The following is a 72,089-nucleotide window of genomic DNA, read 5'->3' on the forward strand; positions in this document are numbered from 1 at the left end:
TCCCAAAGAAAGGCAATGCCAAAGAATGCTGAAACTACTGCACAATTGCACTCATCTCATACGCTAGGAAGGTAATGCTTAAAATTCTCCAAGCCAGGCTTCAGCAATATGTGAACCGTGAACTTCCTGATGTTCAAGCTGGTTTTAGAAAAGGCAGAGGAACCAGAGATCAAATTGCCCACATCCGCTGGATCATCGAAAAAGCAAGAGAGTTCTAGAAAAACATCTATTTCTGCTTTATTGACTATGCCAAAGCCTTTGACTGTGTGGATCACAATAAACTGTGGAAAATTCTGAAAGAGATGGGAATACCAGACCACCTGATCTGCCTCTTGAGAAATTTGTGTGCAGGTCAGGAAGCACCAGTTAGAACTGGACATGGAACAACAGACTGGCTCCAAATAGGAAAAGGAGTTTTTCAAGGCTGTATATTGTCACCCTGTTTTTTTAACTTATATGCAGAGTACATCATGAGAAGCACTGGACTGGAAGAAACACAAGCTGGAATCAAGATTGACGGGAGAAATATCAATAACCTCAGATATGCAGATGACACCACCCTTATGGCAGAAAGTGAAGAAGAACTAAAAAACCTCTTGATGAAGGTGAAAGTGGAGAGTGAAAAAGTTGGCTTAAAGCTCAACATTCAGAAAACGAAGATCATGGCATCCGGTCCCATCACTTCATGGGAAATAGATGGGGAAACAGTGGAAACAGTGTCAGACTTTATTTTTCTGGTCTCCAAAATCACTGCAGATGGGGACTGCAGCCATGAAATTAAAAGACGCTTGCTCCTTGGAAGGAAAGTTATGACCAACCTAGATAGCATATTCAAAAGCAGAGACATTACTTTGCCAACAAAGGTTCGTCTAGTCAAGGCTATGGTTTTTCCTGTGGTCATGTATGGATGTGAGAGTTGGACTGTGAAGAAGGCTGAGCGCTGAAGAATTGATGCTTTTGAACTGTGGTGTTGGAGAAGACTCTTGAGAGTCCCTTGGACTGCAAGGACATCCAACCAGTCCGTTCTAAAGGAGATCAGCCCTGGGATTTCTTTGGAAGGAATGATGCTAAAGCTGAAACTCCAGTACTTTGACCACCTCATGCGAAGAGTTGACTCATTGGAAAAGACTCTGATGCTGGGAGGGATTGGGGGCAGGAGGAGAAGGGGATGACAGAGGATGAGATGGCTGCATGGCATCACTAACTCGATGGACATCAGTCTGAGTGAACTCTGGGAGTTGGTGATGGACAGGGAGGCCTGGTGTGCTGCAGTTCATGGGGTCGCCAAGAGTCAGACACGACTGAGCGACTGATCTGATCTGATCTGAGGAATGCAAATAAAAATTTAATTTGACTCTTGATGCTGAGATATGCAGAGTTCTCATGGTGGGTATATCTACTCTTCCCTTGAAACACTGGAACTCCACTGCTCCAGTAGACAAGAGCCTAGTTGAAGAATGTGCAGACACATGGCATGGTTTCAAAATAATGCTCCCATTTCATGGTGGTATTAAAATATAATATATGGCCTTTATAATATGTAGGAAATAATGCTCATTTTATGTGCAGAAGAAAGGGCAAAATCAGCTGAGTTTAGTAAAATAAAATCGCGTCATCATTAAAAGGAATTTAACTTCCTCAATGAAAAGTAAGGGAAACCCTTACATACAGATAATATATAAGCAAACAAAGTCCTCTTTCATCTCGTGTTGCAAAAATCCATTCAGGGAGTAACCATGAATTAGAAATCAAAACAAACAGCTGGGATCTAAGTATAGGCTTCTGAATATGGAGCTTTTTGGTTGACTGTATCTAAATATGTGATACTCTTAGAGGAAGTCAACATGGTTACCTCCTTCTGTTAAATGCATTATTTAGAAACAATGAGGCAGTAAACTTCTAAAATATACGCTGGAAGGCTTAATACAAGGAGTGCCATTTAACCCATTTGATGAAGCTTCAGGAAAGCGCTTTGAGTGTTGTTAACATGAAAAGCAGTTTGTATACAACGAACCTCAGTAAGAAGTAATGCTCACAGATTTACCTATAAAATGGTACACCTCTCCCTCTCAAATATTTATCCTGCCAAATTTAATTGGACCAAAGCAGATAAAACTGTTCGAGCATGAAAGCCAGTAATTGTAATTCATAAAGAGGATTACGCACATGCAATACTTCTAGAGAAACAACTTGTCTGTAAAGGAGCACAATTACAACCAAGTGTCCTATAAATAAGACTCTTTAATGGTGTACTTACCTATAGGAATAATGCAAGAGTCAGTGCACCTGGGGGGATGTCAGGGGTCAAATCTCAGCTCTAAGCTCACACAGCTAGTGTCAGGTTTAGTTTCTAAAGCTTCATCTACATGTCAGGCAGCTAAATCAGCCACAGTCATCTATGTCCTGGTAAAGCTGGAACAAGCAAGACTTACTACTAGGTCTTCCTTGCTAATGAGTTTCCCAGAGGTACCCACTAGAACAACTGTTGACCTTGTCCTCCCACTATGTGTAATCATATATATAATCAAGTACATATATATATATGTACTTGAGTGCTAAGTCTCTCAGTCATGTCCGACTCTCTGAGACCCTTTAGACTGTGGCCCGCCAGGCTTCTCTGTCCATGGGATTCTCCAGGAAAGAATACTGGAGTGGATTGCCATGCCCTCCTCCAGGGGATCCTCCTGACCCAGGGATCGAACTCACGTCTCTTAGTCGCCTGCATTGGCAGGCGGGTTCTTTACCACTAGCACCACCTATATATATATACACACACATATATGTATATAGTTTGTTTTTCCATCTCCTTGCTTTTTGTGGTCTTGACATTAATTCAAATCTTCCCCCAGGCTGTGTATCTCTTTTCTTAATACCTTGTTCAGCCACTCAGTCATGTCCAACTGTTTGTAACCCCATGGACTACAGCACACCAGGCTTCCCTGTCCTTCACTATCTCCCTGAGTTTGCTCAAACTCATGTCCATTGAGTTGGTGATACCATCCAACAACCTCATCCTCTGTCACTCCCTTCTCCCCTTGCCCTCAATATTTCCCAGCATCAGGGTCTTTTTCAAAGAATCGTCTCTTTGCATCAGGTGGCCAAAGTATTAGACCTTACATCACCATCCGTCCTTCCAGTGAATATTCCTTTAGGATTGATTGGTTTCATCTTCTTGCAGTCCAAGAGGATCTCGAGTCTCCTCCAGCACCACAGTTTGACAGCATCAATTCTTCAGCACTCAGACTTCTTTATAGCCCAGCTCTCACATCCACACATGACTACTGGAAAAACCATAACATTGACTATATGGATCTTTCTCAGCAAAGTGATGTCTCTGCTTTTTAATACACTGTCTAGGTTTGCCATACTTTCCTTCCAAGGAGCAAGTGACTTTTAATTTCATGGCTGCAGTCACGGTCTGCAGTGATTTTGGAGCCCAAGAAAAGAAAATCTATCACTGTTTCCATTTTTCCCCTTCTGTTTGCATGAAGTGATGGGACAAGATGCCATGATCTTAGTTTTTTGAATGTTGCATTTTGAGACAGTTTTTTTTTTTCTTTCTCTTCTTTCACCCTTATCAAGAGGCTCTTTAGTTCCTCTTCACTTTCTGCCATTAGGGTGGTATCGTCTGCATATTTGAAGCTGTTGATATTTCTCCCGGAAATCTTCATTTCAGCTTGTGATTCATCCAGCCCAGCATTTCACACTATGTACTCTGCATATAAGTTAAATAAGCAGGGTGACAATATACAGCCTTCACATACTCCTTTCCCAATTTCAAACCAGTCCATTGTTCTGTGTCTGGTTGTAACTGTTACTTCTTGACCCACATACAGGTTTCTCAGCAGACAGGTAAGATGGTCTGGAACTCCCTTCTCTTTAAGAATTTTCCACAGTTTGCTGTGATCCACATAGCCAAAGACTTTAGCATAGTACATGAAGTAGAAGTAGATTTTTTTAAAATTCTCTTTCTTTTTCGATGATCCAACAGATGTTGGCAATTTGATCTCTGGTTCCTCTGCCTTTTCTAACCCCAGCTTATACATCTGGAACTTCTCAGTGTATGTACTGCTGAAGCCTAGCTTGAACAATTTTGAGCATAACCTTGCTAGCATGTGTTGTTGCTGCTGTTTAGTCATTTAGTCATGTCTGACTCTGCGACCTCGTGGACTGTAGTCCATCAGGCTCTTTTGTTTATAGGATTTCCCAGGCAAGAATACTAGAGTGGATTGCCATTTTCCTTTCCAGGGAATCTTTTCAACTCAGGGATCAAACATGCATCTCCTGCATTGGCAGGTGGATTATTTACTGCTGAGCCACCAGGGAAGCCCTGCTAGTATGTGAAACAAGTGCCACTGTATAGTAGTCTGAACGTTATTTGTCATTGTCCTTCTTTGGGATTGGAATTAAAACTGACATTTTCTAGTCCTGTGGCCATTGCTGAGTTCTCCAAATTTGCAGACATATTAAGTGTGGCACTTTAACAACATCATCTTATAGGATTTTAAATAACTCAGCTGGAATTCCATCACCTCTACTAGCTTTGTTTGTAGCAATGCTTTCTAAGGCCCACTTGACTTCATACCCCAGGATGTCTGTCTAGGTGAGTGATCACACCATTGTAGTTACCTGGGTCATTAAGACCTTTTTTGTACAGTTCTTCTGTGTATTCTTACCACCTCTTCTTAATCTCTTCTGCTTCTGTTAGGTCCTTACCATTTCTGTCCTTTATTATGCCCATCCTTTCATGAAATGTTCCCTTGATATCTCCAATTTTCTTGAAGAGATCTCTAGTCCTGTCCTGGAACTCTGTGTTCAGTTGGGTATATCTTTCCCTTTCTCCCTTGCCTTTCACATCTCTTCTTTTCTCAGCTATTTATAAAGCCTCCTCAGACAACTACTTTTCTTTCTTGCATTTCCTTTTCTTTGGAATGGTTTTAGTCACCGCCTCTTGTACAATGTTACAAACTTCCATCCATAGTTCTTCAGGCACTCTGTCTACCAGATCTAAACCCTTGAATCTGTTGGTCACCTCCACTGTATAATCATAAGGGATTTGATTTAGGTAATACCTGAATGTCAACAAAGGTCCATCTAGTCAAGGCTATGGTTTTTCCAGTGGTCATGTATGGATGTAAGAGTTGGACTATAAAGAGGGTTCAGCACAGAATAATTGATGCTTTTGAACTGTGGTGTTGGAGAAGACTCTTGAGAGTCCCTTGGACTGCAAGGAAATCCAACCAGTCCATCGTAAGGGAAATTGGTCCTGGGTATTCATTGAAACAACTGATGTTAAAGCTGAAACTCCAGTATTTTGGCCACCTGATGCGAAGAGCTGACTCATTTGAAAAGACCCTGATGTTGGGAAAGATTGAAGGCAGGAGAAGGGGATGACAGAGGATGAGATGGTCAATTTTTGCCTTTGCATCACTGACTCTATGGATATGAGTTTGGGTAAACTCTGGGAATTGGTGATGGACAGGGAGGCCTGGTGTGCTGCGGTTCATGGGGTCACAGAGTCGGACATGACTGAGTGACTGAACTGAACTGAACTGAATGGCATAATGGTTTTTCCTACTTTTTCAACTGAGGCCTGGATTTTTCAATAAGGAGTTCATGATCTGAGCCACAGTCAGCTCCAGGTCTTGTTTTTCCTGACTGTATAGATTCTTCCTCTTCAGCTGCAAAGAACATAATCAATCTAATTTTGGAATTGACCATCTCATGATGTCCATGTGTAGAGTTGTCACTTGTATTGTTGGAAAAGGGTGTTTGCTATGACCTGTGTGTTCTCTTGACAAAACTCGGTTAACTTTTGCCCTGCTTCATTTTGTACTCCAAGGTCAAATTTGCCTGTTATTCCAGATATCTCTTGACTTACCATTTTTGCCTTCCAATACCCTATGATGAAAAGTACACCTTTTTTTTGGTGTTAGTTCTAGATGTTGTAGGTCTTCCTAGAATCAGCCAACTTCAGCTTCTTTGGCATCAGTAGTTGGGGCACAGAGTTGGATTACTGTGATGTTGAATGGTTTGCCTTTGAAATGAACCAAGATCATTCTGTCATTTCTGAGACTGCATCCAAGTACTGTATTTCAGACACTTTTGTTGAATATGAGGGCTACTCCATTTCCTCTAAGGTATTATTGCCCACAGTGGTAAATATAATCGTCATCTGAAGTAAATTCACCCATTCTTGTTCATTTTATTTCATTGATTCCTAAGATATTGATTTTCACTCTTGCCATCTTTTACATGACCATGTCCAATTTACCTTGATGCATGAACCTAACATTCAGGTTCTTATGTAATATGATTCTTTACAGCATCAGACTTTACTTTCACCACCAGACACATTCACAACTGAGCATCATTTCCACTTTAGCCCAGCCACTTTATTCTTTCTGCATTTATTAGTCATTGCCCTCTGCTTTTCCCCAGTAGCATATTGGACACCTTCTGACCTGAGGGGCTCTTCTTCTACTGTCATATCTTTTTGTCTTTCTGCACTGTTTATGGGGTTCTCCAGGCAAGAATACTGGAGTGGGTTGCTATTTCCTTCTCCAATATATGTACATATATAATTAATACATTCATTAATTTCATCAGGGAAATTTTAATTGGGCATCTACTCTGTACCAGGTACTCTTCTTGGGATGTAATGGAATCAAGACTAAAGATCAGACCAGTGCAGGCCACAAAAACCAACAATGTCTCAAGCAAATACAGTGAGCAAACAAGACCAAATCAGGTTATTGTCCAATACCAGTTAATTGTTTACCTGGCAGACTTCTGTGGAATTGTTAGAATAGAAATTCTGTAAAAAAAAAAAAAAAAAAATCAGTTTTGCCATTCAGATCAATGGATAGTGGGGATATTAGTATGTGGCTGCCATGAAGCCATCTTGGGAGCATTTATTCATACAGAGAAACTAATGCTATCACTGAAACACCATGCCAGGAAATTTCTTCACAAATGTACAATGAGGCTTTAAGTAAATAAGCCATGAAAACACCGCATTTAAGGATAATAGAAAATGCCACAAAGTTGAAATGCTTCAGGAGATTTTGTGGATTTAGGAGGATGCTTTAGGAGAATTTACAATAGTGGCAAACACTGATGCATTCACCTCATATCTGTAGGGACTTCATTCTTCAGGACAGAAAAATATGCTTTGCACGAATTGTGACTCTATTATTTCACCATTAACTCCAGAATTTATACGAGTGCAGGATCGTTGCCCAGATCTAACACATAGTTGGCATCCTTCCAAACCAGCAAGTCATTCTCAGGCCACTGAGGGGACCTTAACTCCTAAAGCCTGGAAATATGCTTATTTAGTTTCCTTTTGTCATCAGTGGACAATAGATGGAAAAGGGTAACATTTATACCTGTCAGGGACAACCCACCAGGAAGCAGACTTCCTTGGAGTCAGCACTCAGAGAAGCAATCCTTCTGAGAGAGGTGATAAACTATAATTTGGTTGGAGGAAGGATATGCATTTATGTCATGATCAGCCTGTATGCTTTGCGGATTCATTTATTAATTTAGTTCCCAAGTACCCGGCTTCATTTCCCCCACATCATCATCCTGAAGTGACCTTCCTTGAACTCTGTGTGGACTGAGTTTCTCATCACTTCTTTTCTACAACATCTTTCCCTCAGTGAATGCTTCTTTTCCAAAAGGGGAATTGAAGTTTTCCACTCAGAGATATTGGCTAGAAAGGGATCTTATGTCTCTACTGCAGGCTAAAAATCAGGACAAAAGACAGAAGTAATAAGTCAAATATCTAGCTGCCCCAGGACTCCTGAAAAAGACGCATCCCAAATGTGACCACTATATGGAAACTGAATGACTGCTATTTTCCAATATCATTTTTGTTCATTTTCTGAGTATTTCAACCTCCCAAATCCAATTAATCTTGTTTACCATATTAAAGATGTCTCTTATGAACTCTTAAACTTTTTCTCCCTTCTTATCTTCCCCAGATTCAGGGCACCTGGAGGGCAAGCTGAGCTAGCAGGACCTTCATAAATATGATGACCACTGGGAACCACTGGAGCTTTACCAAATTATCATGTCTTAATGACACAGTAGGAGGAGGAGTGGGGCTTTAACTGGCTTGTAGTTGCCATCATGTAAGTCTGGTTTTTACAGGCAGTTATAAGTATGCTTAGAAAGTGAGGAAATGTGACTGGTCTGTAGCAAATGAAGCATGTTGATTCTAAAAACTCAGAATTCAATTAATACTATGGGGTGGGAATAAGAAAAGGAAAAACAAACAATGTATTTCCTGTCACCACTCTTAGACATATAAAAAGATGGGCGTGTCTATCTATCCCTTTGCCTCTCCTGAAATAATTTCTACAAACTCCTTCCCTCCCTGTGCTTCCCAGTTACCTCTGAAATATGTTTGCCATACCTAGGAAAAGATATTTATTTTTCAAGTTTTTGTTCCAATGCATAAAAATCCTTATTTGAAATAGTCTGTTCATTTTTAAGATTGTGATGCTATCCAGATTAACTTCCCAACATGTCTTTATGATTTTTCAAGGGCTGAGATAATGCTAGTATAGCCAACAAATTTCACAGTAAGGACAGCATCTTTAGCTGAGGTCAAAGGATAAATTTTACACTTCTTGATTAATATTTAGCTGACAAAGGCAGTACAGATCCTGCTCTTTTTTTTCAGGGAATAGAAGATTTCATGCTTCTTGTGTGCATTTTTAAGTAATCTAATCTTCTTGATGCTTTTTTTTTTCCCCTTAGTAACTATGTTCCTAGCTCAGTTTGGGAATTTTGGACCTAAATGATGATTTTTGAGAAAATCATATGGTGAACTTTTTGGGTAAGAACAGAGGAAAGCTAAGGATTTAATTGTTAATTGTACCCAGAAATGCAAAAGGCAGGAATGCTTGTGGTCCTGATGGATGTCCAGATCTAGTAATGAAGAAGGAGTGCTGATTTCTTAATATGGATGTTGTGGTTGCTCCTGTGCATGTTTTGCTCACATCTGGCCTCTAAGGAGGGAAGTGTGGGATGAAGGATAGAATTTAAATTGTTCTGTCCACTCCTGATGCCTGTCCTTTCATTTTCTATGGCTAGGGCCAGCAACTCCGTGCCATCTTTGGGATCTCCCTCAGGGGCTTCTCTGATGGCTCATATGGTAAAGAACCTGCCTGCGATGCAGGAGACCTGGGTTTGATCCCTGGGTCAGGAAGATCCCCTGGAGAAGGGAATGGCTACCCACTCCAGTATTCTTGTCTGGAGAATTCCATCGACAGAGGAGCCTAGTGGGCTACAGTTCACAGGGTTGCAGAATCTGACACGACTGAGCAACTAACATTTTCACTTCACTTCAGCCTGAGCATCTCCTGCTTCCTCCCTTCCCCTCATCACTATGTCCCACAGTAACTTATTTTTCTGCTGCTGCTGCTAAGTTGCTTCAGTCGTGTCTGATTCTGTGCAACCCCATAGACGGCAGCCCACCAGGCTCCCCTGTCCCTGGGATTCTCCAGGCAAGAACACCGGAGTGGGTTACCATTTCCTTCTCCAGTGTATGAAAGTGAAAAGTGAAAGTGAAATCGCTCAGTTGTGTCTGACTCCTAGCGACCCCATGGACTGCAGCCTACCAGGCTCCTCCATCCATGAGATTTTCCAGGCAAGAGTACTGGAGACTGCTTTTTCCTACCAGGGCATTTTTCACTGATGCAATGGATATAATTTGGGAGCCTTTGATGGAAGGACTTGAAAGAGTCATTAACTTCATTTTGCTTCATTTGTTTTCCAAGTCAAAGAATCCCAAAGAGACCTGCTGTGAGAAATAAGAGCATCTTAACTGACTGCCTTGAAGCTATGCATTTTAGACATCACAGACAGAGGCTGAGTTCTTCCTGGAGGATGGACAGATATAAAAATATTGTCTATGGTTGGAATTCCCTCGGCCTATACCCAGGTCTACCCTTCACTCTCTTCCAGTCTTCTGTCTTTGAGCATCAACTCTTCCTTTGCAGTTTAGAACCCTACTTTGCCCTGGGAATGAAGATTGCAAACCTCTCTTGAGAGTATTGCAAAGTGATTTTATCTGCTGGAAATTTACTTTTTCTTAGAAATTTTTAGCTTGAGTAGGAGTTAAAAGAGTCCACCTGAATAAGCAGTATTTTATTGTTCAGTCACTCAGTCGTGTCCTACTCTTTTTGACCCCATGGACATGACTCATGTCCACTGAGTCAGTGATGCCATCCAACCATCTCATCCTCTGTCATCCTTTTCTCCTCCTGCTTTTTGTCTTTCCCAGCATCAGGATCTTTTCCAATGAGTCAGCCCTTCACATCAGTGGTATTTTACCATTTGCATAATTAACTCATATCTTTTCATTGGGTTCAAATGCTGGTTATATCATTTACTAGCTGGTGACTTCCAGAAGCTTCCCAGGGGCTTTTCAGGTGGTGCTAGTGGTAAAGAACCTGACTGCCAATGCAGGAGACACAAGAGATGTGGATTCAATTCCTGGGTCGGGAAGATCCCCTGGAAGAGGGCATGGAAACTCACTCCATTATTCTTGCCTGGAGAATTCCATGGACAGAGGAGCCTGGTGGGCTACAGTTCATGGGGTCGCAAAGACACAACTGAAGTGACTTAGCACACACCACCTCCAGCAAGTTACTAAACTTACTTTGCTTATTTATGTCATGAGGATAGCAAGATTAAATGAGTTGATAATTTTTAAATATTTAAAATGGTGGCAGACATATAGTAAGCTCTCAAATATGTGTTATTATTATTACTAATAGGAATATTATAATTTCTAAGTTTTAAGATAAAAGTTGGATTTCAGTATACTAGGTCAAACTAGGAACATAGGTTGCCTACCTAGATAAAAAATAAAATATGCACTAACATTTTAATTTGTGTTCTATTTTTTTTTATAAAGGTATACCTTTATAAAAGGTAAGAAGATTCAAGAGGAGTTTTCTAAAACTAGGTCTTAAGGAATAGGGTATGTGAAACTTTTATTTATTAGAAAAGAATGATGATAGATTAGTTAGAAAAAATCACATCTAAAAAGATTTAGTATAGTTACCAAATACTTAGGACTGCAGGAAATAAGAAAGGGTGTTGTATAGGTTATTAATGCAGAAGGGTGTGTGTGTGTGTGTGTGTGTGTGTGTGTTAGGTAAATAATAGCTAAGCACGGGCAGGACAATAACTATTTTAGGCACTTTCATACTTGATCTTTTTCCACAACCTGGTGAGATCCCTGGTTATAGATAAAGAATTTAAGGCCTAAATAGTCTAAGTATCTAAACCCAAACCTTCTGAATCTAGTTTTCATTACATTATTCTAAGCATCAGTGCTCTTTTGACTCTACAGTAATTGTACACGTACTAGGCAGAGGGGACAGGACAGAGCAAGATAGACATGGTCCCCACCCTCTTGAAGTCACCAATTTAACAAAGAATAAAAATGTTGAAAAAGTAATTAGAAGCCTTAAAAAATTAATAGAACTTCTAGGTCGCTGAAGGCAATGGCAGCCACCAAGCAACCAGTCTTCCACTATATCTTCCCAAAACAATTCCAAATAACAAAATGAGAAATGTACACTTACACAAAAGCCAAGCCACCAGCATAACCTGAAGATATAATATTCCAAAGCTTCAAAGTAACTGTGTAAAAAATAGCAAATCATGGATTGGAATTACTCCATGCTGTCAGCTTCACTCACCACCCACCAACCATTAGGGAAAAGGAGAAAAACTGGGGGAGACAGAAGAGTGAAGCTAAGGAAAGGGCATAATAGTGATCCAAAATCAGCCTCAGAAAGATTAAGTCCATGTTAAGTCTGAATATTCTAAAAAAGCATCTGAGAGATCAGAAAGTGGATTACGAGGATGGGGATATAAAAGTACTTATGTTTTAAGGAAGTAATATCTAAAACTCCTAGCTTCTGGAAGAGAATAACTCAATAAAGAAGAGAGAAACTTCCTTTGGCAATTATATGGGGAAAAAAAGAAACTAAGGGGAAGCAGGGAATGTAGGGTCCTATAGGACAGAAAAAAGATCATAAAACTAGGGGACACACAGCCTTTACAAGCCCCACCCAAACAAACAAACAAATCTGCTTACAGTGCCTAGACTTCTTATCTTGAGAGAAGGGATATCTGTCAACTAGGAATCTTACAAAATATTCCAAAGCCACAGAGAAATGAACAAAAAAATCAGCAAATCCCCCTAGAGATATTCTAAAAAATCAGAAAAACAAAATTTAACACATATGAGGAAATTTCACACATATCAGGAGAATTTCACACATATGATGAAAAGTTCCCATAGGAAAAACAACAGTAAAGCAGAAGAAAACTGTAAGAATTAAATATAATCAAACACATATTTGAGGCTATGAAAAACTACATTATAAGAAATTGAAAAGCTAAGGAAGGAAACAGTCAAAATCCAGGGAGATATGAAAAGAGAGTTGACTTAATTCAAGAAAGGATTTTAAAAAAGACAAAATTATCTCAGACATAAAGAATCAATTATCAGATACCCAAGGGAGAATAGAGATTCAAGTGAAATTTAATACAGGGTTATTGAAGAAAGACACAAAAACACCAAAGACAATGGAAAGGAGATAAAGGAAAGAGTAAAATGCTGATAAGAGAGAAAGTAGTAAAAATGAATGACAGAAAAAGTAAGAATAATATTCTTATCATCAGCAGCTATCTACCATAGGGAATTAAACTAATCTACAACTTGATTAGAGCCTTATGGGAGACCTTGAGCTAGATGCACTCAGCTATACCATGCCAGGATTTCTGTTCCACAGAGACTATGGAATAAAAAAAGTTTGTGTTTTAAGCAGTTAACTTTTGGGGTATTTGCTATATAGCAATAGATAGTGATACATAGATTTTTGATAGTGAGTATAGATTTTTTTTTAATCCATGCTACAGGACATACAAGTTCTTAGTTCCCTAACCAGGGACCAAACTCACCCTCCCTGTAGTGGAAGTGCAGAGTCTTAACCACTGGACAGTCAGGGAAGTCCCTTAGTACAGATTTTTGTACTTAGAAGTCTAGTACTGCTGTGTTGTTTTTGTTGTTGCTGTTATGTCCTACACTTTGTGACCCCATGGACTGCAGCATGCCAGACTCCTCTGTCTTCCACTATCTCCCAGAGTTTGATCAAATTCATGTCCATTGAGTCAGTGATGCTATCTAACCATCTCATCCTCTGTCACCCCTTCTCCTTTTGCCTTCAATCCTTCCCAGCATCAGGGTCTTTTCCAAGAAGCTGGCTCTAAGTATTGGCACTTCAGTTTCAGCATTGGTCCTTTCAGTGAATAGTCAGCACTGATTTCCTTTAAGATTGACTGGTTTGATTTTGCAATCCAAAGGACTCTCAAGAGTCTTCTCCAGCACCACAGTTCAAAAGCATCAATTCTTCGGTGCTCAGCCTTCTTTAAGGTCCAACTCTCACATAAGTACACAACTACTGGAAAAACCATAGCTTCGACTATACAGACCTTTGTTGACAAAGTGATGTCTCTGCCTTTTAATACACTGTCTAGGTTTGTCATAACTTTCCTTCCAAGGAGCAAGTGTCTTAATTTTATGGCTATAGTCTGTACTGCCATGACAAATAACTAAAATATGGGCATGGCATTCAAAATGTGCAGCAAACTTTGAAGAGCATTTTAATGAATGTTTAAAATGCCTTGAACACACTGTAAAATGTTGGAATTTGAAGAAGATACTAGTGAGAGTTCTAGAGGAAGTAAGAAAGATGTTCTTGGAAACTTAAAGTCTATTCTTGTGATTTAGGGGCAGAATGTAGCTGTTTCCTGCAGTTGTGTGCAAAGTAGAAAATGTGCCTGATGAACTAGGTGATCTATCTAAGGCTATTTCTGAGCAAAATGTCAAAGGTACCACCTGGTTGCTTCATGCTATTTATAATAAAATGTGGGAGGAGAGAGATAAATTGAGGGAAAGACTGTAAGAAAAGGAGCCAAGACTTACGGGTTTTGAAAATCCTCTACTTCTCCAATTGGCAAACAAGGCTAAAATTAAGAAATGGCTTCTGAGCCAAGATCAGATCTATGACACTTCCAGGAAAACATTGAAAAATGGAGTTAAAGGTGTGACTGTAAAATCCCTTGTGAATACTTCAGAAATATCAAAGATACTATTTACATCATTAGCATTATATTCAGTCACAGAGGCCCTTTCAAGAGATTAAGGGTGTACCTCACAGATCATTGGGGCTTCCCTGGTGGCTCAGATGGTAAAGAATCTGCCTGCAATGTGGGCAACCCAGGTTCGATCCCTGGGTCAGGAAGATCCCCTGGAGAAGGGAATGGCAACCCACTCCGGTATTCTTGCCTGGATAATTCCATGGACAGAGGAGCCTGGCAGGCTACAGTACATGGGATCACAAAGAGTCAGACACAACTGAGTGACTAACACTTCATAGATCATTAAAACAAAACCTTAAGGGTTTTGTCCCATAGTTCACTCAGCACAAATTAGAGAAAAATTCATCTCATAGAAATTTGTAGGTGTGGCTTTTCTTTAATGGAGTGAATCCCAGTGAAATTTACAGAAGACTCATAGAGTTAATGAGAAAACTACATCAGCAAAAAAACACTGCCAGTTTGAACTATAAGGGATGAGAGAAAGCAGAATGAAAAGAAGCCAGCAGATACCCAAGGTCTATTGGTATGTAGCAGGCTGAGAAAACCACTAAGCCACAAATGCTGACTCAGAGGATGAACACAAAACCAGACAAATGAAGTCAAGAATATAAGCCTGATCAAACAACATAAAACATTTCCTTGGCTGGATTTCAAAATTTTGGTGGACCAGTGAGTCCTTTGTACTGGTCATTCCCCTCCCCCCATTCTAAATAGAAATCTGTACAGCATTTATGCTATGCCTGTCCCACAACTATATGTTGGGTGTGTTGGGGAGAAGATAACTTGTCTCTAGTTTTAGAACAAAAGAGAACAAAGGAAACTACACCCAAGTTGCACCTGGACCTGATTTAGATGAGGAGATTCTGAATTTTGAGGTGAAACTGTAATAGTTTATGAATTTTGAGGACCCTGAGGGGGTGTGAGTGTATTTTGCACATGGAAGGGAAGTAAATCATTAAGGGCCAGAGGGCAGATTATAGTATATGAACTCTAAGATGCTCCCAAAGAGCCCTGCTTCCTTCTGATACTCAAGCCCATGGGTAGTTCCCTCCTCTTGAGTGTAGGCTAAAGTTATGACTAGTTTCTAATGAAAGAAAGTGGAAGTCGCTCAGTGGTGTCTGATTCTTTGCAACTGTATAGTCCATGGAATTCTCCAGGCCAGAATACTGGAGTGGCCTTTCCCTTCTCCAGGGGATCTTCCCAAACAAGGGATTCAACCCAGGTCTCCTTCATTGCAGGCGGATTCTTTACCAGCTGAGCCATAAGAGAAATCCAAGAATACTGGATTGGGTAGCCTATACCTTCTCCAGCAAATCTTCCTGACCCAAAAATTGAACCAGGGTCTCCTGCATTGCAGGCAGATTCTTCACCAACTGAGCTATCAGGGAAGCCAGATATCAGGACGTTTCTAATGAATTGTAATGAATTGCGAAAGTAAAGGGATGTCACTTCCAAGATTAGATGACAACAAAAAATTATGGCTTCTGTCTCACTCTCTTATTTATTTTATTTAAATTAATTTATTTATTTTAATTGGAGGCTAATTACTTTACAATATGGTAGTGGTTTCTGCCATACATTGACATAAATCAGCCATGGGTGTACATGTGTTCCCCATCCTGAACCCCCCTCCCACCTCCCTCCCCATCCCAGCCCTCAGGGTCATCCCAGTGCTCTGGCCCTAAGCACCCTGTCTCATGCATCAAACCTGGACTGGTGATCTATTTCATACATGGTTATATACATATTTCAATGCTATTCTCTCAAATCATCCCACCCTCGCCTTCTCCCAGAGTCCAAAAGCCTGTTCTTTATATCTGTGTCTCTTTTGCTTTCTTGCATATAGGATCATTGTTACCATCTTTGTAAATTCCATATATATGCATTAATATACTGTATTGGTGTATTTCTTTCTGACTTCACTCTGTATGATAGGCTCCAGTTTCCTCCACCCCATTAGAACTGATTCAAATGCATTTTTTAATAGTTGAGTAATATTCCATTGTATGTATGTACCAGAGCTTTCTTACCCATTCATCTGTCGATGGGTATCTAGGTTGCTTCCATATCCTAGCTATTGTAAACAGTGCTGTGATGAACACTGGGGTACACGTGTCCTTCAATTCTGGTTTCCTCGGTGTGTATGCCCAGCAGTGGGATTGTTGGGTTGTATGGCAGTTCTATTTTCAGTTTTTTAAGGAATCTCCACACTGCTCTCCATAGAAGCTGTATAGTATGCATTCCCACCAACAGTGTAAGAGGGTTCTCTTTCTTCTTCACCCTCTCCAGCATTTATTGTTTGTAGACTTGTTGATAGCAGCCATTCTGACCAGCAAGAGATGGTACCTTATTGGGGTTTTGATTTGCATTTCTCTGATAATGAGTGATGTTGAGCATCTTTTCATGTGTTTGTTAGCCATCTGTATGTCTTCTTTGGAGAAATGTCTGTTAGTTCTTTGGCCCATTTTTTGATTATGTTGTTTGTTTTTCTGGAATTGAGCTGCTTGTATATTTTTGAGATTAATTCTTTGTCAGTTGCTTCATTTGCTATTATTTTCTCCCATTCTGAAGGCTATCTTTTCACCTTGATTATAGTTTTCTTCATTGTGCAAAAGCTTTTAAGTTTAATTAAGTCCCATTTGCTTATTTTTGCTTTTATTTCCATTATTCTGGGAGGTGGGTCATAGAGGATCCTGCTGTGATTTTTGTCAGAGAGTGTTTTGCCTATGTTTTCCTCTAGGAGTTTTATAGTTTCTGGTCTTACATTTAGATCTTTAATCCATTTTGAGTTTATTTTTGTGTATGGTGTTAGAAAGTGTTCTAGTTTCATTCTTTTACAAGTGGTTGACCAGTTTTCCCAGCACTACTTATTAAAGAGATTGTCTTTTCTCCATTGTATATTCTTGCCTCCTTTGTCAAAGATAAGGTGTCCATAGGTGAGTGGATTTATCTTTGGGCTTTCTATTTTGTTTCATTGATCTATATTTCTGTCTTTGTGCCAGTATCATACTGTCTTGATGACTGTAGCTTTGTAGTATAGCCTGAAGTCAGGTAGGTTGATTCCTCCAGTTCCATTCGTCTTTCCCAAGATTGCTTTGACTATTCTAGGTTTTTTGTATTTCCATACAAATTCTGAAATTATTTGTTCTAGTTCTCTGAAAAATACCATTGGTAGCTTGATAGGGATTGCATTGAATCTATAGATTGCTTTGGGTAGTATACTCATTTTCAGTATATTGATTCTTCCAATCCATGAACATGGTATATTTCTCCATCTATTTGTGTCCTCTTTGATTTCTTTCACCAGTGTTTTATAGTTTTCTATATATAGGTCTTTTGTTTCTTTAGGTAGATTTATTCCTAAGTATTTTATTCTTTCCATTGCAATGGTGAATGGAATTGTTTCCTTAATTTCTCTTTCTGTTTTCTCATTGTTAATGTAAAGGAATGTAAGGGATTTCTGTGTATTAATTTTATATCCTGCAACTTTACAGTATTCATTGATTAGCTCTAGTAATTTTCTGGTGGTGTCTTTAGGGTTTTCTATATAGAGGATCATGTCATCTGCAAACAGTAAGAGTTTTACTTCTTCTTTTCCAATCTGGATTCTTTTTATTCCTTTTCCTTCTCTGATTGCTGTGGCTAAAACTTCCAAAACTATGTTGAATAGTAGTGAGAGTGGTCACCCTTGTCTTGTTCCTGACTTTAGAGGAAATGCTTTCAATTTTTCACCATTGAGGATAATGTTTGCTGAGGGTTTAGAGTAAGCCTTTGACAAAATTCAACATCCATTTATGATAAAAAAAAAAAAAACCCTCCAGAAAGCAGGCATAGAAGGAACATACCTCAACGTATTTATTTTTGGCTGTGCTGGGTGTTCATTGCTGCCTGAGGGCTTCCTCTACTTGTGAAGATCTGCGGCTATTCTTTTGTTGCAGTGGGTGGGCTTCTCATTGCAGTGGCTTCTCTTGTTGCAGGGCACAGGCTTTAGGGCATGTGGGTTCAGTAGCTGTGGTGCATGGGCTTTGTTGCTCTGTGGCATCCTCCAGGATCAAGGATTGAACCCATATCCTCTGTGTTGGCAGGCAGATTCTTAACCACTAGACCACCAGGGAAGCTCTCACTCACTCTTTATCACTGTTTCTGAAAGAAGACAGTTGCCATGTTGTGAGCTTCCCTATACAGAGGCTTGCATGGCAGGGAACTGACATGTCCAGCAAACAGACAGCAAGGACCTGAGGCCTGACAACAACTACAAGAATGTGAAAGTGAATCCTCCCCCAACTGAACCTTGAGATGACTGTAGCTCAGGCCAGCAACTTGTCTGCAGTCCTGTAATAGACCGTGAGACAGAGGATCGTGACTGTGACTCCCTGATTGCTGACCCATAAAAACTGTGTCATAATATGTTTGTTGTTTTAAGCTGCTAAGTTGTAGAGTTATTTGTTTGTTTAGCAAGAGATAGTTAATACATCCATTTACTAAAAGAAAAATATTTTTAATCTTCTCACAAAATACAACCTACCTATATGCCTCAGACACGATGCACACCTCCAACTAAGTGATTCAGAAAGTCAAAATGAAGGAATAAGAAATGTATACCAAGCAGATAGAAACAAAAAGAGAGCAGGTATAGAGGTGCTGATATCAGGCAAGTTTAATTCAAGCCCCAAAGCATTAAATGTGACAAAAGATGTTTGCTTGTGTGAGCTAAAAGCCATCATACAACATGAAAACACAATGAACATGAATATTTACGTGCTAAATTACACAGCAGCCACACTTAGGAAACAAAAACTACAGATATGCAAGGAAACATGTAGACACACACTACAAATAAAAGATGTTACTATAACACCCTCAGTATAAGAGAGATCAAATAGATACATAATATGTAAAGATGTAGAATACATAAACAAAATAATTAATAAGATTGATATCATGAATGTATAAAGAACTACACATCCTGATATACTTTCTGCTTGAGCTTTATGACACATTGACAAAATTTGATCATATATTCAGTCACAAGAAAAATATCAGTAATTTCCATTATGTAGAAGTATTGCAAATAGCATATCTGATCACAGAACTATAAAACTGGAAATTACTGACAAAAGTAAACAAGTAAGATGAATTAGTACTTCCACCTGGAAATGAAAAATTCTTCTATTAAACAACTTCTGGGTGGAGGAAAAGCACAAACTGAAATTACAGAATCTTTAGGAAAAAATATGTAAAAATGTGGAATCTAAAACATAAAACAAATGAATGTATATAATAAAACAGAAATAGACTCAAGGATATAGAGAACAAAGTAGTGATTACTGGGGGGAAAGGGAGGGAGGGAGAGGTAAAAGAGGGGGTAGGGGATTAAGAGACACAAACTACTGTGTATAAAATAAATAAGCAACAAGGATCTATTGTACAGCATAGGGAAGTATAGCCATTATTTTAAATAACGTTAAATGGAGTACAATTCTATAAAAATATTGAATCACTATGCCATACACCTGAAACTAAAATAACATTTTAAATCAACTATACTTCAAAAAATAACATAAAAACTATATAATGAAAACAGCACATACCAGAATCTATGGGTTACATTTTAAGCAGTGATCACAAGAGAATTTATAGGTTTTTAAAAAAAAAGATGAGGAAAAGAATAAAGGAAACCAAAAGAAAGCACAAGGAAAGAAATTATAAAGATAAAAGCAGAGGTTGAGAAAGAAAAAAAAATCTAAAAGCAGAGACTGAGTATAGAAAGCAATAACCTCATTGATAAATCAAAATCACATTTTTAAGAAAAATTTTTTAAAAAGGAGATACATTACCAACTAACTTATTAAAAAGCAAAGAGAAAAGGCACAAATATATAAACCAAAAAATGACAAGAAGCAAATGACCACTGAAATAGATGAAATTATTTTTAAAAAATCTTAAGGGACTACTTTGGAGACCTCTATAGAAATGAATTTTAAAATCTAGATCAAATGGATAATTTCCTAGAGAAATACACATTACCAAAATTTGCTTTATTAGACTTCAAAAGATCAATTTCCATAAAAGAAATAGAGAAAATAATTAAGGAATTACACCACAAAAAAAGAGCAAAGTCAAGGTGGTTTTCCAGAGAGAGCCTCAGTTCAGTTCAGTTGCTCAGTCGTGTCCGACACTTTGCGACCCCATGAATCGCAGCACACCAGGCCTCCCTGTCCATCACCAACTCCCAGTTTCACCCAAACTCATGTCCATCAAGTCGGTGAGCCATCCAGCCATCTCATCCTCTGTCGTCCCCTTCTCCTCCTGCCCCCAATCCCTCCCAGCATCAGAGTCTTTTCCAATGAGTCAACTCTTCACATGAGGTGGCCAAAGTACTGGAGTTTCAGCTTTAGCATCATTCCTTCCAAAGAAACCCCAGGGCTGATCTCCTTCAGAATGGACTGGTTGGATGTCCTTGCAGTCCAAGGGACTCTCAAGAGTCTTCTCCAACACCACAGTTCAAAAGCATCAATTCTTCGGCGCTCAGCCTTCTTCACAGTCCAACTCTCACATCCATACATGACCACAGGAAAAACCATAGCCTTGACTAGACGAACCTTTGTTGGGAAAGTAATGTCTCTGCTTTTGAATATGCTATCTAGGTTGGTCATAACTTTCCTTCCAAGGAGTAAGCATCTTTTAATTTCATGGCTGCAGTCACCATCTGCAGTGATTTTGGAGCCCAAAAAGATAAAGTCTGACACTGTTTCCACTGTTTCCCCATCTATTTTCCATAAAGTGATGGGACCGGATTCCATGATCTTTGTTTTCTGAATGTTAAGCTTTAAGCCAACTTTTTCACTCTCTTCTTTCACTTTCATCAAGAGGCTTTTGAGTTCCTCTTTACTTTCTGCTATAAGGGTGGTGTCATCTGCATATCTGAGGTTATTGATATTTCTCCCGGCAACCTTGATTCCAGCTTGTGTTTCTTCCAGTCCAGCCTATCAAACCCTTAAAGATAATTCCAATGCTTTTTATATTATTCCAGAACACTGAGAATAAGGGAAAACCTCTTACTTCCATTCATGATGCAAAACCCAATAAAGACAGTACAAGAATGAAAAGTATGGGCAAATATCACTTAAGAATGCAAATATGGAAGGAAAAAAAATCCAGATAAAATACTAGCAAGAATATTCCTGCATTACAGTGAGAAAAATAACACACCATGACTGAGTGGGATTTATTTCAGAAAAATGGGTTGATATTAAAATATCCATCAATATTATACCAGATTAATATATTGACCAAAAACATATATAATGATCTCCACAGATGCTGAAAAATCCACTGACAAAATTTAAACAGCCATTAACATTAAAAGCTCTCAATGAAATAAGAACTGAAGGATATTCTTCTTAACTAAGGAGTAAATATTTTAGTTCTGATACCATTATCTTATCCTACTTACCTGGAGAACAGGAGAGACGTTTCCACTCATATCAAAGCAAGTCAAACAAATGAAAACTAGAAATCATGAGAGTTTCCCACTGTCTCTTGACTATTTTTGTAATTCAACATTGTAAACTGGAGTAAAAGTTCTCTCACCAGTGCCTCTCCTGCCTGCTGCTGCTGCTGCTAAATCACGTCAGTTGTGTCCAACTCTGTGCGACCCCATAGACGGCAGCCCACCAGGCCTCCCTGTCCCTGGGATTCTCCAAGCAAGAACACTGGAGTGGGCTGCCATTTCCTTCTCCAATGCATGAAAGTGAAAAGTGAACTCGCTCAGTCGTGTCCGACTCTAGCGACCCCATGGACTACAGCCTACCAGGCCCCTCCATCCATGGGATTTTCCGGGCAAAAGTACTGGAGTGGGTTGCCATTGCCTAGGGCCCAGGTAAACAGCAGCTGGAGACAAAATCCCCAGGCTTTGCAGTGGATAACTGATAACTGAGTGACTCAATATATTTTCTTGTTAAAAAGCTGAGATAAGCCATTTTGACAGTCACTGTGAGACAAAGAGAAAAGGCAAAGGAAGGAGGGGTAGAATGATGGATAGTAAGAGAACGAGGAAGGGTGAAAGAGAGCTAGCACCAAGAACATCTGGCTGTCAGGGGCAGAATGATCTGTCCAGGACATTAGCCATTGATAAGCAATAATGTCAAGTCACTTCACTCCAATGAAGGAATACACTGTTGATTCCCATATCTGGCTTTTCACACAGTCTAGCAAAGTCCACTTGGTTTTGAAAGCCTCTCACAGCAATAAACAGGGGCTTCCCAGGTACTCAGTGGTAAAGAATTTGCATGCCAATGAAGGAGCTGCAGGAGACGTGAGTTTGATCCCTGGGTGGGGAAGATCCTCTAGAGGAGGAAATGGCAACCTACTCCAGTATTCTTGCTTGGAGAATCCCTTGGACAGAGGAGCCTGGTGGGCTATAGTCCATGGGGTCACAAAGAGCTGGACACAACTGAGCACACACACACAACTTTCTAAATGATGCCAGTCTCATGGTGGTTTCAATTTTCATTTCTCTGGTTACCTATGATTTTGAACTTCTCTTTTAGAAAAAAAAAATTTTATTTAGGTTGCTCTGGGTCTTCCTTGTGTGGGCTTCTCACTGCAGTGGCTTCTCACTGTGGAGCACAGGCTCTATGAACAGAGGCTCAGTGTTTGCAGTGTGGGGGATCACCTGCCTCAAAGCATGTGGAATCCTCCCAGACCAGGGATTGAACCTGTGTCCCCTGAATTGGCAGGCGGATTCTCAATCACTGGACCACCAGGGAAGTCCTCTCAAACTTCTCTTCATTTACCTATAAGACTTTAAGCTTTCCTATTCTGTATACTGTCTGTTCATATCATTGGCCCATTTTAAAAGTGAAATTTATTGTTACTATTTTGGTTGTTTTACAGAAGCTCCTTGTACAATCAGAAGCAGTCCTCAATTTGGGGCATCACTGTCTTCTCCTGTGTGTAACCTATCTGGCCATTTTAGCACCTCACTGAACAGAATTATTTAATTTTGAGGTCCCCCAATTTACCAGGGTTTTTTTATCATTATTTTTTTATTTTTAATTAAAGGATAACTGCTTACAACACTGTATTGGTTTCTGCCATACAACATCACAAATCATTCATAATTATATATATATTTAATATATGTATTAAATAAATATATTTTATATTATAAAATTATTCATTTATAATATAAATAAATAATATATATTTATATAAAATGTATTTATATATATATATATATATATATATATATATATATATATATACACCTTCCATTTTGAGCCTCCCTCACACCCACTCCACCCCTCATCCTGTCATTTTAGGTCATCTTCATCAGGTTTTTTGCTTCATGATATTTGTTTTTGAGATTTTGGTTATTCTATCCACCCATCCACAGGTGGCAAAGATATTCTCCTGTGTTTAATTAACTTGATAATTTTACTTTTACTCTTACCTCATTACTATTTCACATATTGATCATAAACTAATACTCTGAAGAAAGCATATTCTGTCCAAAAGAAAGTCAGAGCATGTCATTTCTCTTTTCAAAATATGGTGATGGGGAATTCCCTGATTGTCTAGTGTTTAGGACCCAGAACTTTCACTGCAGAGGGCCCGGGTTCAATCCCTGGTCAGGGAACTAAGATCCTACAAGCCATGCAATGAAAGTAAAAAACAAAACAAAAACAAGAAAGAAAGGAAAAACAAACAAACAAACAAAAGAAACCTGTTGGTGGCTCCCCACTTTAGAGTGAAAGCCAAAGCCCAGTTAAGAGTTTAAAATGTTCTTTATGACTGCTGCTTCCCTCTTACTGGTCTGAACACATCTCCTTCTTTTCTCCCTCACTCATTCTGCTCCAGCCACACTGGCCTTCTCTATGATCTGCAAAGATGTCAGGTGCATACACATATTTTTTTCTACTCCTGGAATGCTCTTCACATATGTATCTGCATAGAAAACTTCTTTATCCCCTTCAAGTGTTTGCTCAAAAGTCATTCTCTGAGAACTTCTGTCCATCCCCACCACTTCTGATCTCTCTTGCCCTGACTTACATCTTTCCCTATTCATTCCCTATTTCCATACTACTCATCATTTCCTAACATAGTATATAATTTACTCATTTTTATGTGTATAGTTTATTATCTATTTCCTTCCACTAGAATGCAAGCTCATTAGAAGCTGGGGAGTTTTTGACCCAGCTATAACCTGGGCACTAGGGGCTTCCAAGGTGACGCTAGTAGTAACGAGCCCACCTGCCAATGCAGGAGACTTAAGAGACATGGGTTCGATCCCTGGGTCAGAAAGATCCCCTGGAGGAGGGCATGGCAACCCACTAAAGTATTCATTCCTGGGGAATCTCATAGACAGAGGAGCCTGGTGGGCTATGGTCCACAGGGTCGCAAAGAGTCAGACACAACTAAAGCAACTGAGCATGCACACACATAACCTGGGCCCTAGATCACTTTGTGTCTGCCCCAGAGAAACTCTTTGTCATCATTCGCTAAATGATCAATCTTGTGACTCTTTCCCAGTGAGTGCTGGTAGTAGCAGTGGCCCCCGTTTCCTCTCTCCTAGTGTCAGCTTCCAGCACCACGGCCAGTATGGTGCCACGTAGAGCATGATTTGGGACATGATCCTCGATTATAGGGCTTCTGAGTCCATCTGGAGGCAAGCTCTACAATATCCTGTTTCATAAATCCCTTAATTTAACTGAGCTTTTTTGGTATAACTTATACTACATATGAAGGGGTACAAATGCACATCTGAAATAAATCAGAAAGAAAATATAATTTAACTCATGTTTTCTCAAAAACTCTAATTCATTGAACTCAAAATGAAGAGTGGCCCAATTTCCTCCAAAGTGGACAGTGTCTTGGAGTGGTATGATAGCATTGTCAAAGATAGTCTCAGTGCATCCTCTTATGATCTTCTGCAATGTAAAATCTCCACTCCTCCTAACAAGGGATGAAGTGTTCTCCCCACTTCCTTAAGTCTGGACTGACCTCTTGACTTGCTTTAACTAATAGATGCAATGGAAGTAACTCTGTGCCAGTAGTAGGTTTAGGCTTAAAGATCTTGTAGGTTCCATGATTATTCTCTCAGAATGTTTCAAAGAGACTATCACATAGGGAAGCTGATCTATTCTATTAATATTTGAGGATGAGAATCAAGGTGGCCCAACTGATAACCAGAACCAGCTGCTGGATGTATCAGAGGAGATGCTTGCATCCCAGCCAGTGGTCCAGCTGACAGCAGTTGCATGAGCGAGCTTAAGTGAAACCAACAGGAGAACTGCCCTGCAAACCCACAGAATAGTGAGTTATTTGTTATCTAAAATCACTAAATTTGGGGATGGTTTGTTATCCAAGGGGATGATGCCACTCCAAAATATGCTACTTTGACATAAGGATTATTTTGACTTACAGGTAATTGAGAATCAACAGATGCAGAAAGAAGCTTTCTCAGGGCTTTCCTTACTAACCTAAAAGCAAAAGCCTTCTCAAAGAGCTCAGTTGTTCTCAATTCCCTGCCCAGAAGCAGGAGACAAGAAGTCAGCACCACACCCAAACAGACATTATCACAAGACTATCATATTCTCTTAAGGGCCCATTTGTTTTTCAGAAAAGTCATTCATTTTCTTCTAAGTGCATTTTCTTCCCCTCCCTTTTCACCTACTAAGATGGTTCATAAACTCCAATTCTAACTATTCTTTGAGTTACTGATCACTGAGTACTACTGTGTGTAGGCAATGTGGCATATGTAAATATACTTCATTTTCTCTTGCTACTCTATCTTTTGTTAGTTTAATTCACAGGTGCCAAGTACTGAACCTGAGATGACTGAGAAGTTTATTTACCCCTACACTACACAGCTGACTCCCTCACTGGAAAAGACTCTGATGTTGGGAAAGACTGAAGGCAGGAGGAGAAGGGTATGACAGAGGATGAGATCATTGGATGGCATCACTGACTCAATGGAGATGAGTTTGAGCAAGCTCCAGGAGCTGGTGATGGACAGGGAAGCCAGGGTGTGTTGCAGTCCGTAGGGTTGCTTAGAGTCGGACAGGACTGAGCAACTGAACTGAACTGACATTACACAGCAATAGATAAGTGATATAACTGGAAATACTACTTACCACAGCCAGAGCCAGTGTATCTTTTCTTTCCCAGTATTTTTGAGATGAACTGGTATAAGTTGTACTTGGTCAGGAGAGTCATATGGCGTTGGTAGGCAGAATTAGCTGAAATTCTGCAAACCTAATAATATTGATATAGTTGTTCATTAGGGGCAAATTATCTACTTTATTATCTAAATTTTAAAACTTTTACTATGCCTCCCAAGAAGATAGCTGGTTGAGTGGAAAAGAAAATAATCACAAGAAAAAAACTAACAGAAAGTGAGAGCCTTCCTCCAAAAAGTGATTTTTCTCAACAAGAAAGAAAAATAGAACATAAATGTTGAACAAGACACTTTAAATTAAACCATGAGGAGGTGACATTTGACATAGACTTGAAGGTAGTAGGGCTTCCCTGTTGGCTCAGATGGTAAAGAATCTGCCTATAATGCGGGAAACCTGGGTTTGATCCCTGGGTTGGGAAGATCTCCTGGAGAAGGGAATGGCTACCCACTCCACTATTCTGGCCTGGAGAATTCCATGGACAGAAGAAACTGGCAAGCTCCATGGGGTCACAAAGAGAAGGACATGACTGAGCGACTTTCACTTTCACTTCACTGAAGGCAATAGAAGGTTTAGATAGAGTTATCTGGGGGAAGAGCATTCCAGATGAAGGGGTTAACCAGTGCAAAAGTCCCAAAGCGTGAATGCACTGGTTATATCCTTAGCGTGATTGGTTTATGATATCCATTTATGGTAAGAACAGTGTGGAACAACAAAATTAAAGACCAGGTAAACTTTAATTAGGGCTTCCCTGTTGGCTCAGATGGTAAAGAATCTGCCTACAATGCGGGAAACCTGGGTTCAATCCCTGGGTTGGGAAGATCCCCTGGAGGAGGGCATGGCAACCCACTCCAGTATTCTTTCCTGGAGAATCCCATGGGCAGAGGAGCCTGGTGAGGTAGAGTCCATGGGGTTGCAGGGAGTTGGACACAATTTAGTGACTGAACAACAACAACAAAACTTTAATAAATTCCTTATTTTCATAAAAACTGATAAAAATTTGACTTATAGACAAGCAGCTTCTCTCTTACTTCCATTAAGCAAGCGTTAAATATTTAAAGGGCTTTCCTCGTAGCTCAGTTAGTAAAGAATCTGCCTGCACTGCAGGAGACCCCGGTTTGATTCCTGGGTTGGGAAGATCCCCTGGAGAAGGGATCAGCTACCCACTCCAGTATTCTGGCCTGGAGATTTCCATGGACTGTATAGTCTGTGGTGTCGCAGAGTCAGACACGACTGAGCGACTTTCACTTTCTAAATACTTAAAGGACAACAATTTAAGTATTTGTTTGCCCAGGAACTGGTTCTAATCTATGTTTTTAACTCTAATTGCCATCCCAAAGACCAAGCTGGTCTCTGAAGGTCTTGCCCACATCGCTTGCTCTGAGCCCATGTGTGTTTGAAAGCAGGTCAAACTAGTCAACATCACAACAACTGGAACTGCAAACATCAAATTGTTCTGGGGTATCTGCAATCCAAAGTTTGTTGCTGTGTATCCTGAAAAAAAGCCCAGAGTGTTACATTGTCTTTCCAAGAAATAATATTTAAATGTTGTGATTAATAATCCAGTAGAACTCCAAACATAACTTCTTGTTCACTACTAGACATACATTGAGGTCATTTTAAGGTTTTTCCCTTCTAATAATTAATGAATGTTTTAATGTGTCTAAAAACCTGAAGAAAAGCTTTTGAAAAGAAATTACCTTAGATAGCTTCATTATACAAAAATGTATGCTACTTTGAAAATTTCAAAAATACAGATTAGAAAAAATAAGCCAAATGCAATTCTGCTACTGAAAGATACATACTGCTTGCATTTTATATTATTCCATTCTTGAGCATATTCTTATAAATAAATATATAAATGGGCTCAAACTCTATGCTTTATTTTGTAATTCATTTTATTACCTCATTTGTATATCATGAAATTTCATCCTTGTCAATAAATATGTGTGTGCTGAGTCACTTCAGTCTTGTCCAATTCTTTGTGATCCCATGGGCCTTGTAGCCCACCAGGCTCCTCTGTAGATGGGATTTTCCAGGCAAGAATACTGGAGTGGGTTGCCATGCCCTCCTCTAAGATCTTCCCCACCCAGGGATTGAATGTGTGTTTCATGTCTCCTGCATTGGCAGGCAAGTTCTTTACCATTAGCGCCACCTGGGAAGTCTGTCAATAAATGTCTATATTGTCATTTTTAATGACTACACACTAGTCTCATATTTCACCACTACCTTACTGTTGACCACTGTTTGTGTAAATATAGAATGGTTATGAAGGTTATTTCCATATGTATAGTGAAAGTGAAAGTCACTCAGTAGTGTCCAACTCTATGCAACCCCATGGACTATACAGTCCATGGAATTCTCTAGGCCAGAATACTGGAGTGGGTAGCCTTTCCCTTCTCCAGGGGATCTTTCCAACCCAGGAATCAAACCCGGGTCTCCTGCATTGAAGGTAGATTCTTTACCAGCTTAGCCACAGGGGAAGCCCATATGTACATCCATGGCTAATTTCTAAAGGTCAATTTCTGGAAATTAAGAGGACAGATACTATACATATGTACTATGGGACATTTCATTGCAGAATACGTTTTGCCACATCACCAAAATTCTTTTTAATTATTTAGAATGAAAAATTTTAGAAGTTTTTTTAATCAGTGCCAATCAAATGGGGAACAAATTGTGTCTAAATTTTAAATTTTGAAGTCTTTATTACTATTTCTGGTAAATAATTTCTCATAGATATTAACAATAATTCCATAATATGATCTGATGTGAAGTCTGTGTTAAGATTGTTCTGATTGTCCCAAGAATGTTTTCTATGGTAATTTTTTTTTTCAAACCAGGGTCCAATAACAATTCAAGCCTTGTATTACACTACACTGTTAGGCTTCTTCCCCCCCTCATTTTAATGACATTGATTTTGAAGATTGCTGATTCACACACTGGTCCCCATACACAGAGGGCAGGGAGACACCAAAAAAAGAAGGAGACCACTCCAGATTGGTGTAGGTGGCAGTTTTAATCATCAAGGAAACTTACATGCAAGACTTGTGTTGGGTGGCCACAAAACAGACCTCTGCACTTGCCCATCAGAATCTTAGAAGTTGATATATAGGCCTTAGTGAGATTCATTCATGTGTACTGTTAACACCTTACTCTCTCAAGGCTGTGTCCTTTAAAGAGCTCCTAGTGTGGGAAGAATGGGCATTATGTACATTCCAAGGACAGAGGAAGAGGTTAGGAAACTTCCATTACCTAGGTCCAACTCTTGTGTCAATCAGTGATCACATCCTCTCAATGACCTCCTCCAACCAAGATTCTAAGCCAGCTGTCCTATAGAATATTGCACATGCTTGATTTATTTGATTGTTTCTTCATGATGTAATTTAACTTGCCCTCTCAGTCTGGGATATAGGCAAAACATTAGGCCTAAGAATATTAAGTGAGATTGTGGATTTCATATTGCATGATATTGGGAAGCTTATAATTCCAGGTTGACTCAAGCAGATGCTAGGTTTGATCGTTTGGTAAAGGTAAGAGATTAACAGTTTCTCCATTGTGAAAGTACATTTCCCCCCTATGTGATTCTGAGTAATCTGTGGGCTAACACATTGATTAGCACCATGTAAATATTTTCTTCCCTAATAGCTTTCATCTAATAGTCTTAGTATCCATTGATGATCATTCCTGAATTATATATTACATTGGGAATTGCAGAATGGTAGTTTTAAAATTTTGTCATAAATTTTACATTTACCAGTTGGCATACTTTTCAAAGAGGGTCTCTCTCAATTTCTCTTCATATTAGTATGGATTCAAAGATTTTTATTTATTCATTTTGTTAGAATAAATTGCAGTATTTAATTTTTGGATCTTCAAATTATCCCCAATTTTTGCCAGTAGGGGCCCTTTCTAGGCAGCCCCTTTTTGACATGATCCTATTTGTCTTTGAGTGTTTTCTAGTTTTCCAGTGCATTGAGATGTTTTTGGCTCACTTTGCAATTTTCTGCCCCAGATCTGGAAATTGCCATCTGTGGAAAGAGAATTCCAGGTTGGTGGAATATCAAGTGCAAAGGCCCTGAGGTAGAACCACACACTATGTTAGAGATGTAGGAAGGAAACCAGTGTGACTAGAATAGAGTTACTGGAGGGGGAGGGTTAAGAGATGGGATCAGATCTTATAGGGTCTTATAAATTAGGGTAAAGGCTTCGAATTTGACTTTCAGTGAGTTGGAAGCCATTGGAATGTTTTGATTAGAGGACTAACTTTATCTAACTTAACTTTGATGAGATCCCTCTGGTACATTTGTAAAGACTAGGGAAGAGGGCAGGGTTAGAAACAGATATACTAAATTGGGAATATAGTATATTATTTAGGGTAAAGATGAGGTGGCTTTGACCAGGCAGACTGGTCAAAGTATAAGAAATGGTTGATTCTTAATTCATTTTGAGGCTAGAGCAAAGAAATTGTCAGATGCAGGAGGAAGAAAGGAACTAAGAAAATTAGACATTTATAAAAATGAGCATGACCACTAAGAGCAAAATTATAGAAGGAGATTAAGTAAAAGAGCAAATTTTTGATGTGAATAAAACTGAATTATTTGAGGGAAGAATCAGGTAACACTTATTATTTACAGCCCTGGGATACAATAAGAAATACATATTTGGCCTGGGCACACAGCTCCAAAAACCCTTGGAATCTCCAAAGTAACCAGAGTGTCCTTTGTATGTTAATGAAATTACTGGCTGGAGCCTCTAGGTACATCATGATGGGTACTGGTCACAAGAAAAACCAATTCATAATTAGAAAGTTGGAACTTTAGCCCCACCGCAGGTGGCACTACTGGTAAAGAACCCGCAGGCCAGTGCGGTAGACCTAAGAGATACAGGTTTGATCCCTGTGTTCGATCCCCTGGAGGAGGACATGAAGTATAACCCACTGAAGTATATTCCTGCCTGGAGAATCCCATGGACAGAGGAGCCTGGTGGGTGGCAGTCCATGGGGTTGCAAAGAATCATACACGACTGAAGCGACTTAGCATGCACACACTCTTGGGAAAGGACTGGGATGAAGATTGAGATAATCACCAATAGCCAATGATTTAATTAATCATGGCTATATAGTGAAACCTCCATTAAAACCTCTAAACAATGGGGTTCAGAGAGCTTCCAGGTTATAAACACATCAAGGGACTAGGAAGATGTTGTATCTAAAGTTGGCATGGAAACTTGGCTCCCCTTTCCCCATACCATGCTCTATTTATCTGTTCCATTTGGCTGTTCTTGAGTTGTATCCTTTACCATAAACTGGTAATAGTAAGTAAAGTGGGCTTCCCAGGTGGTGCTAGTGGTAAAGAATCCGCCTGAAAACGCAGGAGATGTGAGTTCAATCCCTGGGTCGGGAAGATCCCCAGAGAAGGAAATGACAACCAACTCCAGTATTCTTGCCTGGAGAATCCCATGGACAGAGGAGCCTGGTGGGCTAGAGTCCAGTAGGTCGTACAGAGTGGGACATAACTGAAGAGACTTAGCACACAGTTGCTCTCAGTTCAGTTCAGTTCAGTCACTGAGTCGTCTCTGACTCTTTACGACCCCATGGACTGCAGCACGCCAGGCCTCCCTGTCTATCACCAACTCCCAGAGTTTACTCAAACTCATATCCATTGAGTCGGTGATGCCATCCAACCATCTCATCCTTTGTCATCCCCTTCTCCTCTCACCTTCATCTTTCCCAGCATCAGAGCCTTTTCAAATGAGTCAGTTCTTCAAATCAGGTGGCCAAAGTATTGAAGTTTCAGATTCAGCATCAGTCCTTCCAATGAATATTCAGGATGGATTTACTTTAGGATGGACTGTTTGGATCTCCTTGCAGTCCAAGGGACTCTCACGAGTCTTCTTCAACACCACAGTTCAAAAGCATCAATTCTTTGGCACTTGGCTTTCTTACAGTCCAACTCTCACATCCATACATAACTACTGGAAAAACCATAGCTTTGACTGGATGGACCTTTGTTGGCAAAGTAATGTCTCTGCTTATTAATATGCTGTCTAGGTTGGTCATAACTTTTCTTTCAAGGAGTAAGCATCTTTTAATTTCACGGCTGCAATCACCATCTGCAGTGATTTTGGAGCCCAAAAAAATAAAGTCTGCCACTGTTTCCAGTGTTTCCCCATCTATTTGCCATGAAGTGATGGGACGCATCTGGTCCCATGATCTTTGTTTTCTGAAGGTTGTACTTTAAGCCAACATTTTTACTCTCCTCTTTCACTTTCATCAAGAGGCTCTTTAGTTCTTCTTCGCTTTCTGCCATATGGGTGGTGTCATCTGCATATCTGAGGTTATTGATATTTCTCCCACAATCTTGATTCCAGCTTGTGCTTCATCCAGCCCAGCATTTCTCATGATGTACTCTGCACATAAGTTATTTGAGCAAGGCTGTAAATATACAGCTGTGATATACTCCTTTCCCTATCTGGAACCAGTCTTTTGTTCCATGTCCAGTTCTAACTGTTGCTTCCTGACCTGCATACAGATTTCTCAGGAGGCAGTCAGGTGGTCTGGAATTCCCATCTCTTTAAGAATTTTCCATAGTTTGTGGTTATCCACACAGTCAATGGCTTTGGCATAGTCAATAAAACAGAAATAGATGTTTTTCTGGAACTCTCTTGCTTTTTTGATAATCCAATGTATGTTGGTGATTTGATCTCTGGTTCTTCTGCCTTTTCTAAATCCAGCTTGAACATCTGGAAGTTCATGGTTCACATACTGTTGAAGCCTGGCTTGGAGAATTTTGAGCATTACTTTACTAGCATGTGAGATGAGTGCAATTGTGCGGTAGTTTGAGCATTCTTTGGCATTGCCTTTCTTTGGGATTAGAATGAAAACTGACCTTTTCCAGTTCTGTGGCCACTGCTGAGTTTTCCAAATTTGCTGGCATATTGTGTGTAACACTTTCACAGCATTATCTTTTAGGATTTGAAATAGCTCAATTGTAACTCCATCACCTCTGCTAGCTTTGTTCATAGTGATGTTTCCTAAGGCCCACTTGACTTCACATTCCAGGATGTCTGGCTCTAGGTGAGTGATCATACTATCGTGATTATCTGGGTCATGAAGATCTTTTTTGTACAGTTCTTCGGTGTATTCTTGCCACCTCTTCTTAATATCTTCTGCTTCTGTTAGGTCCATACCATTTCTGTCTTTTATTGAGCCCATCTTTGCATGAAATGTTCCCTTGGTATCTCTAATTTTCTTGAAGAGATCTCTAGTCTTTCCCATTCTATTGTTTTCCTCTATTTCTTTGCACTGATAGCTGAGGAAGGTTTTACTATTCTTTGGAACTTTGCATTCAAATAGTATATCTTTCCTTTTCTCCTTTGCCTTCCACTTCTCTTCTATTCACAGCTATTTGTAAGGCCTCCCCAGACAACCATTTTTTCCTTTTTGCATTTCTTTTCCTTGGGGATGGTGTTGATCCCTGCCTCCTGTATAATGTAACAAACCTCTGTCTGTAGTTCTTCAGGCATTTTGTCTATCAGATCTAATCCCTTGAATCTATTTGTCACTTCCACTGTATAATTGTAAGGGATTTGATTGAAGTCATACTTGAATCATCTAGTGGTTTTCCCTACTTTCTTCAATTTAAGTCTGAATTTAGCAATAAGGAATTCATGATCTGAGCCACAGTCAGTTCCTGGTCTTGTTTCTGCTGACTGTGGAGAGCTTCTCCATCTTTCGCTGCAAAAAATAAAATCAGTCTGATTTCGGTATTGACCATCTGGTGATGTCCATGTGTAGAGTCTTCTCTTGTGTTGTTGGAAGAGGGTGTTTACTATGACCAGTGCATTCTCTTGGCAAAATTTACCTGAGGCCAAACTATGGTGGAAGTAATGAAGATAATGGTCACCTCCTTCAAAAGATCCCATGCATGTCCTGCTACACTCACTGCCCCCAACCCTGAAGCAGGCCACCACTGACCCACGCCTCCACTGGAAACTCTTGGACACTCCCAGACAAGTCTAGGTCAGTCTCTTGTGGGGTCACTGCTCCTTTCTCCTGGGTCCTGGTGCCCACAAGGTTCTATTTGTGCCCTCCAAGAATCTATTTCCCAGTCTTGTATAAGATCTGGCAGCTCTATGGTGGGGTTAATGATGACCTCCTCCAAGAGGGCTTATGCCATACCCAAGTCTGCTGCACCCAGAGCCTCTGTCCATGTGGCAGTCCACTGCTGACCTGTACCTTCACAGGAGATGCTCAAACACAGTTCTGGCTCCGTCTCTGTGGGATCCCTGGGTCCTGGTGTGCAAAAGGTTTCTTTGAGCCCTCTGAACATCTCTGGTGGGAATGGGGTTTGATTCTAAACACGAATTTGCCCCTCCTACCATCTTGCTGGGGCTTCTCCTTTGCCTTTGGTTGTGGGGTATCTCCTTACAGGTGCTCCAGTGCCAGGCAGCCCCCACTCCAGCGTCTACCATCTTGCTGGGGTTTCTCTGACCTTGGACGTGGGGTATTTCCTCATGGCCGCTCCAGCAGTGCTCAGCTGCTGCTTCAGAGCAGCTCTATAGACCCACAATACTTGGCATTTTTATTCTTCTTCATTTTTAACCACTGGGTAGGTATATAGTGGTATCTCATTGTGGTTTTATTTTGCATTTTTGATAATTAACAAGGTTGAGTGCCTTTTCACATATCCTCAGGAAAAGATAGAATATGTGCATTCAGGGTTATAAACTTCCTTATATACATAGCTTTAGATGTATTTCACTAGTTTGTACTTGAATCATTATTTAGTTTGGAATATTCTCTAACTGCTACTGTAATTGATTCTTCGACAAATTGTCTATTTAAACATATGCTGCTAACTTCCCAGACACAAGGGGATTTTCTGGTTATCTTTCTGTTAATGGTGTTTACTTCCTCATACTTTGATATTTATTCTAGACCCAATGTAAGTGAATTTTGGTAAATATTTTGAGTGCTTTTGTAAGCAGTGCACAATCTATTGGGGTCAATCTTCTATATATGTCAAGTTAGAACAAGCAGGTAAGATAAAAACTGATAGGTTCTAGAGGATTCATACAATATGAGATGTAAGATTGACATCTTTGGCATGTATAGAAGCAGAAAACACGCCCTGATCACAATAACACAAAAGCTGAAATTAACAACAAAAACAGAAAGAGAAATACAAGTAAAATGCAATCTTTTTCCTAAACACTTGATACAAGAGGGGAAAAAACTCATTTCAAAATAAGTACAATTATATAAATGTTATATATCAGATGAAAATTAAAGCATTATTCAGAGAAACAAATCTTAGCACTAAATATTTATATTAATAACTAAGAAAAATAAAAATAAATTAATTAAACTCAGTAGGTTAGAAAAAGAACACAAAATTAAGTCTAAGGGAGGCAGAAAGAAAATGAAGCAAAAGCAGAAATTGTTGATATAGGAAACAAGACCTCTATATTTAACAAATAAATCAAGAGCTTATTCTTTGAAAAAGTCAGCAAAATGGATAAATTTATTGTATTAGGATTAAGCTAAGCTTAGACTGTGGTTATAAACAACCTCTAAATCCAAGTGGCTTATCACATAAATTTGATTTTTCATGCACACAATGTCTGCTATAGGTTAAAAGACTCTAAGGCAACTGTTTTTCCAGCAGTAACTCAGCCATTTGGGCTGCTTTGACTTGAGGTTCTACCCTGTTAACAGATGCCCTCCAAGCTTACTGTCAGTAGGGAAGAGAATCTGGAAGCTTTCACAAGGGCTTTTCATTCTGGAAGGTTTTCAAGGACTTTTCATCCTGGGATGTCTCCAGGGCTCCAAGGGAGATAAGTTTTATTACACTTTGAATGGATGCATATAGCTCCAAGTCTAATACCTTAAGAATGTGAGGAGCCAGTGGGTCTGGGGTAAAGGAGACATTCTCTGATATGTTAGTTTTCTTTGCTCAGGACATCAAACAGCGCAGAAACATAAAAATATTTACTTCCTGACACTAGTATTTACTGGAAAGCAATTAGAAGTGAAATTACTGGGTTGCATCTTCAACTTTTCTAACCATTGATAAGTCAACCCCCCCTCCAAAGTAGCATAATCAATTTAAACACTCATTGGCAGTGTACTCAAGTTACTCTTTTTCCACATCTTCATCAAGAAATAACATTGGCAGACATCATTTTTTTTTATTGGCAAACAGATAGCTGTTACACTATGTCTCACTGTTTTCTAAATTTTTATTTCCTTGATATAGCAAGGTGAAAGGATTTTTTTTTAATACTTTGGCCATTTGAATTTCCTTTTTTTCTTAACTGCTTGTTCATATTCTATGCCCATATAGCTATTGAGTATTTGTGTTATTTATTGATTTGTAGGCATCATTATATATTCTGGAAGTAAAACTTTGCTATTTGCATGCATTGCAATATCTACTTTAAGTCTGTACCGTCTCTAATTGTTTCACTCTATTAATGGTCTGTTGTATAAAACTTTAAAAATATTTAGTCAAAATGTATCAGTGTTTTTCCTTATGGAGTTTTTTTGTTTCTAGCTTTTAAAATGTTCTCAAATCAAAAGTCACACTTATATTGTCCCATGGCAACCCACTCCAGTGTTCTTGCCTGGAGAATCCCAGGGACGGGGGAGCCTGGTGGGCTGCCGTCTATGGGGTCACATAGAGTCAGACACGACTGAAGCGACTTAGCAGCAGCAGTCATTTTGAAACTAGTAGTTTGGTCTTCACATTTAGGTTTTAATTTTATTTGGAACTTATTTTCTAAAAAATATCATTAAGTTTCTATTATATTTGGTTGTTAAACTTTTTTTTAAATTTTATTTTATTTTTAAACTTTACATAATTGTATTAGTTTTGCCAAATATCAAAATGAATCCGCCACAGGTATACATGTGGTTGTTACTTTTATATAGACACCTGTGGGGAAAGAATTTGAGATCATGGCCCACAGAGAAAATGTGGTGTCAGATGCACTGAGGTAAAAGGACATTAAAGGAAAGCCAGGGGGTGGTCTGTCGAGAACAGACTGTGAGTACACTGGAAAGATGGAGGCAACATTATTGATCTGGGCCATGATTCGTCCTTCTTTCATTAGACAAAGACTTGGCTTTGCTCTTGCTGAATATAATTTGATAAAAGCAGACCTATTTTTTATGCAAATATTCCTTAAACAGAAGCACCAGGTTGTTTATGAAAGTTCTCTGGACTAGTGATGTAGGCTCAACTACAACAGAGCAATGGTGCAGTCACAATTAGGTTATTTTCTGCTCTGATATTGTCTCTGGCTAGTATTCATACTTTATGAATTTAGGGGAAGAGGAAAATGAAAAAGCCATTTCAATTTATGCAACATCTGCTCTGGCTCTGTTTGGTTATCTCAGTTCCATTAAGTTCTGTAGTTGTGCCTAAATTAATTGGCACTTATAGCCAGTTTGGGGGAAGGGAGTCTCTTCCCACAAGTCTGTTATTCACTAGATTGCTAAAATATCCGGTTGTCCCAACACAATTTATAAACTAGTCTACCTCTTACCTTTGATTTGTAATGACAGTTTGGCCATACATCATATTTCAATATAGGAATGCTTTTGTTTATGGGCGGCTCTCTATTCTGTTCCCTGGGTTTATTTGTCCCTGCAACAACTTACTGTGATTAATTACTATCTTTATAATAAATCTTAATATCGACTAGTGGGAGTATTCACACTTTATTTCTTTATGATTATTTGGGCACAATAAAATCAACCCTCCCCCAAAAAATCCATGTGAATTTTAGGATTATCTTGGTAAATTCATTTAAATATTTTATTGAATGTTGTGATTATAATGTAATTTAATTCAGAGATCAGAATAGGCAGAACTGATATTTTGCTATATTTTTGCCTTATCCATGAACGTGGTCAGTCTTTCCAATTTATCAGAACTTCATTTATGTCCTTCCATAATGTTTCTATGAATAGCTTGTCCATATTTTGTTACCCTTGTCTTCCCCTGTAGGTTTTCTTATTATTTTGAACATTAGCATTTTTAGATTACTTTTTTGAATCATGTGACAGCCATGAAAGTGGGTCAATCCAATCCTCAGATTTCTGTTCATAGAAAATTAGCTTCCAGTGGCAGCACCTTTGAGATATACTGCAGTGTATGAATCAAGGGGTTACTTTGCTCAGTCAGCTCCAGCCACAAACAGAGCAAAATAGGGATGCCAGATCCAGGGCAACTGTATCCAAGGTAGAGCTCCTCTGGAAGCAACCTCTGCTCTGGACTACTCTGTTGTGCTGGTCTAACTCTCCATTCTGATTCTTATTCAATTTTTAATTTTTTGAGATATTTCTCTTATCTATACACCCAGGAATATCTTTTTACTTCCCCTTATTAATATTTTACCAATCACTTCAATATGCTTGAAAACCTGCTCTTACAATATCATCTTGACCAAAGTGTATTCCTTTTTTGCAGAGAAAGTATTCTTTTCTCCCTCTTTTTCTTTCTTGCAGTTTTCAAGGTTTTCAACTTTACCTTTTATCTTTCCAGTTTCACTGAGATGTTTATAGGAAATTTATTTTTATTCATTTTGTTTGGTACTTTAAATGCCTTTTGATATGAAGACTCTTGTGTTTCTTTAATTTTAGAAACTTAATCATTATCATTTCAAATATTTAATCACCACCATTCCATCAATTCTTCCAAAACTATAAAACGTGGTACTCCTTTTTCTTCTTTTATCCATCTTACTTTCCTTTTTCCATGAAATGCATTTGCATTGATTGAATTTTTGTGATATGCTATATATAGTGACAGGCATTAAGAGTAAAGAAGCAAATATGTGCACTGAAAGGCTTGAAATACTGTCTCAAAGTTATAAGAAATTTTGAAATGATTAAACCAAATGTTTTGGGACACTTGGGTAAAGAGGAAGTGGGAAATGCTCAAGAAAATATCTCCCTTAGCTTCTACTTACAATATTTTTTCCTCACACAGATCCACAAGTGAATTAAAAATGGAAGGAATCTCCAAGCCAGTTCCTTATTCTCTGTTTTCAAATTATTCATGATAATTGACTCAAGTTCAAAATTCTTATGCAAGTTATTCCTGAGACACTTTTTTCATGAGGGCTATATACTTACTATGGCTGAAACTCAGCAAGGGGTGAAGGTTTGCTAAACCCAGAAGCTCTGCTACTTTGGGTAAGGGAATTTGCATCTTCCATATTTATTATTGGTATTTCTAGGCAGTATTTTTGTTTTACTTTTATTAGTATCAGTAAATAAAAACAGTTGCACTTTATTCTGTAAAAGCAAATGGACAAAACATACAGAAATAAACATTAGCACCTTTACATCTGACAATCTTCTATGTAACACTTTAACAGTCATCATAGGACAGAAAAAGATTAAGGAGTATTATCAATACCACAGAAATGATCCTGTCATATGTTGTCACACCCCAGTCTTTAAATATATTGCTTTCTCTTCAAAGATAATCACTATGCTTCTCTATAATATATTGGATTTGTATCCTTCTGAGTACTCTGAAAATTAAATCATATGGTTGTCCTTTATATATGAGTCTGTTTTTTTCTCAATATTATATTTTTGTGATCCATCTATGTTGTTAGACATAGTAGTAGTTTCTTAATTTTCTTTGCTGTATACTATTTCATTATATTAGTGTGCCACAAATTATCCATTTTTCCTGTTGATGGTTATTTAAAGAGTTTCCATTTTGGAGCTATTAATATCCTTAAACTTATATGTGTATGAATATATGTATGCATTTATGTTACATATATACAAGGAGTGCATGTGCTAGATAATAAGTTAAGCATCTGTTCAAATTTATTGAAAGTGACAGTGAAATGAAGCTAAAGAGTTACAAAGTGATTTCATAAATGTGTATCCCATCAGCAGTGCATGAGAAATCCAATTCTTGACTAGAGCCCCTGTACAAAAGACAGATTAATAAAAGCATACAAATTTATTTAACATAAATGTTATGTGATAAGGGAGACTTCATAAGGAAATGAAGACGCAAAGAAGTCATTAAACCTGAGCATTTTTTAATGCTGGGTTTGATGAAGAGTGGAAAGTTATGGGAAAATGTGATAGGACAAAGAGTCTGAGTTATTAAATGTAGCAGACTGAAGGAAACTGCAAGACTTATTTGTTCAGATTCCTATGGACGTTCTTCCATGTTTGGAGATAAGGATGCTCTTGTTCTCCAGGTGAATGGAAGGTACTTTTTGTGTGAGAGTCTTACGACTTGCTTCAGGGGACTATTCCCAGCCTTGCATGAGTACTGTGTGGTTCCTTAATCCTTCCAAATGTTTCTTTCCCTGGCTTTGTGTAGTTTCCTATCACACATGGTCTGATTACTCTGCTGAATAGACACACAGGGTCCTGTACAGATTTCTGAGTCTCTAGAGTTCTCTCTCTCAGAATTTCTCTCCTCTCCAGCATTCTGCATGAATGTTTAGCTGTATCTCCTCAACTCAAGGAGCTTGCTGTGTTCTGTCTAGGTTGCTTCTGCATCTGCCTCAGCCTGAAAACTCTTTTTAGTCAGTAACGTGGGTCATTACAGGATTTCCCTCATTTGTCCCCCATCTCATAGGGATTGTTGTCCTTCATCGCTTGATATCTACTGTCTTGAAAACTGCCATTTCACATATTTTATTTCTCTTTTATTTCATTGTTTCAGATGTAAGGAAAACTTCAGGCCCCATTACTGCATCTTGGTCAGAAGAGAAAGCCTTAATTTGCATTCTTTATTAGAATTCTATAAGAATTTGAATATCTTATATGCCTGTAAGCCATAATATTTTGTATTATGTGAAATGACAGTTTATATGTTTTGCCCACGTTTCTACTATAGCAATTTGTCATTTCTCATTATTGTTGAATACTTTCTTCTGTATTAAAGATATCAAATCCTTGTCTGTCATATATGTTATGAATATTTTATCCATTTGTTATTTGCTTTTCATTTTGATTTATTTTTTCTGTAATGCAACCACTTTTAGTTTTTACTTAATTAGATTTCTTATTCTCTTGATATTTTTTCTTATTGAGTCTATCATTAATAATTTACCAGGATTACATGCACACTTATAATGTCTTCTAATTATTTTATGATTTTTCCTAAAATTGTAAGGAATCATAAGGAGATAAGGAAGCAGAATCCAGCTTTCTGGAAAGGCTATAGCCCAGAGGACAGAAATGGTATGGACATAACAGAAGCAGAAGATATTAAGAAGAGGTGGCAAGAATACACAGAAGAACTATACAAAAAAATCTTCATGATCCAGATAACCACGATGGTGTGATCACTCACCTAGAGCCAGACATCCTGGAATGTGAAGTCAAGTGGGCCTTAGGAAGCATCACTATGAACAAAGCTAGTGGAGGTGATGGGATTCTAGCTGAGTTAATTCAAATCCTAAAAGATGATGCCGTTAAAGTGTTGCACTCAATATGCCAGCAAATTTGGAAAACTCAGCAGTGGCCACAGGACTGGAAAAGGTCAGTTTTCATTCCAATCCCAAAGAAAGGCAATGTCAAAGAATGTTTGAACAACTGCACAGTTTCACTCATCTCACACGCTAGTAATCTCAAAATTCTTCAAGCCAGGCTTTAAGAGTACATGAACCATTAACTTCCAGATGTTCAAGCTGGATTTAGAAAAGGCAGAGGAACCAGAGATCAAATGGCCAACATCTGTTGGATCATCGAGAAAGCAAGAGAGTTCCAGAAAAACATCTACTTCTGCTTTATTGACTACATCAAAGCCTTTAACTGTGTGGATCACAACAAACTGTGGAAAACTCCTCAAGAGATGGGAATATCAGACCACCTGACCTGCCTCCTGAGAAATCTGTATGCAGGTCAGGAAGCAACAATTAGAACTGGACATGGAACAACAGACCAGTGCCAAATCAGGAAAGGAGTATGTCAAGGCTGTATATTGTCACCTTGCTTATTTAACTTATATGCAGAGTACATCATGAAAAATACTGGGCTGGATGAAGCAGAAGCTGGAATCAAGATTGTGGAGAAATATCAATAACCTCAGATATGCAGATGACACCACCCTTATGGCAGAAAGTGAAGAAGAACTAGAGAGCCTCTTGATGAAAGTGAAAGAGGAGAGTGAAAAAGTTGGCTTAAAGCTCAACATTCAGAAAACTAAGATCAGGGCATCCAGTCTCATCACTTAATGGCAAATAGATGGGCAAACAGTGGAAACAGTGGCAGACTTTATGTTTTGTGGCTCCAAAATCACTGCAGGTGGTGATTACAGCCATGAAATTAAAAGACGCTTGCTCCTTGGAAGAAAAGCTATGACCAACCTAGACAGAATACTAAAAAGCAGAGACATTACTTTGACAACAAAGGTCCATCTAGTCAAGGCTATGGTTTTTCCAGTCGTATGGATGTGAGAGTTGGACTATAAAGAAAGCTGAGCACTGAAAAATGGATGCTTTTGAACTGTGGTGTTGGAGAAGACTTTTGAGAGTCCCTTGGACTGCAAGGAGATCCAAACAGTCCATCCTAAAGGAGATCAGTCCTGGATGTTCATTGGAAGGACTGATGTTGAAGCTGAAACTCCAATACGTTGGCCACCTGATGCGAAGAGCTGACTTATTGGAAAAGATCCTGATGCTCGGAAAGATTGAAGGTGGGAGAAAAAGGGGATGACAGAGGATGAAATGGTTGGATAGCACCACTGACTCGATAGACCTGAGTTTGAGTAAGCTCTGGGAGTTGGTGAGGGAAGCCTGGCATGTTGCAGTCCATGGGGTTGCAAAGAGTTGGACACAACTGAACAACTCAACTGAACTGATAGCCCAGAGCATTTTTCATGGAATTTTAAAACAAATGACTTTCATTTTTTCACTTCAACTTGCTCTCATTCTCTAAAACCGAGGGTTGAGACTTAGGTCAAATGGGTCGAACCTCTCTAGATATGTTTCACAGCTGTTGTTTCCAATATATAAAAGTACACTGTCTTCCTTACAGCTGGAATATACCAAGGGAACACACTCTGGGGTCTTCCTCAAAGAACTGACTTGGGAGACTCAGACTACAGGCTCAGTTAAATATCTCAATCTGGGATGACACTAGAATCTGTGAAATTGTAACCGTAGCTGGGTAAATCACTTCTAGCAGGAATCAGTGCATGGTTACAGAACAAATTGAAGAATCAGGTTTCATACAGATTTTTCAGCCATTATTTTTCAGAGCCATTTTCCATGCTTCATTCCACTGCCTACATTCCTCTTTCTTTCTTGCCCTGGTTTCTACATCTTTCTCTAACCAGAAATTTCCTCTTTTCTTTAGAGGACTTTTAAATGAAGGGTGTAAGAGTATGCAGGCTTCCCTGGTGGCTCAGGTGTAAGGAATCCACCTGCCAATGCAGGAGATGTGGGTTCCATTCCTGGGTCAGGAAGATCCCCTGGAGAAGGAAATGACAACCCACTTCAGTATTCTTGCCTGGGAAATCCCAATGGACACAGGAACCTGGTGGGCTACAGTCCATGGGATCACAAAGAGTTGGACATGCTGCTGCTGCTGCTAAGTCACTTCAGTCGTGTCCAACTCTGTGCGACCCCATAGATGGCAGCCCACCAGGCTCCTCTGTCCCTGGGATTTTCCAGGCAAGAGTACTGGAGTGGGTTGCCATTGCCTTCTCCGAGTTGGACATGACTGAGCAAGTAAACAACAACAAGAATATGCTCACTCCAATGTCTCTTTGGCTCATGGATCATTTTGAGCCAAAGACCATTGAAAACCAACACATCAGGAAAAGAGGGCACAAGTTTTCTTTTTTTTTTTTAAGTTTTTATTTTGTATTGGGGTATAGTTGATTAATGAACAGTATTGATAGCTTCAGGTGAACAGCCAAGGAACTCAGCCATATATATATATACATATATATCCATTCTCCCCACAAGCTTTCATTTTGAAAAGGAAATTTCCATAGATACAGAAAAAGATGCAGAATTGGGGCTATATCACACCTTGTAATAATGCCAGCTTTCCAATTTTATGCTGAATGAGTTCTCAATAAGATGCTTTTCCTACAGACGTCTTGCTTCTTTGGGCCATTCTGACTCCTTCCTCCAAGAGGGCGCCGGTCAGAACACATAACCTCAAAGACCTTATCAGGGTAGAATAAAAGGTGCAAGCACGTTCCATTCAGAGCACCCTTAAATGCAAGTGAGTAATTTCATTTCCGAGGACTTTCAGACAAGGAATTGCTTACATTCCTAAACTTAGGTGCTTCTTAGGATCACTTGAAGAGGTTTTTGAAAATACAGATTCCCTGGTTGCACCACCCAGAAGCGTTGGTTCAATTGAGCTGTCTATTGAGCTTAGAATTGTATGTTTGAAAAAGCTCTCCAAGTGATTCTGTGATGCAACCAAAGTATGAATCAGTGATTAAAGGTATTTCTTTGCTGAACTCATGTTTATTGATTTGGTTTGTTCTGATAATATGTTCATTCATTCATTCTGCAATTATTTATTGGGGCACCTATTAAGGTAGAGTTTCGGCAGGGGCCTGGAAAAGTCTGCTAGCAGAAAAACAAAGTTAAGCTTCATAACCTTTATCTTTAAACATTTAAGCAGCTCTTTAACTCCTGTCTTATAAAATCTAAGGACTATAAATAAGAAGATAGTAAGATTTCTAGGTTTTTATTCACTTTGTGGATCTTAGGTCCTTATTTTAAATACATAATACCTGTAAACTGGTTAAAAGTAACTTCAGTAGTCCCTACTGGATTTAAGACATCAGTGAAGCAGAAATCTTATTACTAATACCCAGTAACCATCTAAGATCTCAAGAAATTAAAGCGATCCATCTGTAAGAAGGGCAAACTGTCCGGGACATTCTGAATTAAGGCAAAGGTGCATTCTGACTAATCACATATCTCTTGGCAAGGTGTTGTGAAATGAAAATCAAAATGGAGTTGGTATTGCTAAGAGAGCTCTTTAAAATGAAGCCATTTGGGACACTTCCTTGGAACACTCTCTCCAGGTTACCCAAATCTGTGCCACCTGAATTGCAACTCTTAAGACCCCCCGATAAACTATTTTCTTATTTTCGGCCTCCTGCATTGTTTTCTAGTTGATGGTATACGTATTTGTACATTCCTTACCTCCCTGACTTTAACTTAGCCACTTGATAATGTTGGTCACCTGCAATTAATAAAATATTTATCTGGTGTTCCTATGTGACATATCTATTATATAAATTTTACAAATAAAGGAATTTAGTGCTCAGTAATTTTCCCAAGATCCCATGACTAGTAAAAGGCAAAAATAGGATGAAGATGCTGTGCTCACACTCTTAACTATTTGGCTGTTTCTTCCTCAGTTGTGACTCCACCTCCCACCTCATCACCAACCCAAAGTTTTTGAAATCATTCCTGGCATACTTCCTAGAAGGAATTGTGGATCTGGATGGGTCCTTGATAGTAAATAGTGAAGCAGAAAAATAAATTTATTATAAGGATATTAATAGTTAATTAATAGTTACCATAATTAATATTATATAATACTAGCATAATTTAGTAATATTATAGCTCTTAATATAATATATAGTTTATATGCAGCACTTATTTTTTATCAGACACTTAAAATGTTTTAATTCATTTAACACTCACCACAATCCTATAAAATGGGGCTTAATACTGGGTTGGCCAAAAAGTTCATTCGGATATGGATGTCCAAACTGGAAAGAACTTTTGGCCAACCCAATGATGTCTCCCTTTTAGAGATGAAGAAACCAAGGCTTAAAGTGATAGCAGGACTTGCAAATGGCCCCAAAGCTATCAATGAAGATTCAAATCCAGGCAATCTAATGTTACAGCCAATGATCTAAACTATTGCAGGATACTGCCTCAGGATACTGAGGTGGCCCTGAGATCCCAAGAACAAGAACATAGCTGCAATGCAGGCAAACACTGGAACAAGAAGCTTGTATGTCATCGAGTATCTTCAGCCCTGCTCTGACTCTCTTCATTCTTTTCTATCTCTGCAAACCAGCTACCTCAGCTCCACAATCCACAAGGAGGAACATGGCCACCAACAGTTCCAACATTATGTTTTTAACAGGTGATGCCACTAGAGAAGGTGGCCTGGATCTCTCCAGTACCTCTCAGGCGGCCAGGTTCAGGTAACCCCTGTGGTTCAGGGAGCTGTGGTAAGGCATGTCAACTGCAAGAGCAGGCCATATGGCCATGCCCACTGCCACCATGTGTTTGAGGGGAGATAAATTCTTAGGAAAGGGGGAACTGAGCAGAAAAGTCAAAAGATGTACCCTCCTAAGGTGTCTCAGAAGCTAAATAGCATTTGGGATTATTGATTATTAAAAATCATTCTGTTGACTTTAGTTATTTCTAGGACATTTTCATACATTTTGAAATGATCCTATTCCTTAGTGTGTTTATTTTACACTTGAGATTCCTCCTTGATGTTAAGTTCTCAGGAATCTCCAAAAGAATTGCCCAATTTGATTCAAACCCATTATCTGTCTTACATGTTAAGTCCATTGTTTAACTCCTTCAAACCTTTTTGCATGTTTGCATTTTTTTCATTGAAGTATAGTTGATTTACAATATCATGTTAGTTTCAGGTGTACAAAATAGTGATTCAGTTATACATATAGATAGATAGATAGATAGATAGATATATTCATCTTCAGATTCTCTTCCCGTATAGGTTATTGCAAAATACTGAGTATAGTTCACTGTGCTATACAGGAAGTACTTGCTGGTGATCTATTTTTGTATGGTAGTGTCTATATATCATGTAATTCTGAGGAAAAAAAACAGGAGATTAAACAAATTTCAAGAAATTAAGGGCATTAGAGTTTAATTTCATTTTGTAATATATGGAAATTTGTATAAAGGTTTGTTTCTATACTAGTAAATATAGAAAATATAAATATAAGTATAAATATAGCATTATATAAAAATAGAAATATAGATGTGCAAAAATAAAAATCTCCAAGATTTCACAATTCAGGAGTATTTTACTGCATGTTCTTTCAAACTTTTTGCTATTACTTGGTCTTTCTTATCATTAGTGATTTAGAGGTTTTATTTAACTGTTTTTGTAATTATCTACATGCTAAAATATATTTTTCATTTGAAACAACTGAAAAATAATGGGCTCATTTATTTTTACTTAAACAGAAAAACTAAAAAAATATTAGTACATTTTATTTTTATCCCTTCCTTTGCCATTTTTGTTGGAATAATCTGGGATGTTAAAACTACATTATTTTATAATTATATATCTTGTCTTTCAAAAATTGCTTTATATTTGTTACATTTCCATATTAACAATTATTTCAACATTGAACATAAATATTACTTATCTCAGCAGTAACTACAATTGCTTTTAAATCACGTTTCTCTCAATTGAAGTTACATATTGTGATTTACTTTTGGTTTGTTGCAATTTATCTTTTCCTTAATTTATCCAGTTCTTTGTGGATGGTACACTTTCTAAGTTCATACACGTTTGTAAATGGCTTTCTGTTCCATGAACTGTAGCTTAGGTAGGCTCTCAAAATTTTGTTGATGCTGCTTCAGTGTCTTCTGACCATTAGTATTACAGAAGAAAGATCTGAAACCAGCCTGATCTTTTAAACTATTTTATCAACGTATTTTCCCCCTTTCAGCCCTTCACTCTATCCTAGGGAATTTTTTTTTTTCATTTAAGAACAAGAATCTCTTTCATTATCTTCTCCAACTAGATGGGCCACTCTGATCTAAAGCCTCAAGTTTTTCCTCTATTCTTGCTATTATTTTTTTTAATTAGTGGTTATATCAATCAGGATCCCACTACCATAAAAATTACAGAATACTCAAATAAGGTAATTGAGTAGAGTCAAATGAGTTACAAAGGACTTCCCTGGTGGCTCAGATGGTTAAGGTGTAGAAAGGGTTAAAGAAGACCAACTAGATGGTGAAGTACCTAGAATAAAACAGCTGGGGATTCCTTATCACCCCTGGGTCTGAAAAGGTAGAGGGAAGGAGTGGTTTCTAGGGCTTTAGAAGGAGCTTTGAGCACAGCTGGGTCAGTATCTTTAGGAGAGGCACTGTTAGCTAGGGACCAGCTGGAGGGATGGTATCTGGGCCTTGCTCTCCTCCCACAAGTGCCTCTCCTAGACTGAACCAAATAAGAAGTCCTTGTAAAACATCTGTAAAGGTCAACCTTACAGGAAAAAGTGCAGGATGGAAAAAGGGGGTGAGTGGATCTGGAATAGCAAACAGAATATTTGCTTGAAATTTATATTTCATTTAATTTGCATCATCTGATTTTTGGGATAAATATAAAAGAAAACACATTGTTATATTTTTATTCCTTTTAGTCATAAGCTTTATTTCTTCATCTCTTCATTCTATTCTTAACTGTTCTGAAAAAAAAAAACATTTTTTTAAGTATTTTTAAATCTGCTCTTTACTGCCTCTTGTGCTTGTGTTTAGTTGCTCAGTCATGTCCAACTCTTTTCGACCCCATGGACTCCTCTGTCCATGGGGGTTCTCCAGGCAAGAATACTGGAGTGGGTTGCCATGCCCTCCTCCAGGGGATCTTCCTGACCCAGGGATTGAACCCAGGTCTCCTGCACTGAAGGCAGATTCTTTACTGTCTGAGCCACCATGGAAGCCTCTATTCCGTATTTAAATTTAATAATCTTAGTTTTTATCTGACTGCAGTCTTTCTTGATGTTATATTATATTCTTTCCATGAGTACCGAATTCCAACAAGTCTTACTGAGGATGCAAATTAAACTGTTTTTAAACTTTACTTTTTTGGTATAAAACTGTTTCACATGGATACACTTATTCAGAATCCCCAAGTGGCTCTTTTAGTTTGCTCAGAATATTTTTCAGAAGTCTAGTGGTTTTTCTTTATGACCTCAACTTTACTCAGTTCGTCAAGTTCTTTGAGTACTGAGATTTGAGATGGATTCTGTCAGAATCCAAATCTTCTAGTCCTGGAAAGTGAAAATGAAAGTATTTCTATTTGCTGTAGCTCTATTTTGTTACAGGTTGAATTAAATTGTCTACATGGAATAGGGTGTCAGCTATGGGGAGAAAAGCCTCATGACAGGAAAGTTAATTGATTTTCCAGTTTCTTTTCAGTGACTGCATGTTTGAGTCCTGATGGGTACAGCTCAAACAGCCTTTGTAGGATTTAGATTGGTTTCAAGTAACCTCCTCCACAGTCTAGCTCATTCACCCTGGGAATATGGTGGACCTGTCTCAGACAGATTCCATGTGCCCCTGGGAGAACATCCTTTGCAGAAAGGAACTAGGGTACTAGTGTGATGGTTAATATTGTGTGTCAGCTTGGCTGGGCCACAGTGTCCAGATGTTTGGTCAAACATTATTCTGGATGCTTCTGTACAGGTGTTTGTGGATGGGATTGACATTTAAACTGATGGACTTCAAGTAAAGCAGGTTGCCTTCCATAATGTAGGTAGGCCTCATCCAATCAGTTACAGCTTTAATGGAACAGTGACTTCCCCTAAGCAAGAGGGAATTATGCCAGCAGATGGCCTTTGGATTCCAGCTGCAACTCTTTCCTGGGTCTCCAGCTTTCTGGTCTATCTAACAGATTTTTGGACTTGCCACGTGTCAACAATCATGAGACTCAATTCCTTAAAATACTATATATATATATATATATATATATATATATATATATATATATATATGAGAAAGAGAGAGTTATTTAAGCTTCTGAGGAGGCTCAGTGGTAAAGAATCCACCTGCCAGTGCAGGAGAGGAAAGAGATACAGGTTCAATACCTGGGTTGGGAAGATCCCCTGGAGTAGGAACTGGCAACCCACCCCAGCCCACCCTAGTATTCTTGCCTGGAAAATTTCATGGATAGAAGAATCTGGAGGGCTACAGTCCATGAGGTCACAAACAGTTGGGTGTGACTAAGCAACTGAGCATGTACACACATACATATATGTATATATATATATATATATATATACACACACACACACACATACATATATGTATTGATATATACATACACAAACACACATATACATATACATCCTGTTGCTTCTGTTTCTCTAGAGACCACTAATACCACTAGGAAGAACTCAATATAAAAGGAGATGTTTCTTTTCTGAATTATTTTGTTTTAATTTTTGTGGGTAGGTTGTAGGAGCCCAACCTTCTCCTTCTGAGAGATTCATCCATATAAGAATACATATAATAGCATTTTGACTTACTTCTGTTTGCATCAAGAGAAAGCTGAGAATGAATGCTATATTTCGCTGATCTTTCTGAAGAATTTTGGTATGAATCCATGTGAACTTTGACTTTCATGACACCTCCTTCATCCTGGAAGCCCTTTTTTATAGCCTTTCCTTCTCAGAGGTGATTTTCCTGGTTCTGTGGAGTATGGCACTCCACTCCAGTACTCTTGCCTGGAAAATCCCATGGACAGAGGAGCCTGGTAGGCTGCAGTCCATGGGGTCACTAATAGTCGGACATGACTGAGCGACTTCACTTTCACTTTTCACTTTTCACTTTCATGCATTGGAGAAGGAAATGGCAACCCACTCCAGTGTTCTTGCCTGGAGAATCCCAGGGACGAGGGAGCCTGCTGGGCTGCCATCTATGGGGTGGTACAGAGTCGGGCACGACTGAAGCGACTTAGCAGCAGCAGCAGCAGCAATGATAATATTAATTGCTTACTTCCTTTACTTACTAGTCAATCTTAAAATATGTGGTTTTTATTACTTCCTCCGTGCATGTGTGCTAACTCACTTCAGTCTTGTCTGACTCTTTGTGACCCTACGGACTGTAGCCCACCAGGCTCCTCTGTCCATGGGATTTCCCAGGCAAGAATACTGCAGTGGGTTGTCATTCCTTTCTCCAGGAGATTTTCCTGAACCAGGAATTGAACACACATCTCTCGCATCTCCTGCATTGGCAGGCGGATTCTTTACCACTAGTGCCACCTGGGAAGCCCCAAATACTATGTAAATAGGTATGAATACAATATAAATGCTATGTAAATAGATGCCAGCATGGCAAATTCAAGTTATGCTTTTGGAACTTTTGGGATTTTTTTTTTTTCTTTTTGGCCATCCAGTGGGGCTTGCAGGGTCTTAGTTCCCTGACCAGGGATTAAACCCACTGCAATGAAATGCCGAGTCCTAAACACTGGACAGCCAGGGAACTCCCTGGAGTGTTTTTTCGAATGTCTTTTAACCACAGTTGGTTGAATCCATGGATGTTGAATCAACATATGTAGAAGGTTGACTGAATTGCCACTTAGCTGGTGTTATAATTAAGTCTTCAAAACACAGAACGTTCCACTGTTCTATCAAGCCAGTTGCTTCAGGATGGTAAAAAACATAGTTAGACTAGTGAATTCCATAGCATAGGCCCATTGCCACACTTCATTTGCTATGAAGTGAGTTTCTTGATCAGAAGCAAGTCTGCATACAAAACCATGTTGATGGATAAGGCATCATGTAAGCCTATGGATGATAGTTTCGGTAGAAGCATTTCATGCATGTGTAAATGCGAAGTCGTTTCTGTTGTGTCCAACTCTATGAGACCCTATGGACTATAGCCCACCAGTCTCCTCTGTCCATGGGATTCTCCAGGCAAGTACACTGCAGTGGGTTGCCATGCCCTCTTCTAGGGGATCTTCACAACCTAAGGATCGACCCTGCATCTCTTATGTCTCCTGGCAGGTGGGTTCTTTACCACTAGTGCCACCTGGGATGTGACATGCATTTCATGCAGGGAAGAAAAATCCATACCCTAAATAAGTATCTATTCCAGTAAGAATAAAACACCACTTCTTCCATGATGAAAGCGGCCCAGTATAATCTACCTGCCACCAGAGAGCCAGCTGATGACCCTGGGGTTGGTAACTGTCAGAGACTCACTAGTTGCTGATGCTGACGGATGGGGCACTCAGCAGGGACTGAGGTCAGCCTGGGTGAGTGGACATCCATGTTGCTGAGCTCACATATAACCTCCATCAATGCTACCATGCCCACTTTTTCATGAGTTCATTAGGCAATGGCAGGAATACCTGGGGAAGGAAGCTGAAAAATACACATTTTAGTTAGTTAATTACACTTTGCCAAAATATTCTTGGTTTCCAGAGACAAGTGAGTATGCTGTAAATCATTGTATCATTTAGGAATTACATGTGGCTGCTCATAACAGTGACCTTTCAATAACAGTGACTTAAAAGATCTGCAAGTTTATCTTTCTCTTTCATAAAAGAAGTCTAAAAATAGTCAATGCAGCCCTGGCATGCAGGATCCATAACCATCAGGGATCTAGTATTCGCCTCTCTTTTGCTGTGATATCCTTAGCGAATGGTTTCTATCCACAAGGTTGCTTCGTGATCAAACATAGAGCTCTAGTAATTTCATTAAACTTAAGGTTAAAAAGCACAAAGTGGGAAATGCAAAAAGAGTATTCATAAGTTGTCTATTTCCCTTTGCAGGAGATTTTCCAAAATTTTCTCCCAACAATTCCATCTATATCTTACTGGACAGGTTTTAGCCATGTGGCCAAACCTAGAAGGTTAGGTAATATACTTTTCTGGCTAGCTCTATTATCTCTCCAAATAAATTGGGGGATTTTTAACTGAGAGAGAAAGTCAGAGTGAATGTTATAATTGGCAACCAGCGATCTGAGAGAGCACTTTTTTTTTTTTCTAATCAGCACTTTCCATTTGAGATGATATGTGGTTCTAAGAATATATGCTTTTATTGCTGTAACAGAATTGAAGTGGATGAAACTGCCTCTAACTTCTTTATATCTAGTTACTCAGTGAATACCTTAATCCAGTTATGAAACCTATAAGACTTTATTTATTTATTTGTACATTTTCCAAAATTCACTTTCTCAAATGAAAAAAGATAGTGAATAATGATGGGTTTTTTTTTGTAGTTTCTGTTTTCCTATGATCTTTTTTTGCCTTAATAACTATATACATATAGCATATATATATATATATATATATATATGGGCCTCCCAGGTGGTGCTAGTGGTAAAGAACCTGCCTGCCAATTCAGGAGACATAAGAGATGTGGGTTAATTCCCTGGGTTGGAAAGATCTCCTGAAGGAGGGCATGGCAACCCACTGCAGTATTCTTGCCTGGAGAATCCCATGAACAGAGGAGTTTGGCAGGCTACAGTCCATGGGATTGCAGAGAGTCAGACACAACTGAAGCGACTTAGTTTGTATATATGGCTAAGCCTCATTTGACATGAAAATGTTCAGATTCTTCCCCACTCCATCCCCACCAAGAAACTTACTCTACAAAAAGAGAATAACAGAAACTAAACAGCAGCCATACTAATGGATAATTCCAGGTTACAAAATGAAGGGAAACCCCAATATCACCCCAACTCAGATGATATAGCAGGTTCAATGCTGAGCCTTTTCCTGGGCATCTACACCAGACAGGCTCCTCTGAGGGGACTTCAAAAACTGCTAGCTTCAAGTAGGGACAAAAATCTCATTTTTTATGAGCTTTTTCACATTTTCCCCTCTTTTCTTCATTTATGAACAATGGTAAGCAAGCTGTGACGGACTTGCCCTTTAAAGGTAATGATTCATTTTGGCATACCTTCCTTTTTTCTTTTTAATAACCCTAAGCCCTGAGAAAATCAGCATAAGACCCCTGTGGGTGGGGCAGCCATCAAATAACTGTAATTTTCAGGTGATCATAAAACCTTCACCACTTAAGAGTATATACCACAAAAAAGAGAATTCATTTGAGTAACTTCTAAGCTTTTAAAAATAACCTCCCTCTTTGGAGAAATGTGTATTTAGTTCTTTGGCCCATTTTTTGATTGGGTCATTTATTTTTCTGGAATTGAGCTGCAGGAGTTTCTTATATATTTTCGAGATTAGTTGTTTGTCAGTTGCTTCATTTGCTATTATTTTCTCCCATTCTGAAGGCTGTCTTTTCACCTTGCTTATAGTTTCTTTTGTTGTGCAGAAGCTTTTAATTTTAATTAGATCCCATTTGTTTATTTTTGCTTTTATTTCCAATATTCTGGGAGGTGGATGATTTATGTCGGAGAGTGTTTTGCCTATGTTCTCCTCTAAGAGTTTTATAGTTTCTGGTCTTACGTTTAGATCTTTAATCCATTTTGAGTTTATTTTTGTGTATGGTGTTAGAAAGACATACAGATGGCTAACAAACACATTAAAAGATGCTCAACATCACTCATTATCAGAGAAATGCAAATCAAAACCACAATGAGGTACCATTTCACGCCAGTCAGAATGGCTGTGATCCAAAAGTCTACAAGCAATAAATGCTGGAGAGAATGGGGAGAAAAGGGAACCCTCTTACACTGTTGGTGGGAATGCAAACTAGTACAGCCACTATGGAGAACAGTGTGGAGATTCCTTAAAACACTGGAAATAGAACTGCCTTATGACCCAGCAATCCTACTGCTGGGCATACACACCAAGGAAACCAGAATTGAAAGAGACACGTGTACCCCAATGTTCATTGCAGCACTGTTTATAATAGCCAGGACATGGAAGCAACCTAGATGTCCATCAGCAGATGAATGGATAAGAAAGCTGTGGTACATATACACAATGGAGTATTACTCAGCCATTAAGAAGAATACATTTGAATCAGTTCTAATGAGGTGGATGAAACTGGAGCCTATTATACAGAGTGAAGTAAGCCAGAAAGAAAAACACCAGTACAGTATACTAACACATATATATGGAATTTAGAAAGATAGTAACCATAACCCTGTATGCGAGACAGCAAAAGAGACACAGATGTATAGAACAGTCTTTTGGGCTCTGGGAGAGGGAGAGGGGATGATTTGGGAGAATGGCATTGAAGCATGTATAATATCATATAAGAAACAAATCGCCAGTCCAGGTTCGATACAGGATACAGGATGCTTGGGACTGTGCACTGGGATGACCCAGAGGGATGGTATGGGGAGGGAGGTGGGAGTAGGGGTCAGGATGGGGAACACGTGTACACCCATGGCAAATTCATGTTGATGTATGGCAAAACCAATACAATATTGTAAGTAATTAGCCTTCAATTAAAATAAATTTTAAAAAATTTAAAAAATTAAAAATAAATAAAATAAAAATAACCTCCCTGAGAAGAAAACTATTTTAATTTAGGCTATTAGTCATTTCTTCCTGAATATAAATTAATTATATCAGGTGTTTTCTGCTTAACACATAAATGAAAAACTTAGTCTCAGGGCTTAAGGTTTTGAATGAGATGATAGGATGAATGCTGAATAGGGAACAGGGAAGAAGGGAATGCAGAGCAGTTTTATAGGAAAAAGAGAAAAGAGGTAGGGTTGGATTGGATCCTGCATTTGTAGGACTAGGGAGCATGGTAAGTATACTAGGCAGCTAAAAACTAGTGTTAGCATGCAGAGTGCTCGGAGCAACATAAAAGATGACTCTACTGAAGAAACAAGAGGCCGATAGCACATATGCACAGGCAAAAGAGAGAGAGAAAGTTAAATGTGAAATTCTCGGCAATTGCACTGAGCTGACTCCCTTCCTTCCTCTCATTTATTTATCTGTTTTTTGTTTATTGTTTATTGGTTTTTCAAACTTTTTAAAATTGATAGTTTACAATGTTGTGTTACTTTCTGGTGTATAGCCAAGTGATTCAGTTATACCTACATATATGTATTATTTTCCATTATAGTCTATTACAAGACTTTGAATATAGTTCCTGTGCTATACAGGAGGTCTTATTGTTTATCTCTTTTATATACGGTAGCTTGCATCCACCAGTCCCAAAGTCCTAATTTATGCCTCCCCACCACACTCCCCTCTGATAATCATAAGCTTGTTTTTTATGTCTGTGAGTCTGTTGCTGTTTTGTAAATAAGTTCATTTGTATTATTTTTTACATTCCACATGAGTGATACCATATATTTGTCTTTCTCTGTCTGACTTACTTCACTTATTATTATAATCTCTATATCTATCCATGTTGCTACAAATGTCATTATTTCATTCTTTTTTATGTCTGAGTAATATTCCATTGTATATATGTACCAAATCTTCTTTATCCATTTATCTGTTAATGAACACTTAGGTTGTTTCCATATCTTGGCTATTATAAATAGTGCAGCTATGAACATCGGGGTTCATGTATCTTTTTGAATTAAAGGTTTTTTTTTTCATCATAATCTCTGTTTAAAATAGACTTAAAATCTGACCATTTCTTTGTATTTCCATCATTACCACCTTATTCTCCTGGATTACTGCAAAAGCCTGCTCATTGATCTCCTTGTTTCCTTCATTGTCCCCCACAAAGCAAACAGAACCATTCTTTTTAAACGAAATTAAAAAAATAAACAAAATTCAGAGAGTTCCCTGGTGGTTCAGTGGTTAGGACTTGGTTCTGTTACTGCCATGGCCCAAGTTCAGTCCCTCATCAGGAAACTAAGATCCCACAATCCAAACTGCCAAAAAAAAAAAAAAAAAATCAGATCATCACACTCTGCTTAAAACTTTCTGATGGCTTCCTTTGTCTTTCAGAAGCAAATCCTAACCGTGGTCTCTGAGATGGGCCCCTGGATTGCTCTTGACTTCATGTCCCAACTCTTTTCCTGGCTCAATCAACTCTAGGCACTCTGGTCTCCTCGCTGGGTCTGTAATATACAAACAGTTCCTGTTTTCTGGGTCTTTGCATCTATGATTCCCTGTCCCTAGAATGTTCCTCCTTCAGAAATCTTCATTCACTCACTTCCTCACTTGATTCATATCTCTGCTAATAAGTCAGTTTTTTACTGGGCTTTGCCTAAACACATGACCTAAAAAGACACAAGCACCATGCATTATCACATCTTATCTTTTTACCCTGCCATATGTTTCCTCATAGAACTTATCAGAACTAGACATGGATACTTACTTATTGATTCATTGGCTACATTTTCTCACTGGGCAGCTTATTGCTTGAGAGCAGATTTCATGTCTGTTTCATTCTCTGCTATATAGAGAGCACCTAGAAAAATGCCTGGCACATGACAATGGCTCAATAAATTTTTGTGGGATGACTATATAAATTGCATGAGGCCTCAGGAAGGTTTTGGGTAATTTTAGAGAAAAAGTTGAGATACTCTTACTATAAATGGAGTAAATTTTCAGCGTCTCTACAATCAGAAGCTGAATGCTTTTGTTCTGACATAAGCGTTGATACTGCTTTGCTGAATCTCTGAAATAAGTGTTTCCATGGAACATTTAAAATGCTGACTATCATAGATTACATGAAAAATACTTCCATCCAATTACCTATAGTCCTTCCTGGGACAATTATCAAATGTGCTTGTTAATATGAAATTTATCTTTCTGTTAAACATTTTGCTTTGGGTGTGATCATTTTGAATATAGAAGAAGTCATATATTTGTGCCGGACAAATCCCTTTTCAACCTCACTAATGATGAAAAACAATTTGTGTTCACATATGACACACTTTTAATTTGTGGAGTTCTGAAGTTTCCTAGATATTTAATATGGTTTTGACCCAGTTGAGGTTACAATTTATTTCGTACGCTTTGTAACTGTTCATTCTCGCAGCTTGGTTTAGTATTTTCACTTTAGTGTGGGTTTAGTCTGAATCTTACTTTGCACAAGCTATCTTGTGATGGCTATGTCATGTGTCAACTTGCTGAGGCTGAAGTCCATTTCCCAGAATTCATCATCTTGTTTGTTTCTAGTTGAGGTCGGCTGCAAAGGAGATTTGTAGGAGATTTGGAGGCTGGAAGGTAAGCTACAAAATGGCCATTTTGTAGCTCACACATGTGGTTGATCTGCTGACTCAGCAGCTGGGCCTGCAAATGCTCTAGCTTAATCTGATCCTCCTTTGGCTTCTTCAACTCTCAGGCCAGGAGTATGTGTTTAGCTCTATTACAAAGAGCCCCCCCCCCCCCCGCCCCCTTCTGCTGGATACCTTCATGGCCAAGGTCAGAGGACACGGTAAGTGACACAAGTTGTAGCTCTTCCCTATGGGGTTCCAGCTCTAGTGTGTTGATTCCAGTCTGCTTACACTCTTCTCTTCCTGACTGCCTTCCTTATGGATTTGAAGCCCTAGTATCATATGTGGAGAAAACAGCCTTATAAAGACTGCTTAATCAACCTGCTCCGACAATCATGTAAGACCAGTTCCATTAAAGAAATCTATCTCAGATAAATATAGATAATATAGATATAAGAATAGATATAGATATGGGTATGGATATGGATATGGGCTTCCCTGGTGGCTCAGTCGGTAAAGAATCTGCCTGCAATGCAGGAGACCTGGGTTCAATCCCTGGGTTGAGAAGATCCCCTGGAGGAGGGCATGGCAACCCACTCCAGTATTCTTGCCTGGAGAATCCCATGGATGGAGGAGCCTTTGAGACTCTATGGGGTCACAAAGAGTCGGACATGACTGAATGACTAAGCACAGCACACACATGGATATGGATGGGCTTCCCAGGTGGTGCAGTGATAAAGAATCTGCTTGCCATTTCAGGAGACACAAGAGATGCAAGTTCAGTCCCTGGGTTGGGAAGATCTTCTGGAATAGGAAACAGCAACCCACTCCAGTATTCTTGCCTGGGGAATCCCATGGACAGAGAAGCCTAGCGGGGTTGCAGAGTCAGACATGACTGAGAAACTAACTCTTCACTTTTAGTCTGTGACTGCTGACCTTATAAGAGACAGAAATTTAGACACAGGGAGAATATGAAGTCATGATGAAGGCAGAGACTGGAGTGATGCAGCTACAAGCCAATGAATGCCAAGGACTGCTGGCAACCCTCAGAATCTAGGGGAGAGGTATGGACCAGATTCTTCTTCACAGCTTCCAGAAGGAGCAAACCTTTATAGCACTGTGCTTTTATGCTTTAAGACTCCAGAATATGAGGGGATAAAATTTCTCTTGTCTTAAGCCACCCAATTTGTGGTACTTTGTTGTAGCAACCCTAGGAAACCAGTATGATTGCCAAAGACAAGATGGCATAGCTAGTATAATGGGCAGTGACATCAAAGCAGTAATCAGAACGGTCTAACTTGGAGAGATCATCAGTGTTGACTAGTGGATCATGGTATATCTAGAAAAGAAATAGATGGGCAGTTTATTAAATTCTTAATTGATCTGTATAAGCCTAATAGTTCTAGGGCTAGTGAACAAAAGGCCAAATTGAATCCCCCAAATATCAGAGCTCCTCAATTAATTCCCAAATTTGAGCCAGTTCACAAAACTACAATCTTTGAATGAAGAAGAGACCATGTCCCCTTGAGAAAATTGCCTGCTATGCTGGCAAATACCTATATTGTTAACCTTCTTCCTAGGAAAGAAGGATTTCTTCTTCTGGATTTCTTTCTTCCCCAAAGAAACCTGCAGTCATTTACCATTTATTAGGGTGACTGTGCATTTGGAAAAGGGAAATAGTCAAGATTGAAGGGAATTACTGAACACTGGTGCTGAACTGACACCAATTCCTGGAGACCAAAAATCTTTCTGTTGCCTTCAAAGCCAGAGTAAAGACTTATATAGTCAAAGGTCAGGTGATCAATGGAGTTTTGGCTTACCTCCAACACGCAGTGGTCCCAGTGAGTACTCATACCCACCAGGGAGTTATTTCTCCATTTTCAGAATGTATAATTTGAATAGATGTACTCAGCAACTTTCAGAATCACCACATTGGTTCTCTGACACATAAAGAGAGGACTATTGTGGCAGGAAATGCCAAGAGGAAGCCACTAAAACTGTCTCTAACTATAAAAATAGTAAACCAAAATCAATAATTCATCCCTGAGGCATTGCAGAGATTCATGGAACCATCAAGTCTTTGGGTGTGGGTAGGACCTGTGACTTGCTTCTAGGAAATAGGATATATAAAAGGAGATGAGATGTCATTCACTTGATTTGGTTATGTTATATAGCAAAGGTGATGGAATGTTATTCCCACTATTAGATTACGTCTTGGCTGTTTAGATATACAGTACTCTCATTCTCGGAGAAGGCAATGGCACCCCACTCCAGTACTCTTGCCTGGAAAATCCCATGGACGGAGGAGCCTGGTGGGCTGCAGTCCATGGAGTTGCTAAGAGTCGGGCACGACTGAGCGACTTTACTTTCACTTTTCACTTTCATGCATTGGAGAAGGAAATGGCAACCCACTCCAGTATTCTTGCCTGGAGAATCCCAGGGACAGAGAAGCCTAGTGGGCTGCCGTCTATGGGGTTGCACTGAGTCGGACACGACTGAAGTGACTTAGCAGCAGCAGCAGCAGCACTCTCATTCTGGGCTTGAAGAAGCAATATGGCATGTTGTAAACTTTCTATAGAAAGGATCACATGGCAGGAAACTGCAGATGACATTAAGACCTGAAGACAACTTCCAGCCAGCAAAAAGATGGATCCCTCAATCATATAACCTGAAGGAAACAAATTGTACCAACAAGCTCAATGAGATTTGAAGCAGATTCTTTCCAGTCAAAGCTCCACATGAGAATATAGCTTGTCCAAAATCTTGACTGAATCCTTGTGAGATCCTGAGCAAAGAATTGAGGTAAGCTGCGTCTAGACCCCAGACCCACAGGAACTCTGAGATAAAAATGTGTGTTATTTTAAGCCAGTATTTCAAATTGTAGTTGTAGGCATTTGAAAATCCAAAATTGCCTTCTGAAAGTTGAACGAAATATTGTGTCTGAAAAGAAAAGAAACTAAGCAAACGATGATGGCTGAGAGGCCAAAAAGCTGAGGAGAGCTTCTAGAAGTTTTATAGGATTGGGGGAGTAATTAAAGTTCAGAGGCTGTGCAGGAGAGACCCTGCTAAACACCACTACCTTTTAAGCTGGGATTCCTAAAGACCTCTAATTCAAGAAATAATGGTGGATGGCAAATAGTCCTTCCTTCAGAATGACTAAAATCCAGCTTTGAAATAGCTCAATATCTGATTGGTCAAGGTGATAAATCCCAGCTGTAACTGCTTTACAGAAACAAAGTCAAATCCTCACTGAAGGAAGAAAACAATACAAAACTTCAAATTACCTCTACAGTTTTTCATACCCTGTGGACAATATGCAATGAAAGCAGGAAAATAGACAAGGAGAAATATTAAACAGTAGGAACACAGCTTCAGGAGAATCACATTTTGGAATGATCAAACACTAAAATAAATGTTATTAATACATTCAGAGGTTACAGTAGAGAACTACAAACTATAAATAAAAAATAACCCAATGGAAACATTATAACATAAAAATATAATATCTAAAATAAAGAACACAATAGGTACATTTAAGAGGAGATTACATATAGCTGATGAAAAATTATAAAGTTAGAATATAGAAGAAATAAAGAGTTTTTAAAAGTGAACATGTAAGTAATTCTAGGGCTTCCCTGGTGTCTCAGACAGTAAAGAATCTGCCTGCAATGTGGGAGACCTGGGTTTGATCCCTGGGTCAGGAAGATCCTCTGGAGAAGAGAATGACAACCCACTCCAGTATTCTTCCTGGAGAATTCCATGGACAGAGGAGCCTGGTGAACTACAATCCATGGGGTCGCATAGAGTCAGACATGACTTAGCGACTAACACTTTTACCTTTTTTTTCAAGCAATTCTAAATGAATATAGAATGTGTAAAACTCTATCATTAATGTCCAAGACCTTCAAATTTCAAATTAAGATACATTTTGATGATAGAACGAAAGAAAATAAGAGATGTTTTGGTTAGCATCCATGGGTTATGTGGCAGTAACAAACAATCTCCAAAGTCTTAATGGATTAACAAAACAATTTGTCTCACATTACATATTGGCTATGGTAGCTCTGGATTGGCTTTGGTTCCTCTTATATATTGTCTTCATTTCAATATCCACAATATAAGTAACTGCTATTTGAATCATACTATTTTCATGTTAGAACAAAAAGAGCAATGGCAGAATTTTTCAGTGGTTTTAAAGTTTTCGCTTCGATATCACAGAAAATCATGTCCACTTTCATTCTTTTGGCCAATGTAAGTTGTATAGCCAAACCTTGGGTCAATGTTCAAGACAAATCAACACAGGGAGGTACTTCAAATCATATGACACTGGGCAGGATTATATGATCTTTTATTAAGAATAAGTAAGTAAGTAAGTGAAAATCGCGCTGCTGCTGCTGCTAAGTCACTTCAGTTGTGTCCAACTCCGTGCGACCCCATAGACGGCAGCCCACCAGGCTCCCCCATCCCTGGGATTCTCCAAGCAAGAACAGTGGAGTGGGTTGCCATTTCCTTCTCCAATGCAGGAAAGTGAAAAGTGAGAGTGAAGTCGCTCAGTCGTGTCTGACTCTTAGCGACCCCATGGACTGCGGCCTACATGTCCAACTCTTTGCAACCCCATGGAATAGTCCATGGAATTCTCCGGGCCAGAAAACTGGAGTGGGTAGCCATTCCCTTCTCCAGGGGGATCTTCCCAACCCAGGGATTGAATCCAGGTCTCCCGCATTGCAGGAGGATTCTTTACCAGCTGAGCTACCAAGGAAGCCCATATAAATACAGAAGTCAAAACATGTTTTTAAATCTGAAAAAATACAATCTACCAGAGTACAAATAAAATTAATGTATTCCAAGGTCCTTATATTTTCAAAGAAGTGGGAAAACATCTAATTTATATTATAACCTAATAAATAAGGATCCATGTTTTAATCTCTAGCATAATCTTGAAAAGTAAAAGAATGTATAAATAATAAGGTAATTAGAAGAGAAATAGAGTAACAGGAATATTTTATTAATGCAAAGAAAGTAAAAAAAGAAAAAAGAAGATAACATTTATGGACTCTGTAGAAAAGCAATCATGATGGTAGATTTCCATGCAGGTATATTAAATGAATTATATTAAATGAAATGATATAAATATTGTAGAGATTATCAGACTGGATAAAAAGCAAACCCTTACCATATTCTGTTTATAATATAAGAATGAAAAAAAATTTGAAAGGAGAGGCCAGAAAAATATATATACAACAAGTTACCACAAGAAATCTGATGTAACTGTACTAATAATCAGACAAAGTAAACTTTTAGGCAAAAAGCATTCCTTAGAGACATTTTATTCTTAAATAAGAGTTGATCTACCATAAACCTATGACAATTCTAGATTTGTCTGTCTCATAACATACTTCCCAAACATACAGAGCAAAAGGTAACAGGATAAAATGAAGCCACTGCCAAATTCTAAACAATTATAGTAAATTTCAATTCACTTTTCTCAGTTACTAAAAAGCCAAGTTTACGAACTATATTATTCAAGTCTTCTATAGACTTGCCAGCATATTGTCTACTTTTTCTATTGCTAATTTGAGTTCAACATATTTAAGTATGGGATTTTTTTCTTCCATATCTTTTATAATTTTTTAGATTTGAGCTAATATGAACTAGGAAAAGTATATCAAAACCCCCTAATAATAATCTAATATTCTGTATTTTTTTTACATTTATTGTAACTTCTATTTTATTTATGATTAAAAAATATCTGGTATAGAAATACTCATAGATGCTACATCTGCATTAAACAAGTATTACTTAGAAATTGTTTGATTTTGAGTAACTGAGATATCTTAATATTATTTTAAGACTGATTAAAATTTTATTTATCACATAAAAATGTCTGGAGGCAGGGGGTCAGGACTAGTAAGAAGGGCTGTTTAAAGTCATTAATTACTGGTCTAATTAAAAAGAAAACTACTTGACCTGTGTGCAGAAATCACAAAACAAAGAAAGATAAAACATAATCAAAAAACAAATTATAAATCAACTATACTCCAATAAAATTTTTAAAAAACAAATTAATAACATGTGTTGTATCAAGCATTGACTTAAAGGCTAAAAGTTAAAAACAAATTTGTCTATAATTCAAACAATGTACAAGCAGTGCAATCTTGTTTTAAAAAAATCTTAAAGCAGGAGATGGAAAATAAGCTGTCAACAAAAAGGAAATATGACAAATAAAAATAAATATTAGAAGTAAATGAAAATGTTACAGAGGAAAATATTACATCCAATGCCACTAAAACTGGAATAAACAATATTTGAAACCACAGTCAGGGACATGTAAATTAAGCTTCCAAAAAAATCACACAAAATGAGATTACAAAGAAATAATATATAAAATTATTATAAAAAGATGATAGATATGTAGAGATGAAAGAAAAGGGAAATAGGTAAGATGAAAAAATATTCAAAAATTTAATAAAAGTGGTTTTGAAATAAAAGTCTTGACTCTGATGATCAAATTAGATTGACTATTTCCTCAGAAAAGTTCCTGGTGAAGCTATTGATATTCAAAGATTAAGAAAAAGTGTTCCAAAGGAATATTAGAAAAAAATCAACGTACAAAAGGGAGAATAATTATGCTGCTTTGAGATTTCTCTACAGGATATTACTTACCAAGATAATTAGAAGAATTCAATGAAATAATGTAATTATACTAGTCTTGGATTGGCACCAGGGCATTCATAAACTTACTGAAATTCTATTCAAAATATTTTTGTGCACACATATGTAAATTTTCTAGGATGAGAACAAATGGCTTTTTACCTGATTAACAAAGAGATGGCAAATAAATTAAAAATCACAGCTGTAGGGCATGTTTTCCCAGTAGAGGATTTCATTTTTCTAGTAGTCCATGGAAAGAGTACTGTGTCCATGAGTTTACTGCAAGGTTTTTGCCTGTAATGTGGGAGACCTGGGTTCTATCTCTGGTGGGGAAGATCCCCTGGAGAAAGAAATGGGTACCCACTCCAGTATTCTTACCTGGAGAATTCCATGGACAGAGGAGCCTGGTGGGCTACAGTTCATGGGGTTGCCAAGAGTTGGACAGGACTGAGCGACTAACAATTTTTTTTTTCCATGTGTGAGTTTCCATTCAAATTGTGTCTGCAATTAATGTGAATAGCATGTTTTGTATAATGTAGTTGATTATCTCATAATTGAACATTCATTTATTTCAATGCATATTTGCATTTGTGCTTAGGTGACCACTTTGCACAGAAGGATCATAAAGTGACAGCATTTAAGTTCTAATATGCTAGTAAGCACATTCTTTGCTCTTTTTCACCTTTCATAATGTCACAAATGACAGCTTTCTAACAGCTACCTTTGTGTAGATATTGATTTCCTAAAACAATGATGAATGAAGAAAAAATTCTAGACTCTTGCTTTTAAAAAATATTACTGTATGTGAGTATTCAGTTTTGACGTAAGCTACTTATTTACATGAGTCCAATGTGACATCCTATAAATGACTCTGTACTTTGGAGCAATGTTCTATTTTAATTGTTTTGGGCTCATGGAAAAAGACAGAGGCAAAATTAATATGTGAATGGCCCATTCATATGATGAAAGGACTAAATGATATTCTAAGAAGCTATAAAATAAAAGGCCTCAAAATTGTTTAAACAGAGAAAACAGCCATCATATGACAACTAAATATTTGTATGTATTATAACAATTGTGAGCACTGGTTTGACTTCCACAAAAAAAAATTATCTGTTATATAAAATTAACATTGTTTATTTAAATTTTATTGGTTTGTAATGTGATGAATTTCACTTTTAATTTAGGTTTTATAATTGTATAAGGGATAATAGCATAAGGAGTTCATTCTTAGGTTTACATCTATATATATTTATAGGTCATTATAATAACATTAAAAAGAGTTCCTGTCATCACTATGGATGAGCAAAAAAAATTTCTTTTCACTTTGTAAGTGTAAAAAATTCCCGTACAGAGCATCATTCACCCAAACTGCTCACTGTCTCCGTCTCAGTATGGCTTTGCTGCAGGCAGGCTGCCTTTATTCTCTAACTACAGCAACTTCTCTCATCTGTCTCAAACCATGGGAAATGGAGAGTCATACTCCAGCCAATCAGGGTCATTCTTGAATAGGACTATTATTGATTTTTTGTTCAAAACTCAAATCAAGGACTTCTCTATTGGTCCAGTGACTAAGACTACATGCTCCCAATGAAGGGGGCCTGGGTTCCATCCCTGGTCAGGGAACTAGATCCCACATGCCTCAGCTAAGAGCTCACATGCTTTGAGAGTAAAGATCCTATCAGATGTAACTAAAAGATTCCACATGCTGCAAGGAAGATGGAAGATCCTGTGTGGTGTACCTAAAACCCAATACAGCCAAATAAATGAAGAAATAATTTTTTAAAATTCAAAAGAAACAAATCCCATAATTCCATATTTACATAGTAGAAAATTAACAAATGCCTGAAAAATTAGTCTTCTATGTTTTGTTTTATCCTGTGCTGTGCTGTACTTAGTCATTCAGTCGTGTCCAACTCTGTGAGACCCCCATGGACTGTAGCTCACCAGGCTCCTCTGTCCATGGGGATTCTCCAGGCCAGAATACTGTAGTGGGTTGCCATGCCCTCCTCCAGGGGCTCTTCCCAACCCAAGTATTCACCCCAGGTCTCATGAATTGCAGCGGATTCTTTACCATCTGAGCCACCAGGGAAGCCCATTTTAGTCCGAGTTCCCTAGAAAATAGAGCACGAAGGCATGATGTTTACAAGTTTGCTTTTGAGGTAGAGTGCACTTTTAGTGAATGAAGAATGAGGGAAAAGGAAATTTCAGTCAAGGAAGGAGAAAAAAATAAGACAGGATGATGTGTTACCAAGATGCTCATTGCTGTACAGGAAAACTGGCTGATGATTGGTTGTGTATGTAGGATAGTGGTCCCCAGCCTTTTTAACACCAGGGACCAGTTTTGCAGAGACAATTTTTCCACAGACTGGGGGTTGGGGGGATGGTTTCAGGATGATTCAAACATATCTACTGTGCACTTTATTTCTATTATTATTACATCAGCTCCACATCAGGTCATCAGGCGTTAGATCCCAGAGGTTGGGGAGTCTTCATGTAGCATATTTTCAGAACTGATGTGTGGAATCCCTGCTTTCCTGAACTGTTTGGTTTTGTTTGAAAGAGAGGATGGGCAATCAATTTATCTGCCATTTCCTTTCTATCTCCTGTCTCATTAGTCAAAGTTCACCTCATGGGACATTAACACCCTCCATGTGACCCCACTAGACAGTCACTGGAGAAGGCAGAGTCTGTGTGTGTCCAGGAGATCAAACTGGAGTCTTGAAACCATTGTGGCTTTTTCTAGGGTGAACATGATGGTGGCTCAGTCCTTGCCCTCAAAGGCAGGGGAGATAGTCTATGGTGTCAAGAGACAAGGAGCCTGTGCTGGAACAGAACACATACCTCCAATATCTGATATCATAGAGCTCAGGGTTCAGAGGAAGAAAGAAGCTACTTTTTAAAAAAATGTTTCTAAAATATTTACTGTGAATATCATGTGGTTGCCTGTGCCTGTGCGTGCGAAGTCGCTTCTGCTATTTCCGACTATTTGTGACACAATGGACTGGAGCCTGCCAGGCACCTCTGTCCATGGGGATTCTCCAGGCAAGGATACCAGAGTGGGTTGCCATTTCTTCCTCTGTGAGAATCTTCCTGACCCAGGAATCAAACCCATGTCTCTTCTGTCTCTTGCACTGGAGGCAGGTTCTTTGCCATGGAGCCACCTGGGAAGCCCTTAGGGTAGTTTGTTATACAGCAAAAGCTAACTAATATGTTTTGTACCTAAAACATAGCTTATTTTCCCTCTTTTTTCAATTGATAGCCACCTTTCAAATTTACAATGTCAATTAAAATGTTGGTCCCCCTTCCCAAATAAATACAGAATAAATTGTATTTTTTTGAAGGGAAGACCAGCTACCAGGAATTTCAACTGGCATTTTAATATGTTCCATGACCACAGATGAAACTTTTTCTTCACAAATTTTCCTTTTACTTTATAGCAGAGAAGAGTTGTTTAGCACAGAGAAAAATATTTATGCTTTTTGAGAATACCAAGGAATTGTGTTTTCTGCAAAACGTATGATCTCTTTGTCCTCCTTAAACATCTACATAAGGTTTTTTGGAGGGAATACAAAAAAGAATTATTGACAAATTTTATGAATCAAATCTCATTAATCCTAATCTTCTGACTATACTCAGAGCCAGAAGCCTTGGAAACTCTACATTCTCATTCAAGTAGTACCTGATCTGGGAAGTCCAACTGAACTAAGAATCTCAGAGATGAAATAGTTAGTTCAAGCTTGCTTTACTTTAAACTAATATATTGGTACTTCCTTGATGGCTCAATGATAAAGAACCCATCTGCTAATGCAGGAGACAGGGGTTCAATCCCTGGTCCAGGAATATCCCACATGTGGTGGAGCAGCTAAGCCCATGCACTACAACTATTGAGCCTGTGCTCCAGAGTCTGGAAGGCACAACTACTGAGCCCACATGTTGCAGTAACTGAAGCCCATGCACCCTAGAGCCCGTGCTCTGCAATAAGAGAAGCCACTGCAATGAGAAGCCTATGCACCACAACTAGAGAATAGCTCCCACTTGCCACAGCTAGAGAAAAGCCCATACAGCAACAGACTCAGCATAATCAAAAATAAATAAAATTATTTTAAAACTAATATATTAATTATAACTAATACATTAACCTATTGGCAGTGGAATCTAAGTCAGTGCAGAATTGCCAATAGCATTGCACTAGTTCAGAAAAAAAATTGAATATTTTCTTCATAAACTGCCAGGTAACTACTGTTTAGGGAAGATGAAATCTGAAAGGACAGTTCTTTTAAATACCAACTGCAGAAATTCTGCATGGTATCCTGCCAACAAGGAAATAGAATACATGATTTGGGGGAATCAGCATTTCTTGCTTCATAGCAGAGCTCTCAAAATTAATGTTTTTAAAGACTTACAGATTCAGAAATAAAAAGTATTTTACAGATATGATGATTATGATTAGTTTGAAAGAAAATATTATATATGCTCCTTAAAATGGGATAAAAAAAAGAGCTTTTATTTCTAGTTGGATGAAGAACAAGAAATCTACATATAATAAGAAAAGAGTCATGTGGTATTTGCTATAAATATACTTATTTATTATCCTTTTGTTATTTGTCTTGTTGGTCAGCTTTAAGCCATGAAAAAGATAACACACACCTAGGGAAATAATGAGAAGGGTTAATGTCAGCCCATATAATTTCGTTTATTAAATTGGTACCAAGCTTTCCATTTAAAAGCACATGTTCTCACAACTGCAGATAATTCAATTGTGCACCTTGAGATCAGTCTATTATATACCAACTACAGTGAAAATAAAGGAATGGAATGGCTATCCTCCAGATAGAAAAAAAATCAATTAACTGAGCAGCCTGCAATTCTTCAACATTACTAATCTTTCCACGTAGCCTCAGCAGGATTCTTTTAGAAATGAGTACACTTTCCAACAATTATCCAAACCTCCCCAGCAAATCACATCCACTAGTGCAGTGAAAAATTCAAGAAGGTAAAGATTCCTCTATACTCCAATGGTTATTAATATATTTTTTTCTGGAAGACAAAAAGGTAATCCTTTAGAAACAAACAGATCTTTTTCTAATAAGTGGCTATACTATGAAACAAATGTTTTCTGCAGTGTACACTGAATTCCAAAATCAGCTAGTTTATCAGAATGCATGTGTATGTGTGTGTGTGTGTATTTGTATACATGCAAATAGAGATAGTTAGAGAATGAAATACAGACCTTTTTTTTCCTGAAGAGATTTAAATACATATTCTGAAAAATGTCAATGGTAAATAGACGCAATTAAACTTTAAATATGATTTAATTCAAATAATTTTGCACGCTAAAAAGCATGTTGCTTTTCAGAATAGACATAGGAAGTTATTATGATCATGTAATCTCTTGCTAGCTCCCTCGAAATCAGGGGTAGCCTCATTCTTACAAAAGAGGAAAAGCAGAATTATAAACCCAAAGAAGAGTTGAAGGAGATTTAAATAGCTGCACATTAAATAATGATAAAAGTTTTCACTGATAATCTTGTTAGGCTGAAGATAATCAGTTTATGGGGAGTGTAATTATTTAACAATAGGAATCATTGACATTCATTCAACAAATATTAGTGAATTACTGCAATTTACCAAGCACTTTTCTAGGCACTGAGTATGTTGTAGGGGTATAAATAAGCTCCTGCTCTTATAAAGATTACATTCTGAAATAGAAAAACAGGAATTGAACAAGTAAATATAATAAATTCCAATATGGATGAAGAAAATAAAACAGGGTAATGACACAGTGACTAAAACAGGGTAGGGCTGAGAACTGGTTACTTTATGCCTCATGTTAAAACAAAGCTTTGCTGAGAAGGTAACATTTATTTCAAGGCCTGAATGATGAGAATGTTCAGTTCAGTTCAGTTCAGTTGCACAGTTCCGTCTGACTCTTTGTGACCCCATGAACCACAGCACGCCAGGCCTCCCTGTCCATCACCAACTCCCAGAGTTCACCCAAACCCATATGCTTTGTGTCAGTGATGCCATCCAACCATCTTATCGTCTGTTGTCCCCTTCTCCTCCTGCCCCCAATCTTTCCCAGCATCAAGGTCTTTTCAAATGAGTCAGCTCTCCGCATCAGGTGGCCAAAGTATTGGAGTTTCAGCTTCAACATCAGGCCTTCCAATGAACACCCAGAACTGATCTCTTTTAGGATGGATTGGTTGGATTTCCTTGCAGTCCAAGGGACTCTCAAGAGTCTTTTCCAATACCACAGTGCAAAAGCATCAATTCTTTGGCGCTCAGCTTTCTTCACAGTCCAACTCTCACATCCATACATGACCACTAGGAAAACCATAGCCTTGACTAGACGGACCTTTGTTGACAAAATAATGTCTCTGCTTTTTAATATGCTGTCTAGGTTGGTCATAACTTTCCTTCCAAGGAGTAAGTGTCTTTTAATTTCATGGTGGAAATCACCAACTACAGTGATTCTGGAGCCCAGAAAAATAAAGTCTGACACTGTTTCCACTGTTTCCCCATCTATTTCCCATGAAGTGAGGGGATGGGATGCCATGATCTTAGTTTTCTGAATGTGGAGCTTTAAGCCAAATTTTTCTCTCTCCTCTTTCACTTTCATCAAGAGGCTCTTTAGTTCTTCTTCAGTTTTTCCCATAAGGGTGGTATCATCTGCATATCTGAGGTTATTGATATTTCTCCCACAATCTTGATTCCAGCTTGTGCTTCCTCCAGCCCAGTGTTTCTCATGATGTACTCTGCATATAAGTTAAATAAGCAGGGTGACAATATACAGCCTTGACATACTCCTTTTCCTATTTGGAACCAGTCTGTTGTTCCATGTCCAGTTCTAACTGTTGCTTCCTGACCTGCATATAGGTTTCTCAAGAGGCAGGTCAGGTGGTCTGGTATTCCCATCTCTTTCAGAATTTCCCACAGTTTATTGTGATCCACACAGTCAAAGGCTTTGGCATAGTCAATAAAGCAGAAAGAGATGTTTTTCTGGAACTCTCTTGCTTTTTCCATGATCCAGCGGATGTTGGCAATTTGATCTCTGGTTCCTCTGCCTTTTCTAAAACCAGCTTGAACATCAGGAAGTTCACGGTTCACGTATTGCTAAAGCCTGGCTTGGAGAATTTTGAGCATTACTTTACTAGTGTGTGAGATGAGTGCAATTGTGCGGTAGTTTGAGCATTCTTTGGCATTGCCTTTCTTTGGGATTGGAATGAAAACTGACCTTTTCCAGTC

The sequence above is a fragment of the Bubalus kerabau genome, chromosome X, assembly GCF_029407905.1.
Source record: "Bubalus kerabau isolate K-KA32 ecotype Philippines breed swamp buffalo chromosome X, PCC_UOA_SB_1v2, whole genome shotgun sequence".
In the NCBI taxonomy this organism is placed as follows: domain Eukaryota; kingdom Metazoa; phylum Chordata; class Mammalia; order Artiodactyla; family Bovidae; genus Bubalus; species Bubalus kerabau.